Source organism: Malania oleifera, chromosome 5 (genome assembly GCF_029873635.1).
Source record: "Malania oleifera isolate guangnan ecotype guangnan chromosome 5, ASM2987363v1, whole genome shotgun sequence".
NCBI classification, from domain to species: domain Eukaryota; kingdom Viridiplantae; phylum Streptophyta; class Magnoliopsida; order Santalales; family Ximeniaceae; genus Malania; species Malania oleifera.
In genome coordinates, this window is record NC_080421.1 from 70,291,282 (window position 1) to 70,363,370 (window position 72,089).

The 72,089-nt window shown below is 35.7% G+C and overlaps 1 protein-coding gene across 1 annotated transcript; it reads right to left on the reverse strand.

Moving 5' to 3' along the window:
* Positions 1-30,434: 30,434 nt before the first annotated feature.
* On the reverse strand, positions 30,435-41,388 carry LOC131156000 (xyloglucan endotransglucosylase/hydrolase protein 2-like). The gene is made up of 4 exons (XM_058109455.1): positions 41,196-41,388; positions 33,244-33,344; positions 31,658-31,851; positions 30,435-30,825 (listed from the first exon to the last, which is right to left on the reverse strand). Exons 1-4 carry the CDS (start codon positions 41,386-41,388, stop codon positions 30,435-30,437), a joined length of 879 nt encoding a protein of 292 aa, XP_057965438.1.
* Positions 41,389-72,089: the final 30,701 nt, after the last annotated feature.

Genomic DNA, 72,089 nt, shown 5'->3' on the forward strand with positions numbered 1-72,089 from the left:
TTCAGTTGATTTATCCTGGTCGGCCAGCTAGGATAGGTCCCGCCTTTGGGTCGCACAACCGTGTCATAAGGGGTTAAATCATGACTTTCAGTTATTCATCTAGGGAAAATTTCTCAGTTATTATATATATATATATATATATATATATCCAATTTACAGAAATCATAGATCTACCTATGTATATTAGAAGTATTATGTTTAGAGAATTCAAAAAAACAATTTATGTTGAGCAACATAGGTATGAGTTATATTGTAATTTAATTACATGTATTCTCAGACTCAATTACTCATGGTATTTACAAGTTAAATTCTACAAATATGTAAACTCACCTATCACACACTAGTAATAGCATATTTCGTCTTACTGAGTGTTGTCTCATACCAGTGATTTAACATTTTTTAGGTGATCCAGTTAGGCGAGCAAATCAGACTCGCACATAGAGGGGACTATAGTACTACCCTGTATGTAGGGTGAGTATTTTGGGAAGTCATTTTTGAGTAATCCCTAGGTCCAGATGAGGGTATTTTGGGGATGGTTGTGCATGTATATTTTGGGAAATATTTTGACACTCTGTTATTGTATATATATGGTTATGGTTGTATGTATTCTGCTTCTCGCTACTTAGGTAGTCTATGGTGTCTCAAATTCCATGGGTCCTATCTGAACCATGACAGTCGTTTGATTTGAAATTACAAGGTATTAGAGTAGTGGTAATTTTACAGTTGATATATATATATTTTTTAAAAAATGGCAGGAAATATTAGGTCATTACAAAAGATTCTTGAAAAGAATTAAAAAAAAAAATTAATAACCCAATTCACCCCCCTCTTGGGACTACACCTCAACTTTCAATTGGTATCAAAGTGGGGTAGTAACAAATCCTAAATAGTAGCTACATAAAGATCTATATGGCACACCTAGGAGTAGCTCCCTTTAGAGAGGGTCACTCCTCAACTAGGCCTCCCATCTTTTGTGGTATAAACTATACTTTTTGGAAACAAAAAATGAGGATATACATTCAAACCATGGCTTGGAAAGCATGGAAGGTTGTCACATATGGTGACTTAATTCCTACAAAACTAGTAGATGGAAAAAAAGTACCTAAGGAAGAAAAATACATGACTGAAATTGATCACAAGATGTTACAAGTAAACTCTAGTGCTATTAATGCTTTATATTATTCCCTTGACATAAATGAGTTCAATAGAGTCATGGCTTGCAAAATAGTAAAATAAATATGGGACAAACTAGAAGCACGATTGATGTAAGAGATAATAGAATTGACATGCTTACTAGTGAATATAAAGCTTTTAGAATGACCTCGGATGAATCTATCACAAGTATGTATACTAGGTTCACTCACATCATAAACTCCCTTAATGCCTTACGAAAGTCAACTTATGAAATGATTCGAAAAATCTTTAGAGGTCTTCCACCCATTTGGGAACCTAAAGCCATAGCTATTACGAAAGGAAGAAATCTTAAAAATACATCCCTAGATGAACTCATAGGATCCCTTCTCACGTATGAGATGACTATAAATGAAAGAAGTGGAAAATCTAAAGCCTAAGAATCAATTGCTTTTAAAGCATCAAACGAAAACTCTAGTGATGAAGATGAAGAAGAGATGGATGAAAATGAAGTAGCCTTCATATCCAAGAAACTTGCAAAAATTCTTAGAAGGAAGAATAAATTTACAAGAAAAATTCGGAACTCAAAATTAGATTCCAAAAAGAAAAGGACAAAGGCAATGAAAGACACTACTTGGGATAATATGACTACAAGTAGTCCAGATAATGAATCAAGTGGCCAAGAGGTTGCTTACTATATGGCATGGGACGATGAGGAAAGCTCCTCATCCAAATCAATTAATGATTCTTGCAATAATTTATCTGACGAATCTAATGATGAAAGTATACCATCTTATGAAGAACTTCAAAATGAACTATTCAAGGCATATAAGATTTTAATTAAAGTAACTAAAAGATATACATCATTGAAAAATAAGAATGAAAGTGTAATGAAAGAGTTGGAATCTCTAAGACTTGTTGAAGGAGGAAAAGATTTTAAAATCAAGAGACTAGAAAGCAAGAATGGGAAGGTAATACAAGAACTAGAAGTTCTACAGTCCAAAACTTCTATGGATAAAGAAAAAGACTTCTATATTTCTGAACTAGAAAATAAAATTACCAAGATGTCTCAAAATCAAGAAAAGCTGCAAGAAAAAGATAAAAATAGTCAAGACTTAAAAATCAGTGATCTTAAAAGAAAAATTGAAAATCAAGCTAAAATAATCTACAATTTCACTAAAGGAAAAGAGAACTTTGATAGAATGATTGGTGCACAAAGAATGTCTATGATTAAAGAAGACATAGGGTTCAATGGAATTGAAAATACAAGGAAAAAGAACCTCTAGATGGGGTACTTTACGAAAGCTTCCAAAGACTATGCTAGCACCTCCTCTAGGCTTTATACTCACACTACATGTTTTCTATGTAAGAAGAAGGGACATATTAATTTTGAATGTCCATTAAAGAGGAAAGATGTGAAAATTAAAGAAGTTTGGAAAGTAAAAGAAACATCTCTTGTTAAACCATCCGGACCCAAGAAAGTATGGGTACCAAGATGAAGGACTAGGTCATAAACCAATGACTCCATAGACTAGGTATTCCCTTTTAGAAATTAAGAAAGCTACTTAATCCAATTCAATACAAGGATAATGAACTAGTTGAAATAAATAAAAGCTTATGAGATAATTGAAAAATCACAAAATATCATTGGTAGCCTCAAATCAAGAGAACCTTAATTGAACATGGCTTATCTTCAAAGAACAAGGAAGCTATATGTCTTAAAAGGCAATGCTAAAAAGATGCTTGAAGCCTAATAATTTGATAAAGCATAGTAAGGAAGTAATTTAGGAAGGTTTCAGGATAAGAATAGAAAGATTTTTGAAAATTTATAGATTTCAGACGATTGGGCTTGTAAGCTCAAATGACTGAACACTATAGCATTGAAGGGTCAGACGACTGAGCCTAGACCTCAGACGACTAAGGTGCTACTGCTTGATCAGTTTCTTGATTATGAAAATCTTCAAAAGACTAAACTAAATCTTCAGTCTTCTACAGTCACGGGAACTATATTTAATACTTTAAGAGCTTATTGACGAGTATAACATTGAGACAAATAAAAACAAAAATGACATTGTTGGCTAAAATCATAGGATGATGTGTACAAGGCTTAACTTAAAAAATATTAAGATTTGGAACGCAATATGAATTTTGGGAATTCATATGAAATCAAAAGAAAGAAAGTCTGAAGCAAATTGAGCTTATTGCATGAGTATTTTGATTAAGAAAAGATTATTGAGAAAAATGAGAGATATTTGAGAATAAAGAGATACTTGAGCAACATGAGAAGAATTTGAGAAAAATTGTAGCACAATGCACAAATGATGATGATATGCTCCATGCTTATATGATATGCCGGTATGCTACATACTTACATGCTAAATGCTGATATTCTGATATGCACATGTGGTGAGATACTAATAATATGGTAATATGAACTTAGTATTGAGCTATGACTATGTTAAAATGCTGACATGCATGATATCTTGATATTGCCAAAGACATGATAATGACTTGACTTATATTGATGATTTATGGCTCACTATACATTGCAAATTTGAACATGAAATTATTGAGCATGATAATGAAACATGAATCTTGGCATGATATGATATTTGTATTGGTATCTATGAAATATATTGGTATCCATGAGTATGTTAATTGATACTTGAGCATGACGACATATTTGTATCTATGAGCATGTTATGAAATTGATATGATATTGGTATTATTCTTGATATTGGTATCCATGAGCACTTACAATAAATTAATATTTGAAGCATGGTATGATAAATTTAATAGCATAATTGATATCTTCATGAATACATAGTTTACTATTCACAAAATGAAAGTCTGAATTTATTGAATATAAGATACATTTCATTCAGGGGGAGTTAGACTTGTTAAATAATGATATCATTATTTATGGAAATCATTGAAAGTTATGATATACAATCTTTTGTATTTTTGTCATGCTACTTTAGAGACTTTTTGTTAATCTTATTATGCATGATAAATGCAAAGTTTCTATTTTGAGCCTTCACTAGATCTATACTTTTTCTTATGGCCTTAGTATTTATACGTTTTTTCTTGATATCTTACTCTTTTTGATTGAAGTCAAAAGGGGGAAAAATTTTAGGCAAAAATTGAGCATAATACTGCATACTTAAGTTGATATATTGGTATTGATCTTGAATGATGTGATCTTGATCTTGAGTGACGTGATTTTGATATATGAGCATGATTTTGAAATTAATATTGAACTTGATCTTGATATTGCAAGTATTGTTAAGTTAATGCTTATTGTAAGGGGGAGTCTTTTTATGACTCACTCAAGTTTTACTCCCTGTTTGTCGTAATAAAAAAAAAGGGAGATTGTTGGCCTTACAAAGCTCAGAATCTTGTTTTGATGATAACAAATAAGAGGAACTTAACATATTTGGTTAAGTGATGACATTTCAGGACTCAAGTATGAGAATACAAGGTCAAGTGCTCACAAAGATCCTTGAAAGCATATACTCCAAAGAAGGATGATCAAATGAAGTTTAAAGAATATCAAGGCATGAATTCAAAGACATCCAAAGAAGCTCAAGAAATACCAAAAAGATCAGAGAATGTGGAAACTTAAAAGCTGACTCAAATCTCAAGTCAAAGAGGACACAAAACAAATATATCATGGAAGACTTGGAGACTAGAGTTTTAGGCTTTAAGAACATTGATGTAAGTGCTTCATGTTTAAAATATCTCATGAAATATGTTGAAAGGTCTTTAGGGATAATTATGGACTTAGATACCTTATTTCAAACCCCAGAAAATGTTTTATAAGTAATGAAAGCAAGAGAGTAAAACGAATTTTTGAAAACTAAAATGCAAAACTAGAAAATGGTCTATCCAGATGACCAAGGTACACTACCAAAAGACTAAAGAGTCACTTCAGAAGACTGAAGATTTCGTTTAGTTTATTGAAGAATTTCTTTAAAAGATTGAAGAATTAGTTCAATCAACTAAAGAATTTCCTGAAGGAATATGGCAGTATACCCTCAAAAGACTGAACCCTTAGTTCAATCGTCTGATCCTATGTGCAGACTAAAATTTTCAGTATTTTAAGGTACTTCAGAAGATTGAACCCGACATTTTAGTCTACTGAACACTGTTAACGGCTAATTTTTTAAAATGTTTTAAAATTCAAAGAATGGTTTCTTGTGCCCCAAAATTTATGAAAACTTGGGAGATACTTCAAGTAATCTTGGGCAACACGAAATTACTTTTCTAATCCTATAAACACATGGTTTTGCAAATCAAATCACACCAAGAATTGAAAAATCTATTTCAAAGATGAAAGCACACTTGCTCTTTCAAAGCTCTCTCTTGCTTACTCATTGCAAATTATGATTTTCTGAGAATACTGAAGTTCTTATCCATCCTACTCTGATTTCTACTACTAATCCTCATCTAGAAAAGGATATTGGTGAAATCTTACTTAAGCTTCAATCTTATTTCAATTTGATATTTGAATGTTGAAGTATATAGTGTTTGAAATTGTTCTAATCTACACTTTGTGTGAGTGTTATTGTACGCAGAGATTATCTATTGTTTCCTTGTAGTGATTGACGATTCCAGGTTATTGGATCGTTGGACCGAGCATGGGTATCACTTGGAGAGGTGTTGCTCTAGCCTATTGAAGGAGTGACCGAGTGTGGGGTATCGCTTGAAGAGGTGTTGCTCTAGCCTATCGAAGAAGTGACTGAGCGTGGGGTATCTCTTGTAATGGTTTGTTTTGCCCAGAAAGGAACGGTATAGTTGAATCCTTTGGTGGTATTGGCCTAAGGCAAGGATGTAGGCTGGGGATAAGCCGAATCTCGTAAAAAATGTGGTGTCACTCTCTTTCCTTACTCTCTTTAAATTCCAGCATATGTTAACTACATGGTTGAATTTAGTTTTTGATCATATAGACTGTGTGGATTGGATATTAAATAAACTAAAGATTAATTTTATTTTAGGATTTGCAAAATCCGAAAGGAAGTACGTTGGTTGATCAATACAAATTGTGGAAACCATAAGGGAGTACGTTGATTGGTTAAACACACAAGACTCATTAACTAAAAGTTTATTTAAAGTCCAAGTTCTTGGAAGAAGTGTTGGATTTCATATTGTGCATCATATTGAGAAATCAAATCCATCAACATAGGGCTTACATATATTTATAGGGCTACAAACAAGCAAATATCTTGAATTCTTGTAAAAGCTGAGAATTTCCAAAAAGCTGCGTATTATATCTTGATTTGGTATTTTGTGGTTGGATACTTTAGTTATTGATTGATTGGTTGAGTTTTTGTTTACTTGTGTGTTGGTTTCTGGATCGAATAAATAACTAAGCTTTTGCTGTGTGTTTGATAAATCAACAAGTGATTAAAGATTTTTGAAAAGAATTAAAAGAAATTTTTAATAACTCAATTCACCCCCCTCTTGGGAGTACACCTCAACTTTCAAACCATATAATAATTATTCAGTAAAACATTGAATATTTCCAAAAATATCATTTCATATATATATATATATATATATATATATATATATATATGTAATGACCCAAAGAATAATGGTATTTAAATAATAAAGAGAGAGGAAAATGGAAATAGTAAAAAAGGGGCATCAGCAGACTTCATCGACGACGTTGTACTCTGGGCTCATCGACAAGGGTCTGCTCCGTCGACGAGAAGATGCCGAGGGGATATATATCACAGCTCTGAATTTTGTTGACGAGGAGTAACATTCGTGGATGTGCCTTCTTGACCTTGTCGACGAGGTGACGTGGCTCATCGACGAAGGCCAGTGTATAAATAGTTCTAAACTCAGATTTTACGCAAAAAATTCAACCTAAAATCCACTCTCTCTCTCCTCTTTGTTTTCCCTCCCTTCTCTCTAATTTTTTGGGTTAGATTTACGTCGGTTCGACGATCTGAAGCCACCACGATACTCCGGGGGAAGTTCTCTACATATCTGCTGGAATGGATTGTCGGTGGGCTTAGTTTGAAATTCATCCCTCAATCAAGGTAAGACTATTTATTTAGAATTTGGTCTTCCCATAGTTATGGAAATGTTATTCACAGAGAAATACTGAAGTTTAGTTCTGGGAGTTATCGTTTTTAGGGTGTTGAATGGGGAACCCTGCGAGAGCAGGACCAGTGAATTTTAGGGGGTTTCTTTCAGAAATCAGGTAAGGGAATAAACTAAAACAATTATCTTTCCATGAAAATTATCATTAATTATAGGAATTATGTTTAGGAAAGCATGTATTATATTTGTATATTATTGAGAAATGCATATTTGGGAAAAATACTGCTATTATGTTGAGATGTATATATATTAGTATGAAATGCCAGAAAATATGATTTTAGAATAAAATGTATGATTTTATACAACATTGTGTGACATAAATATTATTTTACATGCAAAGTACTATGATATGGCAAATTTTATGAATGAAGTATGTTTTTAAAAATTATGCAATAATGCAATACATTATGATTTTAAAATACATGATAAATGAATTATTTATTCAAAATGATATGTATGAAATGTTCGGCGCAAGGCCGTGATTGATAGTCGGCACAAGGCTGTGTTTTACGTATGATTTTGGCGCAAGGCCGTATTTATGAATGTTCGGCGCAAGGCCGCATATATGAAAGAAACTGGCGCAAGGCCATATGTATGTATGTTATTTCAAAAAATGCTATCAATATATTTATGTTAGACAAGTATATTATCATGTATTTTATGTTATCAGAACCCGGATGATAGTTCAGTTCAGTTATGGGAGCACGGTATTGTAGCAATATAAATCAGATTATTATATTCAGACTGGTGCTAACCGCCCTTACTAGTAGAGGGGGTGGGAGATGGATAGTCGATGTGGCTTTCAATGTAGGGTTGTAGACGTCCACCTAGCATTTTAGACCAGGGTGTGGCAGGCCCATCATACTTACAGACATTTTTGACTCGGCATTGGTCGGCTAGCCATTGTCGGGTCCCGCCTTTGGGCTGCACAACCCGTCATGGGGGGTAATATATGACATCAGTTAGCTATACATCCTAGGTAAATTACAGTATTATCAGTTATATTAGACATTTTATGATCAGAATGAATTATTAGAAATTATGAAAGTATATGATTATTCAGTATGTTATGATGAATGTTTTCTAGCATATGAAATGTACTGTATATCTATTATAGTATTAAATGTTCATCTTGTCACACAATTGTATTTAATTTATTTCCCTTACTGAGAGGTGTCTCACCCCTAACATTAAATTATTTTCAGGAAACCCAGAAAGACCAGTGGATCGAGGCTGCCATTAAGATAGGTTGATACTACCTCGCTAGGAGGGTAAGTTTTGATCTAGGAACAAGAAATTTGTGTTATGGGTTCCTAGATATGTATATATTTTTGTATTTTTGGGAGATTGTATATAAAGACAGTAATTTGAGATGTAATTGACTCTGGTGTTATGTATTTTATGGTTTTGAGAATGTGATTTATATTTACTGTTGCTTAGGTTTTCGCTGTCAATGTCATATGTGCCCCCGTTACCCACGGGTTCGGGTTGACTTTGTTATTAAGTATGTTTTAATATATGATAAGATAAGCAGGTCATTACAATATATATACCTGATAAGTGAGAAAATTCACATATAATATTTCCATATAATACTTCAATTTAATCAGTTATATTTCCCAAAAGTATTGACATAATTTATTCCCCTTATCTATTTCCCGAGGAAACGCTCATAGGGATCCAAAATCAACATCTGCAGTGTTCGCACAAAAATCTGAATTCCGCAAATCCTAATTTAGTCAGCTTAACCCCAGCATGCATACCATCCTAGTATCCTTAAGTCCTTACAAATCAAATAACTAATTAAGCTCAAAACAACTCTCTTACCCTAGTTTTTGAGTGATGGCTGCAATCCTCAAAACACAAATCTTTCCCGATTAACTTGACGAGGATCGCCACTAGGCCTTAAAAATAGTGTCAGATCATCAATCTGGGGCATTTGGAGTGAGAAAATGAGGAGAGAGAGAGAGAGAGAGAGAGAGAGAGAGAGAGAGAGAGAGAGAGAGAGAGAGAGAGAGAGAGATAGAGGTCTCTTCTTTAGAACCTGAACCTCAAGGTCCTTCTGCATACTCTCCTCTACTATGGTGGCTTTGTTAACCATAGTAGCAAAGTCCTGCATCTACCAGATCGCAGTCTTCTTCCTGAACTCCTTCTTTAGCCCCTCTCAAACTTCCAAGCCTTCTTGGGCTCATTCAGAATCATAAATGGAGCAAAACGGGATAGCTCTTGGAATCTGGCAACATACTGCTTAACTGATAGCTACCCATATTCTAGACTCATGAATTCCTCTATCTTGGCATTTCTAACCGTGGCTGAAAAATACCATTCAAAGAATAAATGTTTGAACTAAGCCCACGTTAAAACCATAGGAGTAGGTCGATGCTCTTTAAGCTTCTTAATTGACTTCCACCACCTTTCTGCTTTGCCCGTTAGCTTGAACTTCACAAAAGCTACCTTCTTCTTCTCAGTACAGTTCAAGACGTCTAGATTCTTTTCAATCTCCTCAATCCAATTCTTAGCCCGAATCGGATCCACACTCCCCACGAAGACAGGAGGTTTCAATCGTGTGAGCTGGTCAATGGAGCATCCCAACTCAGCAAAGGATGGCCCCAGAGTGCTGTTTTACATACATAACCTGTACAATTAGATAATATACATAAAATACGCGCCCTAAACAGGGACATACGGGTATACTATACTGATCTGTACTTACATATATTGCGGAAAATATAAACATTCATATGGATTCTAATAGGCGTACCAGAGTGTCTAACTGTTCCTTACATACATTCATCAGTATGAAAAACATAAATTATATTTCATTCCCAAAAAGTCCCTCTACACTAACATCCTATACATAAACAAAACACTTACGTAACTAACAACAATACTTCGCTCCAAAGGCCCACAACCAACTAAAACTAATGCCCTGCAGGACCTGAAAACAAAGGTTGTATATTCGGGGTGAGACACTTCTCAGTAAGGAAGAAGATATTACATCAATGTGTGATTGTACAATTATATTCTTATTTGAAAACAGTTACATAAATTACACATTCTCAATACCATAACATATATATAGTACAAATATAAGTCCTGATAATGTATAACACAACATCATTACAAGTGAGAGTTCCCGAGGTTAGGGTAGGGTATAGGTTCATACACTGTACAATCCCTACGCCCGGTACTCAAACTTGTGACTTTGCCTAGTAAAGCTTTTAAATCATGTATATGCATATTTAGAACACCGTCTAGCTCGAAACTATCATAACTATGCCAGTAACTCCCTGTGGCAAGGGTTGTGAGATAAGAAAGCACTAATCAAGCCCTGTTCGTGCAGGTATTGTCAGGCATCATAACATATTGCAGTCCAACTTGGCCATCACCACCCTGATCCATTTTGACCAATGGCCCTTCTTACCAAGCCTACTACTAGGTACCCACACTGAACAATAACTACATATGGTTGCACTGTACCTCTATTTTGGCAATAGTACCGAGCCTACATAATAACTTTTTAAGGCTTCATATACTATTGAGACAAGCTACGGTCCCAATATCATATATACAATTTACATTAAAACATAATATCTTGTGCAATTCTAGTATTTTCACATTCTCATTCATGCATACTTTCATTGTTAAAACCTCCTCATAACCTCTCAATTTTACCCTTTTCTCATACTTGGCATGGAATCTAATCGACACCTGTTTTTCTACATTTTTTGATAATCACTTGGAACCTTAGTCCCCATAGTTCATAGACATACATCTCAAATCAGTATAGAATCAATTCATATCATATGTCACACTTATTTGGTAAATTATACATTTCATATAAACTGGTTCATAAAATATCATTTCTGCTACTATTAAGAGTTTCAAGCATCTCCTACTTTAGTTTTAGTGCAAATAAAGTAGTTTAATAAATTTGGAGATCATATGTCAAAAACCTCATTTTTTCCAAAATCATAAAATCGCAAAAGCTGTAAAAATCGACATTTATACTCGGTAAAACTTTGCAAATAAGCAATCAATAAGTACATATAAATATTAAGCTACATATCTTGTGGTTTCGTTTTCTAAAAATATTGATGTAAACAAATCCTCTTACCTTTATCCCAAAAACTGAAACACGAGCTTATTGATCCAAAACTATGACACGAAAACCTCAAAACCTAAACATCGAAGAACAACACTTAAATAAAATTCAATCTACTACAAATCTACAGAAACGAAAACAAATTCAGATCCTTACCTCAATTTTAAGGGAAATCCCAAAAATCCTCAAAACGATGATTTGATCCTCTATAACTGTAGAGTTTCCTCCCCTAATCCACGCAAAAACTTCTGATCGTAGAAACAGACGACGAACGACGAAGGATCGTAGAGAGAGAGAGAGAGAGAGAGAGAGAGAGAGAGAGAGAGAGAGAGAGAGAGGAGAGAGAGAGAGAGAGCTCATTGGTTCTAGAGAGGGAGAGAGATCTGTTGGGTTTTCTCACCCCTTAAGCAACTAAAAATGATATTTATAGAGCCTTTGACTGAGTCAAATTCGTCAACGAAGTGGCGCCTTCATCGATGAACCACGTGGACTGTTTGTGGACGAAGTTCTTCCTTCATCGACGAACCCCATTCGGATATTTTCTTGGTTTGCTCGGTATTTCTTTGTCGAAGACGGTCTAAATTTTGGCGATGAAGAACTAAAGGGACTTCATCAACAAATATACTGGCTTCGTCGACGAACCTTACTGAAATTCCTTTTTTACCCTTTTTCTTATTTATTTTCCTTATTTACGGGTTCGATTCTCTACATATATCATGAGCGTATGACTTCAAGTATTTTGGAAAACCCTTTTTGCAAAACTTGAAAGATTTTTGAAAACTTGGATGAATTTGTTTGAATTATGAAAAAAATTCATTTTTTTTTTTTATGAAAAAAACCATAAAACCCTCACAATATTAGCAATAGACTCAAACAGCTATACTTTGATGAGTGTAAATACGAAAAAAAAAAAAAAACACGTAAAATCCTAGAAGAAAACATAAAAAAAGTGCAAAAACTCACCTTTAGTGATTTGACAGTTGACCACTTGCAAAGGGGTCGGTCAACCGTCTAGTAGTCGATGACTACTTTTTCAAAGATACAAAGGTTGGTCAATTGTCTAAAATGCAATTTCTTATATAATTGTCATTTTTGAAATTTTCTACATGATTTTCCTTATAAATTTCAAATATAAGCACCCTAACATTTCTATGACATGAATTATAGCACAGAAATGCATCAAAAACATGGTAGATCACATAAAAAACAATGTAAATGTATCTAAGCACTATGCATACAAAATTAATGAAAAAAAATGAAGCTTGAAAGAGAGAAGGATTAGGCACTAATCTTATGAAGAAAAATGATTCTATTGATCAAGTGAGAATCACTCTTTTTGAATTCACACCCCCAAAACAATTTTTGCAAAATGAAGGAAAGAGATTTCCTTATTTTCTTTTCCAAATTAAAATTTGCTTTTGATATCCCTTTTTCACTAAGAAAAAAACACAATCTCAGCCTCACTTGGACATGTCCAAAAGTCTCCCATGAGATGTTTTTTTTTAATATATTTCTTATAGAATGGAGCGAAACCCCTTTGAATTTGAATTTCAAAAATTCATGTTAAAAATAACTACTAAAAACTACCAACTACCAGCAACCATTGTTGGAGGTTAATAGGTGGCATCAAAGGGGAACATGGCAACCCCAAAATCCCGAGCTAATCAGAGGGAAAAAACTCAAAATTTTAAAATTTCAAGGGTAAATCAATATCTATATAGGCCAGTCAACCACCTATTGGTGGCGCCAGAGATGAAATTTGGAGGAAAGGTTGGTTGACCACCCTAAGTGGCTAGCTAACTGCCTCAAGTGTTTTCAACCTCTTTACTTTCTTTGTTTTAGCTTTTCATATATTTAATTTTATCTTCATTTTGTGGGGGTAAAAAATGACTATGGACAACATCGAGCCTCTTCTATATAAAGAATTCATTGTCGGAAGCAACAATTTGTAGTGCATTTGACCTATTATATAATTACAACGTAAGAGGTGTTGTGATTCAATTTTGAGTGTGCACATTTTTTGTAACACACCGGCCCTTAATATGGTCCCATAGTGCTACTATACATACATATCCTGTAAAAAATTTGATAACATACATAACTACCCACCCTAAACAGGGGCATACAGGTATTTCATAATGATTTGTACTCACATATATTGCTGAAAACATAAACATTCATATGGATTCTAATAGACATATCAGAGTATCTAAATGTTCCTTACATACATCCAATCGTACATAAAACATAAGTTGTATTAAATTCCAAAAAAGAAACCCATCCTGGCTAACCAACTCAGAACTCATACAAAACTTACGTCAGCTAACCAGATGCTACGCTCCACAATCTTTCTAGAAGACTAGGACCGATTTCCTATAACTTCTGAGAGAAAGGTTGTAAGATTGGGGTGAGACACTTTTCAGTAAGGAGGAAGATATTACATCAGTGTGTGACTGTACAGTTATATTCTTATTTGAAAAAAGTTACCTAGATTGTATGTTCTCAATACTGAAATGTACATATAGTACATATATAATTCCCTGATAATATGAAACCCAGCATCGTTACAAGTGAGAGTTCCTAATGTTAGGGTAGGGTAAAAGCCCATACATTGTACGATCCCTCCGCCTGGTACTTAAACCTGTGACTTTACCCAGTAAAGCGTTTAAATCATGTATATGCATATTTAAAACATCGTCCAGCTCGAAACTATCGTAACTATGCCATTAACTCCCTGTGGCAAGGGTTGTGTGCTAAGAAAACACTGATCGAGCCCTGTACGTACAGGCATCGTCAGGAATCCTATCATATTGTAGTCCAACTTGGCCATCACCACCTTGATCCCTTTCGACCAGTGGCTCTTCTTACCAAGCCTACTACTAGGTACCCACATCGAACAATAACTATGTGTGGTTGCACTGTACCTCTGTTTTGGTAACGGTGTCGAGCCTACATAATATAAGCTTTTTAAGGCTTCATATAATATTGAGACAAGCTGCGGTCCCAATACCATATATACAATTTACATCAAAAAATAATAACTTGTGCAATTCCAGTGTTTTCACAATCTCATTCATGCATACTTTCATTCATACTGTGGTAAAAACCGGCTTGTAACTTCTCGATTTTACTCTTTTCTTATACTTGGCACGGTATCTAACCGACACCCGTTTTTTGCATTTTTTGATAATCACTTGGAACCTTAGTCCCCATAGTTCATATACATACATCTCAAATTAGTATAGATTCAATTCATATCATACGTCACACTTATTTTATCATATATATACATTTCATATAAACTGGTTCGTAAAATATCATTTCTACTGCTATTTAGAGTTTCAAGCATCTCCTACTTTAGTTTTAGTGCAAATAAAGTAGTTTAAGAAATTTTGAGATCATATGCCAAAAACCTCATTTTTGCCAAAATTGTAAGAATCGACATTTTTACCCAAAATTTTTTTGCAAATAAGCAGACAATAAGTACATATAAACATATGCTACATATTTTGTAGTTTTTCTTTCTAAAAATACTGATGTAAACAAATCCCCTTACCTTTTAACGTAAACTGGAACACGAGCTTATTAATCTTAACTACGACTCGGGATCTCGAAAACCTAAAAACCAAAGAACAATACTTCAGTATTATTCAATCTACTACAGATCTATCAAAATGAAAATGAATTCAGATCCTTACCTCGATTTTAGGGAAAATCCTGAAAATCCTCAAAATGATGATACTGTAGAGTTTCTCCTTCTGATATACGCAAGAACCTCCAATCGACGAAACAGACGATGAACGGCGAAGAATTGTAGAGAGAGAGAGAGAGAATTTGGGTTTTCTTAACCCTTAAGCAAAAAATGATATTTATAGAACCTTTGACCAAATCAAATTCATCGACGAGGCGGCGCCTTCGTCGACGAGCCAGCCACTTAGTTTGTGGATGAAGTTATACCTTCGTCGATAAACCCCATTCAGATATTTTTTTTGGCTCGCTTGCTATTTCTTCATCAATGACGCTTTGAATTTCAGTGAGGAAGAACTGAAGGGACTTCGTCGACGAACGTACTGCCTTTTTTGACGAACCCTGCTATAATTCCTTTTTTACCCTTTTCTTATTTACTTTGCGAGTTCGGGTCTCTACAATCTCCCCTCCTTATAAAAATTTCATCCTCAAAATTTGCTAATAGATACTACACATATTCTACACTTACGGCTCAGTCCTATCAAAGAGTTGACAACCACCCACATAGTGGCTCCGGTCCAAGTTTATTACATACCCTCACTTATGACGGAGGAATACTGTGGTTACAACATAAAGCTTTGGGAGTTTACAATATACATACAAAACTCTCCCGAAGGTCATACCTACTTACCAAACACACGAACATACATACATTCACTTACCTGACTAACTCATCCGTTTATGAACAATTGAGGATACTTCTGATGTATCTCTATTTCTAACTCCCATAAAGCTTCTTCCACGGCATGGTTCCACCACAATACCTTCACTAGCAGTATTTTTTTAGTCCGTAACTGCTAAACTTTCTGATCTAATACCTATACTGGTACCTCCTCATACGATAAAGCATCATTTGATCGCTAGAGGTTTGTAACTTAGCACGTGTGATGGGTCTAATACGTACTTCCTTAGCACTAACACGTTAAATACGTCATGGACCCTAGATAGTGCTGGAGGTAAAGCCACTCGATAAGCTACTAAACCTATCATTTTTAGGATCTCGAAAAATCTGATATACCGAGGACTTAGCTTCGTTTTCTTTCGAACCTCATCACCCCTTTCATCGAAACAATCTTTAGAATTACCATACTTCTTACCTCGAACTCTAGCTCTCGTCGGCAAGTATCAGCATAACTCTTCTGCCGACTCTGAACTGCCTTGATTCTTTCCTTGATCAACTTGACCTTTGTAAAGGCCTGCTAAATCAATTCCGAACCTAGTATCTGCCGCTTATTTACCTGATCCAAGTACAATGGAGATTAACATCGATGGCCATATAATGCCTTGTAAGGCGTCATCTCTATGCTGGCCTGGTAACTGTTGTTATACGCAAACTCAACAAGCAATAGATAATGTATCCAACGATCACCAAAGTCCAATACACAAGCCTACAACATATCCTCTAACGTCTGAATAGTCCTCTCAAACTGCCCATACATCTGCGGGTGAAAAGACGTATTGAATGTCAACTGCGATCCCAAGGCATCCTGTAGACTCTTCCAAAAACAAGATGTAAGAATCCGAACCATGGCATGTGGACTTAATATTTGAAAGAAGGGTAAAGTGGTAATTTGGGCAAGCTTCGTTGACGAAGCCAGAGTTCATCGACGAAGTCCATTCTGTACTCGACGATGAAATTCAGTGTTTTGTCGACGAGGGGATGCCGAGAGGTTCAAAAAAATTGGAAATATTCGGCTCGTCGACGAGAATGCCAATTTGTCGACGAACCCATCCGAATCAAAGGAATATCTCCTCCCTCTCTCTCTAGAACTCAAAGCTCTCTCTCTCTTGATTTCTTCACCGTTTGTCACGTGATTCGTAAATCGAACGTTACTGCGAGGATCAGGGAAGGATTCTCTACGTTTCTAGCAGATCCGAATTTCGTTTTGAGTGGTTTCGGGTTTTGGGACAAAATCGAGGTAAGGCTTGGTTTTCCTTTCTGATTCGAAATATGAGTAGTAGTACGAATTGTAACCATGTATTGTACTGTGGTTTGTAGGTTTTGGGGTCTCGGTTCGTAGTTGGAATTTTGTTTATATCAGTTTATTTTTTAAATTGAGATCGGTAAACTTGTAGGCTACGATCGTATGTATGTTTTGGTAACTTATTTAGGAAAATCTATCGGGTAAAATACGAGATTTTTGGATTACAGTTTTTGGAAAAATTTAGGGATTTCAGGTATCATCTCTGCTTTGTTTGGAAAACCATTTGTTTTGTTTTAACTGTATAATTAAGATGACTATTATCCATATTTGTATAAACTGTATACTTGAATGGGAAAACGATATGATTTTTCATAAACCAAATAAGTATGGTATGTATGATTGTATGTAATTGTTCTAGGTATATTATAAAATAGCTAATGGCGGTTAATTACTGTACGCTGATATGTATAGGAGTGTGAGCTCCAAAATAATTCCAGGTTTTGTGAAATCGATTAGTGGCGGTTAATTATCGTACGCCGAAACAGTTATGTGGTGGCTAATTATCGTACGCTACGCCATGTACCGGTGTGAAAATCGTGGGCGAGAGTGTCTGACTCTATATCTGAGGGTGTGAAATATCACTATGTACCCCGGCTAGTCACCGAGGGGTGTGAGCTATACTGTATTGGCAATGTAATCACTGTGAAGTTTCGGGTTTCATGAGTAGTTGCATGTTGGCAATGTAATCGCAGTGAAGCTTCGGATTCATGGAGTAGTTGCATACTAGTGTGAAGTACATCATATTAGCAATGTAATCGCTATGAAGCTTCGGGTTTCATAGTGTAGTTGCGTATTAGTGTGACGACACTGATCGTATGTTTTGGGTATCATATATATTGGAATGAATTTGTGAAAATACTGGAACTGTATGAAAATGTATCTGAACTGTATCATATTGTATAGTGTTATGTTTTGCGTAAAATAACACTGGTATGCCACACACAGATATAAGCCGCTTTCTTCCATACTAAGAGGTGTCTCACCCTGAATGTACGTACAATGTTTTCAGGTTCATTAGGTAGCCATAACTAGCATCCTAGCGATCGGAAGTGGGGGGTGTCATTAGTTGATGTTAGTACCTAATTAGGTAAGAGATTTTGTAACCGGTTTGTCGTGATGGTTTTTGTAGACACCCGGAGTGTGTACGGTATTTATGAGATTGTATACCTTAGTATTGTATGGGTTTGTGTATCCTAACTTTGTACAGACTCTGGTATGGTATGTTATATAGATAGATGAAGCATTTTCCGCTGCGTAACTGATGGGTATGGATGTATATGTGTATGTCTATAAGGCATCCGTGTACCCCACGGGGCAGACCCTCTTATTGTATTGTATCATGTATGTTTGAATTGATATAGAGACAGGTTAGGTTACTATATTCACACCTGGGATGCATCTGCGGGTTCGGGGCGTGACACAAGACGTATAACGTGGATCTCGATAAGAAACAAGAACACCATGGAGTCGTACAATCTCCTACACAACAGGGGCGCAGGAGAGAGTAAATAGGCAGGGTTTTTTTTTGTTTGTGTTTCTGTGTACCGTCCCCGGCTCCCTCTCCCTTAGCCTCTCAGGCTCTCCCTCTCTCAGATCTCCCCTGCTTCTCTGCCCTCTCTCTCTCGGCTCCTCTAGACTTCCCTCGGTCTCTCCCTCTACTCTCTGCCATTCTCCACGTTTCGACCACCACTCTGAGCAGCACCGAGCAAACAGCAGCAGACGAGACTCCTGCAACACCCCTCTTTCTCCCGCAGGACTTCCTTTGTTCCAGCCATGCACCAGCAGGCCCGCAGGACCTCCCCTGTTCTCCGGCCGCCCCCTCAGAACTCCAGCCATCGCGGGCACCAATAGCAAACTAGCTTCGGCGCCTTCGCTGCTCACGGCCACGACCCCATCACCGGCCATCTTCCCACTCGCCAGCAGCAATACACTCCATAGCTAGTCCCGCTGGCAGCACCCTGCGGTAAGTCTTTTGGTGAACTTCTCTTGCATGCGAACACACTCACACACATGCACGAATCAGTTTGCTTTGCCATGCTCTGTTTTATTACTTAAATTCCAAGTTTTTCTTCTTTTCCTTTGTTCCTTTCTTCAGTTCACTGTGCATATCAAATAAATATTTAGTATTGTTGTAAAAATTGATTTTTTCTTTTTATAATGTTTGTTTTACAGTTAATCTTCATGTTAATATTTGTACTTTATTTTGTTATCATGGCAGAACTTTTATTGTGGAAACTTGTCTCAATATTCGAGGTTTAAATTTTTCTTTTTTTTTAGATATATAATATTGTTTGGGGCATTTTTATTAGTATTTATGTTCATATTTTTACGTAGGGTTTTATGGTCCGGTACACTTTGTGCTTATCATAGGAAGTTTCATTAGAGTATATTATGAGAGTTTTCCTTTTATTTTTTTTCCCATGATAAAATTTCTGTTATTGTGACATATATTTATATGATCCATATTGTTATTTATTCGTCATATAAAATTTTAATTATTATTATGCATACGGTTGTCATATTTAATGTTTATAGTGTGGTTATATTTAATTTGATATGTGATTAGTTTATGATTATTATCGTTATTGGTTCAATTATTCATTGTTCGAGTTTGTGTTTTGTTGGTTAATACCTTTAGCATGAATTAGGAGTTGTCATCTTCGATTTTATCCTTGCACATAATGATAAACGTTAATTGGAATTTATTTAATTTATATCTAGGTGTATATCTTTTATTGTGAATGTTCATAATTGTTAGGATTTTTAATAAGTGATACATATATAGTGGTAATTTAATATTTTAAGTAATAATACATATTTAGTAACTTAGGGTTTTAGGTAATTACATATTTAGTAGTAATGTAATATTTTAAGTAATGATATATATTTAGTAACTTAGGGCTTTAGGTAATTATATATTTAGTAATTTAAGTATTTTGAGTAACACTATATATATTTAGTAATATAACATTTTAAGTAATACTATGTATTTATTATTATTATATCTTTAGTATCTTAATATATATGGTATATGGCATTTTATTACTTATTTTGGTATTCGTAATATTTTAGTAGATATATGTTATTATTAATATTATATGCATTGCAATAGTGTAATATCTTAACTTATTATCCTATTAATATATATTAAAATCTCCCATACTAGCATTTTCCTATAAAAATTTTCTATACAATTTCAAAATTTGGGAGTATATTTTCTTAAATATTTTCTTGATTTTTATCCCTATGATTTCAATGAGAGGGGTGGAGCTTTAGGGCTTCACGTACCCCAGTTCTGAGGGAATATATAGTATATATATGTATGTAATTTTATATTATTTATTTATTTATTTATTTTGCATGTGTATTGGTAACTTTACTAATAGGGAGTAATTCTAAAGACTTTTTAAAATTAACTTAGGGATAATTCCAAATTAATTAGGTACCGTTCGTAAGAACGGGTGCGTAGGGGGTGCTCGTACCTTCCCCTCGCGTAACCGAACTCTCAATCCCAACTTTGGTAACGTAGACCCATTTTATCCTTAACAAGGTAGTAATCATGTGTTTTAACCACACTAAAAGGTTAGTGATGACTCCAATACTCCTATTTTTTCATGAAAATATTTAAACCATAATTCTTATCTCGCCACCCCGGGGCACACGCGCTCCGGGATGTCGTGATAGCTTAGCAACAACCCTTTTTATAAAGAAGATCCCCAGTGGAGTCGCAAAGCTGCCGCGACATCCAGGAGCGCGTGTGCCCCGGGGTGGCGAGATAAGAAATATGGTTTAAATATTTTCATGAAAAAACAGGAGTATTGGAGTCGCCACTAACCTTTTAGTGTGGTTAGAATACATGATTACTACCCCGTTAATGATAGAATGGGTCTACGTTACCAAAGCTGGGATCGGGAGTTCGGTTAAGCGAGGGGAAGGTACGAGAACCCCCTACGCGCCCGTTCTTATGAACGGTACCTAATTAATTTGGAATTATCCATAAGTTAATTTTAAAAAGTCTTTAGAATTACTTCCTATTAGTGAATTTACCAATATACATGCAAAATAAATAAATAAATAAATAATACAAAATTACATACATATTTATACTATATATTCCCTTAGAACCGGGGTACGTGAAGCCCTGAAGCTCCAACCCTCTCATTGAAATCATAGGGATAAAAATCAAGAAAATATTTAAGAAAATACACTCCCAAATTTTGAAATTATATAGAAAATTTTTATAGGAAAATACTAGTATGGGAGGTTTTAATATACATTAATAGGATAATAAGTTAAGATATTACACTATCCCAATGCATATAATATTAATAATAACACATATCTACTAAAATATTACGAATACCAAAATAAGTAATAAAATACCATATACCATATATATTAAGATACTAAAGATATAATAATAATAAATACATAGTATTACTTAAAATGTTATATTACTAAATATATATAGTGTTACTCAAAATACTTAAATTACTAAATATATAATTACCTAAAGCCCTAAGTTACTAAATATATATCATTACTTAAAATATTACGTTACTACTAAATATGTAATTACCTAAAACCCTAAGTTACTAAATATGTATTATTACTTAAAATATTAAATTACCACTATATATGTATCACTTATTAAAAATCCTAACAATTATGAACATTCACAATAAAGGATATACACCTAGATATAAATTAAATAAATTCCAATTAACGTTTATCATTATGTGCAAGGATAAAATTGAAGATGACAACTCCTAATTCATGCTAAAGGTATTAACCAACAAAACACAAACTCGAACAATGAATAATTGAACCAATAACGATAATAATCATAAACTAATCACATATCAAATTAAATATAACCACACTATAAACATTAAATATGACAACCGTATGCATAATAATAATTAAAATTTTATATAACGAATAAATAACAATATGGATCATATAAATATATGTCACAATATCAGAAATTTTATCATGGGAAAAAAAATAAAAGGAAAACTCTCATAATATACTCTAATGAAACTTCCTATGATAAGCACAAAGTGTACCGGACCATAAAACCCTACGTAAAATATGAACATAAATACTAATAAAAATGCCCCAAATAATATTATATATCTAAAAAAAAGAAAAATTTAAACCTCGAATATTGAGACAAGTTTCCACAATAAAAGTTCTGCAATGATAACAAAATAAAGTACAAATATTAACATGAAGATTAACTGTAAAACAAACATTATAAAAAGAAAAAATCAATTTTTACAACAATACTAAATATTTATTTGATATGCATAGTGAACTGAAGAAAGGAACAAAGGAACAGAAGAAAAACTTGGAATTCAAGTAATAAAACAGAGCATGGCAAAGCAAAGTGATACGTGCATGTGTGTGAGTGTGTTCGCATGCAAGATAAGTTCACCGGAAGACTTACCGCAGGGTGCTGCCGGTGATGGGGTCGTGGCCGTGAGCAGCGAAGGCGCCGGAGCTGGTTTGCTGCTGGTGCCCGCGGTGGCTGGAATTCCGAGGGGGCGGCCGGAGAACAGGGGAGGTCCTGCGGGCCTGCTGGTGCGTGGCTAGAACAGAGGAAGTGCTGCGGGAGAAAGAGGGGTGTTGCAGGAGTCTCGGCTGCCGCTGTGTGCTCGGTGCTGCTCGGAGTGGTGGCCGGAATGTGGAGAATGGCAGAGAGTAGAGGGAGAGACCAAGGGAAGTCTAGGGGAGCCAAGAGAGAGAGGGCAGAGAAGCAGGGGAGATCTGAGAGAGGGAGAGCTTGAGAGGTTGAGGGAGAGAGGACAGGGGCGCGGGAGAGAGTAGAGGCAGGGTTTTTTTCGTTTGTGTTTCTGTGTACCGCCCCCGGCTCCCTTGTGTGTGTGCGTGGGATTATATAGAAAAAAAAGTTCAAACCCTTAAGAGCCTCCTCCTTTTTTTGTTTTTGCTTTTTTTTTTTAATCTTTTTATAATAATAATAATATCCATAATAAATAAGAAAAAATAAGAATAAGTAATAATAATAATAATACCCTAGTAATAATAAAGTAATAATAATATTTAAAATAATGATAATGATAATAATGGAGGTAATAATATAAGTAATCATATTAATAATAGTAGAATAATAATAGTAATGATAATAACAATAATATTTAAAAATAATGATAATAATAATAATAATAATAATAATAATAATAATAATAATAATTAATAATAAATAAAAATAATAAAAATAATAGTAAAGTAATAATAATAATAATAATAATAATAATAATAATAATAATACCCTAATAACAAAATAATATTTAAAATAATAATAATAATAATAATAATAATAATAATAATAATAATAATAATAATATTGTTGTATTTGGCCTGGGCAAAAATAGGGTGTTTACACTATGTATGTGATTTTTTCGGCGTACGGGCTGTGCTATGTATGTGATTTGCCGGTGTACGGGCCGTGCTATGGATATAATTTGCTGGCGTACGGGCCAAGTTATGGATATATTTTACCAGTGTGCGGGCCGAGCTATGGTAAAATATGAAATTTATACCGGCGTACGGGCCGATGATTTCATGATATACGTGTATATATATATACAAAACGATATGATGATAATGATTGGTAATTAATGGTATGAAATGTTCATGTATCATAGTTTCATTATATGTTATATGTTATCAGAACTTGGTTGGTTTGGTCTAGGCTAGCACTTGCATGGTACCGTTGTTATGTGTCCATGATAATCATGGTTGTGATATTGTGTTAATGCTGTTGTACGGAGTGACGTGAGATTGGATGGTCAATGTGGTTTTAAGGAGTGTGAGTGCCCCTAGTGTGTGAACCAGGTCTGGCAGACCCATCGGACTTACAAACTGTACTTTTGACTTGGCAGTGGTCGGTCAACCATTGTTAGGTCCCGCCTTCGGGCCACACAACCCAGTTATATGGGGGTAATACGTGACAACAACCAGCTAACCTACCAAGGACGTTAGTTTTGTATTATTATTTATATGAGATGAATTATGCTATGGAAACTATTATGTTCTGCCATGTTTTGATTATATATGTTTTTCCCAGAAATGATATATATATATATATATATATATATATATATATATATACAATGTTATTGGTTATGTTTATGACTATATGTATACCACAGAAATGCTCATGCTGTCACACATTAGTGTTAGTTTATTTCCCTTAGTGAGAGGTGTCTCACCCCAAAATTTTATAAACATTTCAGGAGCCCCTGATAGGAGAGCGGGTAAAGCTCCGCTAATCTAATACTATTGATCTGCCCTTCCAGAAGGGTAAGTGTTTTGATAGGGTCGGATGTATTTTATGGGATGGCCCTAAAACATCTTTTGAGTTATGTATTGTGTGTATATATATATATATATACAGTGGTTGTAGTAACTCTGGTATTGTGATGTATGGTATAATGGGGTGTTTATGATTTATGTTTCCTGCTGCATAGGCTTCCGTGATGTGTTTCTCACGTATCCTTGTTACCTATGGTATAGGTTGATTATGATCTGCTGAATTTTTTATTATGATTTTATTTATATTATGGAAAAAAATATATAGAAATTAAGCAGGTCGTTACAGAACCCTTCTACAAAACAATGATAGTAACCTATAAGACCCAGAAAACTTCTGACTTCTTGAACATTCTTTGGTCTTGCTCAGTCCACTAGTGCCTCTATCTTACTTGGATCCACTGATACTCCTTCTTTGGACACTACATGCCCTAGAAATGCAATCTGTTCCAGCTAGAACTCGCACTTCTTCAGTTTAGCAAATAACTTCTTCTCCCTAAGCATTTGCAGTACCAATCTTAGATGAACTTTATGCTTTACAGCACTCCTAGAATATACTAGGATGTCATCTATAAACACCACGACGAACTGGTCTAAGTATTCATGAAACATAAATGCTGCAGGTGCTTTTGTCAGACCGAATGGCATAACCATGAATTCGCAATGGCCGTACCGAGTTCGGAAAGCTGTTTTCGGAACATCTTCTATTTTCACCTTCAGCTGGTGATACCCAGACCGTAGATCGATCTTAGAGAAAATTTGCGCACCTTAAAGCTGGTCAAACAGATCATCCGTCCTGGGTAACAGGTATTTATTCTTTATTGTTACCTCGTTAAGTTCTTTGTAGTCGATGCACATCCTCATCAACCCGTCTCTCTTCTTCACAAATAGCACTGGTACTCCACAAGGAGAAACACTTGGTCGAATGTACCCCTTATCTAACAACTCTTGAAGCTGTTCTTTTAACTCTCTCAGTTCAACTGAAGCCACACGATATGGAGCTTTTGATATCGGCGCCGTACCTAGAGTTAACTCTATACCAAACTCCACCTCACGATCTGGAGGTAATCCCGACAAGTCCTCTAGTAACACATTTAGAAACTCGCACACAATAGGAATCTCTTCCAATTCACGTTCCCCTGCCGATGTGTCTTTCACAAATGCCAAATACCCTTGGCATCCCTCCAAAAGTAATCTCCTAACTTGTAAAGCTGAGAGGATTCGTGGCATGGAGCGCACACACGAACCTAAGAATCTAAATTCCTGCTTCCCAAGAGGTCTAAACACCACTTCTCTCCTGTGGCAATCAATACTGGCATAACTGGCAAACAACCAGTCCATACCAAGAATGATATCAAAGCCATGCATATCAAATATAATAAGACTAACTGGTAGTACACTCTCCTGAATTTCTACTGGAAAGTCACGAATTACCTTACTACATACGACTATCGACCCTGAAGGCATAGCCACTACCAATTCACAACCTAACTGTTGAGTCTTAATGCCACAATTTAACAAATCCTTGGGAGATAAAGATATGCGTTGCCCTCGAGTCAAATAGTAACAACTTTATTGGAAAGCATGTAAATGGTACCTGTGACAACATCTCTTGCATTCTTTGTGTCACCAGGAGTCAGGGAGTACACCCTAGCCTAGGCTGTCCCCCCTTGCTGACCACCCCGCTGAGCCTGAGAACCTCCTCCACATGACTGTTGTGGAGCTTCGCTGTTCATTGGCATGCGACAATCTTTCTTCTGATGTCCCATCGTACCACAACGAAAACAAGCTCTAGAACCCGACAAACACTTCTCGGAGTAAGGTCTCCCACACTTGGAACAAGTCAGAGTAGTTGCGGTACTCTGAGAAGCACCACAACTATTCTTCTTCCAATGGCCCTGCTTTGCCCTTCCATAAGAACTGGAAGGCGCAGGTCTCTTCTTCAGAACCTAAACCTCAAGGTCCTTCTACAAACTTTCCTCTACTACCCTGGCTTTGTCAATTAGAGTGACAAAGTCCTGCATCTGGAAAATCGTAGTCTGCTTCCTGATCTCCTTCTTCAGACCCCTTTAAAATTTCCAAGCCTCCTTTGACTCATCCGGAATCATGAATTGATCAAATCGAGACAGGTCCTGAAACTTGGTAGTATACTGTTGAACTGACAGCTGCCCTTACTCCAAACGCATGAATTCCTCCATCTTGGAATTTTTGACTGTGGTAGGAAAATACCGTTCAAAGAATAAATCTTTGAACCGAGCCCACGTTAGAACCATAAAAGTAGGTCGATGTTCTTCAAGCATCTTAACTGACTTCCACCACCTCTCTACTTCGCCCGTCAGCTTGAACGTCGCAAAGGCTACCTTTTGCTTCTCAGTTCAGTTCAGGACGTCTAGAATCTTCTCAATCTCCACGATCCAATTCTCAGCCCGAATCGGATCTGCACTCTCGACGAAGACAGGAGGTTTCAGTCGTGTAAACTGGTCGATGGAGCATCCTAACTCAATAAGGGGACGATCCTGACCCTTATTTGTCCGAACAACCTCCACCATAAGCTAGTACACTAGTAGAGTCACTACCAGCCTCATGGCCAGTATCCTCACTACTATTGCCTCCAATGTTGGCAGTAATATCCCTAGATTCCATCCTAAAGAAGCAATTGAGAAACATCAATTAGAAGCTTAACCAACTAATACTGTAATACTACAAACTCACTTCCCATAATAACCTTCCTAGTATTGATGTACTCTAATGACTTACGTTCTCATCCCTACTCCAGTTCCGCTCTTCCACTTAGAAACAAAACTGCCAATAAATTGCCGCGATTTCCTGAACCCTTTGAATGATCCAGAAAATTACAGAAGTCTGTCAATGGATTTCTATCCGCAGGTATACTAAGCTAAACCAGAAAATCATACTCACATCCTAAACTCTGGTATAGTCTATTCTACAAAACCTAGCCACCTAAGCTCTGAGCATATCCATAACTAGGCAGTGCAAATCGTATCACACTTCTGGCTGGCTATGGGCTCTGATACCAAACTGTAAAGCCCCGACCCTTAATACGGCCCAGTGTGCTACTATACATACATATCCTGTACAAATCCTGATAGCATATATAACTACCCGCCCTAAACAGGAGCATATGGGTATTTCATAATGATCTGTACTCACATATATTGCGGAAAACATAAACATTCATATGAATTCTAATAGACATATCAGAGTATCTAAATGTTCCTTAGATGCATCCAACTGTACGTAAAACATAAGTTGTATTACATTCCCAAAAAAGAAACCCATCCTGGCTAACCAACCCTAAACTCATACAAAAGTTACGTCAACTAACCAGACGCTACGGTCCACAATCTTTCTAGAAGACTAGGACCGATTTCTTGTAACTCCTGAAAGAAAGGTTGTAAGATTGGGGTGAGACACTTCTCAGTAAGGAGGAAGATATTACATCAGTGTGTGACTGTACAGTTATATTCTTATTTGAAAACAATTACCTAGATTGCACGTTCTCAATACTGAAATGTATATATAGTACATATATAATTCCGTGATAATATGAAACCCAACATCGTTGCAAGTGAGAGTTCCCGAGGTTAGAGTAGGGTATAGGCCCATACATTGTACGATCCCTCCGCCTAGTACTCAGACCTGTGACTCTGCCCAGTAAAGCGTTTAAATCATGTATATGCATATTTAGAACATCGTCCAGCTCGAAACTATCATAACTATGCCAGTAACTCCCTATGGCAAGGGTTGTGCGCTAAGAAAATACTAATTGAGCCCTGTACGTACAGGTATTGTTAGGCATCTTATCATACTACAGTCTAACTAAGCTATCACCACCTTGATCCCTTTTAACTAGTGGCCCTTCTTACCAAGCCTACTACTAGGTACCCAAAATGAATAATAGCTACGTGTGGTTGCATTGTACCTCTGTTTTGGCAACGGTACCGAGCCTACATAATATAAGCCTTTTAAGGATTCATATACTATTGAGACAAGTTGCGGTCTCAATATCATATATATAATTTACATTAAAATATAATAACCTATGCAATTCCAGTATTTTCACAATCTCATTCATGCATACTTTCATTCATATTGTGGTAAAAACCAGCTCGTAACCTCTTGGTTTTACCCTTTTCTCATACTTGGCACGATATCTAACCGGCACCTGTTTTCTACATTTTCTGATAATCACTTGGAACCTTAGTCCCCATAGTTCATATATATACATCTCAAATCAGTATAGATTCAATTCATATCATACGTCACACTTATTTGATCATATATATACATTTCATATAAACTGGTTCGTAAAATATCATTTCTGCTGCTATTAAGAGTTTCAAGCATCTCTGACTTTAGTTTTAGTGCAAAAAAAGTAGTTTAAGAAATTTGGAGATCATATGCCAAAAACTCCATTTTTGTCAAAACCGTAAAATAGTGAAAAACCGTAAGAATCGGCAAATATTACCCAGTAAAATTTTGCAAATAAGCAGTCAATAAGTACATATAAACATAGGCTATATATTCTATGGTTTATTTTTCTAAAAAATACCGATGTAAAAAAATCCTCTTACCTTTTAACGTAAACTGAAACACAAGCTTATTGATGCTAACTATGACTCGGGATCCCCAAAACCTAAAAAATGAAGAACAATACTCCAGTATTATTCAATCTACTACAGATCTATCAAAACGAAAATGAATTTAGATCCTTACCTTGATTTTAGGGAAAATATCGAAAATCCTTAAAATGACGATCTGATCCGCTATAATTGTAGAGTTTCTCCTTCTGATCTATGTAGGAACCTCCGATCGTTGAAACAGACGACGAACGACGAAGAATTGTAGAGAGAGAGAGAGAGAGAGAGAGATCGTTGGTTCTAGAGATAGAGAGAGAGCTTTTGGGTTTTCTTAACCCTTAAGTAACCAAAAATGATATTTATAGAGCCTTTGACCAAATCAAATTCATCAACGAGGCGGTGCCTTCGTTGACAAGCCAGCCACTCAGTTCGTGGAAGGAGCTATCCTTTTTTCGACAAATCCCATCCGAATATTTTCTTTGGTTCGCTTGGTATTTCTTCATCGACAACGCTTTAAATTTCGACGATGAAGAAATGAAGGGACTTCGTTGACGAACATACTGCCTTTGTCGACAAACCCTGCTGTAATTCCCTTTTTACCCTTTTCGTATTTACTTTACGAGTTCGGGTCTCTACGAATTTCAATTGAGTCTAACATTTTAAGTTCTTTCATTACTCGAGTTAAGGATCGCAATCCATACTAGGGAAGCTTCTTATTCCTTAGTTTGTATGAGTAGTGCATTGAAGTTAAGATAAATTTATCTCAGGAAGAGATTAGATTAAAACAAGCACCAATGTCATGATTGAGTTTAGTCATGATACACCAGTCAACACTTTGTCAACTATTTGTGATAGATAAAACCTAATTTTTCATTGGGTAAAGATGATTTGAATGCAATCTGCAATTTATCATTAGATTTTAATGGGACTTGAAGCTTCTTTGAGCCTTTGGATTATCTAGGAAAAGAGAATATTCTTGATGAATGCTTAATGATTTGAATTCCTTTTCTATATTTTCAATGAGGTATGTACTTTTGCTCTATCTATACCCATCAATGTTGTGACTTGTTTTTTTTTTTTTTCCCTTTTGATTTTCAATCAATTGAGGTGAAAAGAAGTGTAGGAATTTATTCAACAAATTTTTTTGGTCAATAATGATATATTAAGTGGCCTTACAACAATGATTTAAACCCCATATTTGTTTAGACCTTAGGTTTGGATTTGTGTGGTTTTGAATTAAATGGACCAAATTGTACTGAGTTTTCTCCAAATATATATATTACAAAAACTGAAATCTATGCTCTCAAACAAAGACAAAGAATCTTTTTTAAGTGGTCGTCATAAATGGATATGACCAATGACATTGTATGCTCTTCGTTATTAATACAATTTTTGTGAAGGTTTCTTGTAGTGTTAGTGGATGCATTCTGGGAAAGGTGTAGGATATCTAGGCCTATCTGTACAATAATCATAAGTCATATACTTCTTTCTTACATCCTTGTATTTTTCTTCTTGGAGAGGGTCTAGTTTCCAATGCTTCTCTGAATTCCACCAGTAGTTTGAAGAGTAACATCGATTAGTACCGTTGGAGGGTTTGAATGGGCAAGCATCACTAAGGTTGAATCCTTGGAAGTGTGCTACAAATGGTGCATGACTCCAATTGGTCTTTGTTTTGCCCCCATCTGTTGCCCAATTGTCACCATTCCACAAGCTTGCTTCTACTTGCATCGGCTGTGATGGGTAGCTAACTCCAGTGTTCGTGTTGTTCTTAAACACCCTAATGGGGATGTCATCCACATAAAATCTGAAACCCAATATTTGAAAAAATATATATATACAATTACCAATAGTATTAAATAATAAAATTTATTGTTATTAGAATCTCATCTAACAACTTAATCGTTAAAGTTGAGTGATTGATTGATCAACTGGCTTTTAGAGCTTATTGACTTAATGGTGTAAAATTCGATTCGAGCTACATGTTCTCACTTTTTTTATAATTAAATTTCAACAGAGTGTAGATTAGAGTAATGGACCTAGGTTTTTTCCATGATTTCTAAGCTTGACAAACTTTTCATGTAAGAGATTATATCTCATATCAAAACAATCATGCTGGTTTCTCAATTAATAGCTTCTAAGTTTGTAGGGTAAGTGTTATTTAATACTAGAAATATTGTACATTATCCTTAATTTTTTTTTTTTGGATAAGATTCACTTCGTGATAATCACACTACAATACAAAATAAGTTTTCATACCTACTAAAAACAAAGATAACTTGGTTCAATATGTTAGCCATTTTGTGTTAATCACAGTCTAATCAAGTTTGGATATTATCTAACAATGGATGGACCCTAGTAAATATATGTGATCGTAATTTTACTTCTATGTTGTATTTCTTTTTTTAAATTAATGACTCTAAGACTAATCGTGTTGCTAAATCTCCATCTAACCTCATGCTTAATTAAATTCACACAACATGATATCGATGAGAAGGAATTGCAAGTTAGTGGTTAATATAATTTTTTATAGCATGCTTTAAATAAAAGAGCTAACAAATTTGGTGTTGCCACAGAGAGAGAGAGAGAGAGAGAGAGAGAGAGAGAGAGAGAGAGAGAGAGAGAGAGGTTCTACATACATGATTTGATGTTCATTCCAAAGAATTTTATAGGAATGAAAATTTGTCGTGGGATCAAACCAGAGAAGCATCCTTTGCTCTCTATTCCCATAACCATTTGCAAACACATTTGTTTGTAACGTATAAGGTTTCCCTTCCTTGTTTCCCAAGAACTCAAAGTCCAACTCGTCATGCTTATTATTGTGTGAAGTTAGCTGTCATAAAATCACCATGCATGAAAACAAGAATGCAAGAGAGGAAAATAAAACTTAAAAAAAAATAAAAACAGAGAATTAGAGGAAACATATAAGAGAAGTGGTTATCACTAATATTCAAAATATTTACAAATATTTTCATATGATAACTTATCATTATAGGCGTATATAAGTAGTTATATCTCTATATTCTCTGAGTTGAATATCATTCTTCAATGGATACAAAAAAATGTGATTAGACTGTGTGTCTCTCATCTCCTTCCCCTTTGCTCTTACGACAACAATTTGTTGTTTTCTATCACTTGAAATGTTTTAGTACCACTTCCACTGTGACATCTAGCCAAGATTTCTTTGTTTTATTTTTTTTTTACTTATTACTTATGATATTTTTTCCTTTTCACCCATTAACATGGATCTCATTTGATATGTTCGCAGTCACTTTAATAGTTCACCTCTTTGTGGGTATTAGAATGACACTATGAGATCATCTTTCTAAGGAAGAGCTATTTGCTACTCATAGATTCTTATAAATTAGGAGACGAAGTCTTTTACAGTGAAAAATGGGTGTACTTCTCCTATTTATCTCTTTATATTCTTAGTATTTAGAGTCATGAGGTACTTTGTAAAAAAATTGACATATTTTTTTTTATTGGAATTCTCTTCCTTCATTATTTAAAGAATTTACATTAATCGTGACATAAGCGAACTTATAAGATACATATGATTGCATGAGAGATTTATTTGTTTAAGACTGAGTTGGTTTCTAGCATTTTTAGTTGCATTTTTTTTTTTTTATAAAAAATATGAACACTGTTCTATAATTGGGAGTAGTGTTTGAGATAAAGGATGACATAAATGATTATTCTAAATATCAAATAAACAATAGTGAATACATTATATATAGGTTGAGAGATTTGGATTAGTTTGGAATTGATATATATATAGAACATATGGTTAAATCATCACTTGCTTTCCTCTCCTCTCCTCCCACATGCTATTATATATATATATATATATATATATATATATATATATATATATATATTAATATTAAGAAAAAAAAAACATGAAAATAAGTATAGTAGAAATTTTGTTAAATTTTTTTAAACTCAAGGAAATTTTAAAAATATAACAATATCTATTCCACTAGTACACAAAATTTTCATTAAATGATTGGAAATTTCCTTTTGTTAAGAATTCGTTTCACATTAGAAAAAGTAAGTATTTGATGGATGCTTATATACATGGTGTAGCCCAAAACCCAATAGGTTTAAACTTTTAAGTCAAATTGGTGTTCATCCATGTATATTAAATTCACCTTTGAACCCACCGATGCTAACGCCTTTTATATATCACAAAAGATAAAAGATTGACGTGCATGGAATTCCTTACATAAAAAGCTATGACGACGCCAGCAGAGTCCTTGTCTGGAAGCTTTAGTCTCAAATGAAACAACCCAGAGCCATAGCTTAGCTTGGAACCAAATCCAGACCCTACAATATTACATAGAAAATATTTCAAGTAAGGAGAAAAAACATAAGTTGGATACGATTCCACATATTTTTTCTTGCTCAAAAGACTATGGTCTTGACTACATACATAGAATTGTTTGCTATTCATATGCATAGGCAACTTGTAAAAAAATATATAAGCATTAAGATTTTTCGAGTTTTCCCTAATTTATATTTATGTGGATTTTTTGTTTCAAGAAAATCAGTAATTTAATTGTACTATTTGATATTTATTTTAATTGCCTCTTGAATGTATTTTCCAAAAACATTGTAAATGAAAAGGAACACTCAAATTATATGGACATAGAATGTTGCATTGTAAATGAAAAGCAACATATGCATGGATTACAAATACTCAAATTTTACTAGCTTTACATCATAAATTTTTTTTATGCTAATGTTAGTTGAGTAATTTATTCACGCTCTCACTAAACTATACATGTATACTAAATCTCGAATCAAGGTTTTGAATTTTAATTATTGGCTTCAGAAACTATATTTCAATTTTAGCTTGAATTTTATATTTAGTGGGGCTAAAAATAAAAATAACAACAATTCTAATATGCATTATTTATTTTTGTTAACCAAACACTCAAAAACGTTATATATATATATATATATATATATATATATATATATATATATATATATATATATATATATATATATGGGGTAAGGCTGTGATGAGTTACGTCAATTTATTCATAGGATCCATGTGTGCTTTCAGAAAAAGATATTGTTGGATTGGAAGTTTAAATTATGTGTTACCTACATGATAAATTTGGACTCACTCCAATTATATGTGAAGTTTAGGCAAAACAACCAATGTTATAGTATTCCTTTTTTATTTAACAAGTTAGATTGATCAATTTTTAAAGCATCGTAAAGTTAATTGATTTGATTGGAGTGCACTTGATATTGAAAATGTTCCAACTTTGATTAGTAGATAGAATATAAATTAGGCTCCAATCCTAATCCAATCAAGATAGAGACTCTTTTCTAGGGTTGCTTATGTAAGAAGGTCTGACTCACATGTCACTTGCACTATTTAGAATTTACGTGTGTGCATGTATGTTTGTGATAATGCATGCATACACATGGCAATGCTTTGTTCAAACTTTCAATGCCAGCAAATTTACTAAAATCATTTTTATTATAATCACATAAGGCCCCTAAACAACCCTCTTAGCTAGGGCCCACATAGGGCATAAAAAAACGATCACGACCATGACATTGAAATTCTATTTAATGTGTAGATAACCTATCGAATTTGGATCTCATATATCGAATTTGGATCAGTGTGTCTGAATATAAAGTACTTCAAAAATATTTTAAATGCACTGATATGAAAACACCTATTATTGGATAGAAACTAAATTTGATTGGCACTAGGAATAAGATGTGCTTCCAAAAGTAATACTCTCGAGATCATTTTTCTTTATGCCATGTAAAATTCACAAAAAAAATTGTGCCACAAAACTTGGTAATTCTTGGTTTCTAGTAGAGTATAATGTAATGGAAGAGAAAAATAAAAATAATGATATAGTATAAGAAAAATTATAGTTTGAAGGATAGAAAAGGATAGTTTGCAAGCGAAAACTTTTGAAAAGTTTTATATATATGGTCAATTATTCAAAATCTAATTAAAAATAATGTTTATAAGTTATGTCGAACACTTTAATAAACATTTACTCTTAAATAGTTAACATATATAAGGTGTAGTGATCCCAAAAAAAATAAAAAGAAGATAAATAAATAAAAATTAAAATTAAAATTAAATTTTTTTTAAAAAAATAAATAAATAAAATTATTATTATTATTAATTAAATGATATAATATAATATAATAATATATTATATTATATTATATTATATTATATTATAAGATTATATATATATATATATATAAGATTACTTCTTGAAGCTTCAAGAAGATTGGAAATTAAATTTCAAAACAACCCCTAGGCGTTCATCTCTCTGTTCTTTCTCTGCATGTCCGTCCACTCCTCCGTTTCCGTTTCTCTCTCTTCTAAATTTCTTGAAAAATATTTGACTGATCGGAAAACGGAAAGTATCGTTGGATTCCTAACTCCGCCACTGACATTTCTATTGGAGCGGATTTATCGTGGGAGTGGTGTAGGCACCACTCCTAGGGAAAGGTATATTTCCTCTAAATACTTAATTTCTCCTTAAAATCTGCCATTAAATCGATGATCAGACATATCACGGGGTCCTAGTCGCGATCGTCGTCATTTTGTTGTGGGTAAATTTCTAATTTAGGTTTTCTAGGCCCCACTCCAAAGCGAGAGTGAGATTTGGAAAATTAGGTAAACTGGTTATATTTGAGGATATAATTATTTATTTGAAATTTATGAGTCTAGGAAATATTAGAATAATATTTTATTTAGGGTTAATTTAATGGGATTATGATTTTTGATTCAGGGCTCGGGTGAGCGCCGTAGGTATTTTTCGAGGTCCTTTTTGGCTTAGTTTAAGAAATCAGGTAAGGGGAAAAATATATATTAAACCAGAATTTTTATGAACTTGATAGAAAATGAATTGTGTTATATATATATGTGTATATGTTTTGGTATGGGTTTAAAATGTCAACCATTTAAATTGTATTTTTGTGAGTTTAGGGTTATTTATTAGACATCTATATGTGAAAATGAACTGATAAAAGTGAAAAATATTTTCAGTATAATTATGTAAGAAATGAAAGATATTTTCAGTATATAAACATTAAATGTTGGTTGGCTTATTTTACAGGCAATGTATGAATTTTATTGCTAAATTGTGTGGCATGAGTAAATGTAAGTTTTGTGTAAATATATGTTAAATGTATAAGATGCAGGCTAAGTAAGCAATGCATTAAGAATGAAATATGATATGAACCATGCTGCTTGTGTATGTTAATACAACCATGTAAATGTATGACAGCTGAAAGTCATGTTAGCAGATTTTAGTGCATTTCTATGTGGACTAACTGATAACAGCTAAAAGGAACTGTGTTAGGAGATTTAGCACATTTCTATGGGGACTAATTGATGACGACTAAAGAACAGCTGTAGTACGAATGAATGAAATGAAAATGGAATGAAAAGACAATGAAATGAAATGTGAAATGTGAACAATGTAAATAAGAAAGAGTCATTTAAAATGAAATGCAATGAAATGTTAAAGTTATGAACGTGAACAGATGTGAATGGTTAAAATCGGGGTAAGGGAGGTTGAAACTAAATTTGGATGGGAGCAGCTTAGGGAACCCAGGGCCGGCGGGTGGTGGTGGCATCCTTAGAGACCATACAGATTCTTTTGTTTTTGGTTTTTCAAAATATTTTCATTCTTGTTCAAATAATGAAGTTGAATTGAGAGCTGTGTTGGAGGGAATAAAGATTTGCAAACATTTGGGTCATACTAGTATTGATATTGAATGTGATTCAATTATTGTTATAAGTTGGATAAGATCCATTAGGTGCTCCTTGTAGTATTTGTGGGATTTTTGGGAGTAGCTGATCGATTTATTGGAGGGAGTAGACTTTTCGATAAAGCATTGGCATAGAGAAGGGAACAAAGTGGCTGATGCCTTGGCTCATCAAGGTGCTATGGGGAGGAATAGTTTATTAACAAATAGTAGTCAACTCCCTAGAGTTATCAATGAGTTGTATAAACTGGAGAAGATGGGTACAGCTCATATGAGGTATGTTTAGCTAATTTTGGTTTAAAATGAGAAGCCTTCAGGAAATCTCTGAGGTAATTGAAAATATGAATCATCTAATGCCTTTTCATATTTTGGTCAATTATAAACCAACCACTAGATTTTGATGAGGCAATGGAAAATGAGAAGTATTGAAGAAATATAATGGATGTGTGAAGAAATTTGTGGAATTGAGAAGAATGCTGCATCGAAGTTAACAACTCTATTGAAGGGATATAGAACAAAATAGAATCAAATGGATTTACAAAGTGAATAAAATGCTAAAGGAGAACTTGAAAAGTACAAGGTGAGATTGGTTGCAAAAGAGTACAATCAAAGACGGAGAATCAATAATGGGGAGGTATTTGCACCTATCTCTTGTTTAGAAACAATTTGATTCATTATCTCCTTAACAACTCTGAATAGATGAAAGATTCATTAAAATGAATATCAAATCATCATTTTTGTATGGACTACGTGAGGAGGAAGTGTATGTGGAACAACATTTGGGATATCGGGTGAGAGGGCATGAAGAGAAAGTGCTAAGGCTCAAAAAGAACTTTATAGGTTGAAGCAAGTGCCTTAGCCTTGGCATAGTAAAATTGACAAGTATTTTCAAGAAAAAAAACTTTGAAAGATGCACCAATGAACATGCTCTTGAATATTTGTATGTTTATGACTTAATATCCATGGGAAATACTCCATGAATGTTTGCAAGAATTCAAAAGGGTAATGGAGAAGGAGTTTGAAATGATAAATATAGGCTCATGTTGTACTAGCTTGGGATAGAAGTAATACAAATCGATGAAGGAATCTTCATCTCATTTAAATATGTGGAGGAAGTTCTCAAGAAATTTTAAATGAATGAATGGAAGCTAATTAGCAACCAGAGGCTTATAGAATTAAGTTGACAATGAATGATGAAACTAAGGTTGATCCAACCTATTTTTAAAGTCGATCTTAAGTATAGAGTACTTAATTTGAAGAAGAATGATGAAACTACAGTTGATCCAACCTATTTTCAAAGTCTTGTTGGAAGTCTCTGATATTTGACATGCATAGGACATGATATTCTTTTTGGAGTAGGCTTGGTGTATAGATATATGGAAGCACCAACTACAACCAATTGAAGGCAACCAAAAGGATTCTTCATTATAATAAAGACACAATTGATTTTGGAATATATTATCCCTATTCTAATGCTTTCAAACTTGTGGGATATAAATATGAAGATTGAGTAGAGATTTGGTAGTAACATACATATATAATGGGATAGAACATTCATATGAGTCTCAAAGAACCAATCTATAGTTACTCTTTTAACATGTGAACTACAGTATGTTGTAGCCACATCATCCTTATGCCATACAATTCGGATAAAAAAATTATTGAAGGAGTTGAAGATGGTGCAAGAAGAACCAACTGAAATGTATGTGGATAATAGATCAACAATTGTGTTAGCAAAGAATTCAGTGCTTCGCGATTGAAGTAAACATATTGATACAAGAGTTCACCTTGTAAGAGAATGCATTAAAAATAATTAAGGGAGTGCAACTCAAGTTCGTGATGTCTCAAGATGAAGTTGTAGATAACTTCACAAAGTCTCTCAAGATTAATGCTTTAAAAAAATTATACTCTTCTTAGGATGAAAAAGAAAGTATAGTTCAAGAGAGGAGTGGAGAGTTTTGGAAATTAAATTACACTTGAGGTTCATTATGTTTGGTTTAAAGTAGTTAGATTTTTCTTTTTAATTCAGTAATATATCTATATGACTTCATTTATGAAGGTAATCTACCTATATGGATTCATGTGTGTACGTAAATAGATCACAAATATATATATTAATTCCAATTATTGATGCATATATGAGGCTCTATGTAAGGCTTACAAATAGTTATATTTTTTAAGTCACCTTCACCAAGTTGATTAAAGTTTTAAAATATTTTATATTTTCTTCACTCCTTTCTACCTGTCTTGATACCTATCTTCTAATAAATAACAAATAGTTCCTAAAATTACTTTTAAAAACTATTTTTTTTTAATCTATAATTAATTCATTATCCTCAAATTTATTGATCTTACAAATAATTTCACTAACTTCACAATTGAATGATTGAGGAGGAAGTAGAAAAGAAAATGGATTTACCTATAGCCCGCAAGATTAATTAAGAGAGGGGTTGTGAAGGTGAAAATATTATTGATTGATGCTTCAATTGAATGACCTCCTAATTTGGAGAAATGGTGCAGAATTTTTTCTTTTTGGCAATGGTTGCAGAATCTTAATTAGCCCTCATCATCCAATGAAATAAACTCTTGCAGGCATATATCTATATAGTTGCATATAAAGTCATCTATGGCACGTTTTGTAAGGAGATCAACTTTTTGACCCCGTGTTTGTATATTGATGGTGGGGGAAAAAATGGGCCCCAATTAAAAGGTGACATTTCCCACTTTATAACATGAAAATATTAGCCACACATTTACCGACTGAGAAAAATAGTTTCAAATTTAGTATCAAGGAGTTTGCACTAGATTTAAAAAAATTATCTCGTGAGTTAAATCCCTAGTAGGGTAAGTAAAACTTAATTATGATAGGAGTTGTAGGGACAATTCGAGTACTACAGGAGGTGGAGGAATCATTCCGGATTGTCATGACATGGTAAAAGCGACTTTTTCAAGCTATTTTGGCAATGATACGAATAATAGTGCGGAATTAAAAGTAATCCTGAAAGGAATTCGTTTATACAAACAACTTCATTGTTTTAATGTGATTTTTGAAAGTGACTAGAGAATTGTTGTTAATTCGTTTCAGAAAGGTAGATGTATCTTGTGATATCTTTAGGATTTTTGAGAGGACCTTATGGTAGAGTTAGAAGGAGTGAACTTCATGGTAATCCATCAATATAGGGAAGACAATAATGCAGCTGATTTTCTCGCTAGAGAAGGAGAAATGAGAAATAATGTCATCTACGAAGAATAATATCTTTTATCACGTTCTCTGAAAGGTATCTTTTGGATGGATAGGTTGGGTTTAACTTCCCTTCGTCATTAGTTCATCCTCTCGATTTTTGTTTGGTTGGTTTAAATTTATTGATTTTAGTTTATTTTAGTATTTTTGTTTTTGCTAGGTCTATTTAGATTTGTTTCTTATTTAGTTTTGTTTGAATTTGTAATCCTATTTTGACTGGTTGTTGGTGTTATTTTTGGGAGGCATTTATTGTCTTTTTTTTTTTGTAATCTCCCAATGCTTGTCATGTAAGTACGGTATTCCTCCGTCAAAAGTGAGGGTATATCAATAAATAATTGGAGGTGCTGCCCTCCTTCAGTTTAAAAAAAAAAAAAAAAAAAGGTTAGGTGCATCTACTAGGAACCGTGAATATCGAATCAAAAGAGTTTCCTCCATATGGAAACGAAGGATTGATTCTGTGTATACATTTGGTGCACTTAATAATTTTTCCTATATAATTTTCATCTTCTTCTTTCTTGAGAGATGCATTTCTCACTCAACTTTAAAAGCCTCCATGAATGCTTGGACCATTCTAAGCATAGAGGAGACTTGAAAATCAATAAATTTGTGCTTGAGAGTATGAATTTTGAGTATTAGATTAATATTTGTATGAATTTAAGAAAAATGTAATATATAAAATTGTATTGGATCTTGGTAATTCTGTGTTGATCCAAAACCAAGTCCAAAATCCATGCTCCCAAACTTTAGCTAGCTAAGAGTTTGCTAAGTATTCATTTTTCTCGCTTGAAGGCACTGTTGGTGCAAGGTAAAATATTGGCATCAACAAGTGCTTTTAGGTATCACACATGTGCGAGATTGGATTCAAGTTATAATTTGAATTTGTGAACAACAAAGTACAAAATTATAGAATTTTATTCAAATTCATATAAATTCAAATTCAAAATTCAAAACTCATACTCTCAAACACTGCATCACTTTTTTATTGCAATTTATTTATCATTATATATATATATATATATATATATATATATATATATATATATCAAAACATTTCACTATACCCAGATCGATGGAGAGCATATCATCAATTTACCAAGTAAACGAATAATGAATGAAGAAGATTTGCACGACACAAAAAATTAAATGTAAGAAGAAGAAGAAGAAATAACCAGAAGAACGGTCCATCGACAGCTGAAGTTCTCTTCCCTGGTCCAAAGACTGAACATGGTCATTTCCCCACGTAATATAGTAGTTCTCGTCAAAGCTGGGGCCGCCGTTCCCTCTTGAAAGCACCATGCCGCCGGCGGCGAGAAGCAGCCATGCACACAGATTGGTCAGGTGTAAAGGATTCATCGTAACCATTTTTGCTCGTCTCCGGCGGTACGTTCTGGTGAGGTTTTATTTATATAGACGATTTGACGTCGGCTAAAGAGTATGAAAAAAAAAAAAAAAAAAAAAGGCAAAGTGATGATCGGTTAAAGTCACCATCCCGCCAGCCTTACCCACACGTTATTGACTTCTCCAGTTGTCCATACCGGCGTAATAACAAACAAACTACGTCGTGTTGACAAGCTTTGTTCAGAAGCTAGTTCAAAAGATAACGGCTTCTAACTGCCACTTTTACCCTTCACATTTTAATTGATAAAAATAATAATAAAAAAATTAATAGTTATTATCTATTCCTCATTATTTTATTCAATATAAAATATGAGAAAAATATACATTCTCACGAGAATACAATTCTTTTAATGAAAATTATTAATTTTTTTTTATTATAACTACCACTACTTGTAAAATAGGCATTTTGCTTGCAAAACAAAGGTACCGTAAGTTTTCTCATACTAACATTTTTTTTTTTTTTGGTGGTTTTTTTTTATTTAAAAAATTTATTTTCCATTTACTTTGGATTTCGTATTTTATCCCGAGTTCATATTGTGCCTTAGCAGATTTCCCTTTTTGGGTCTGTACGTCGCTACCAAATTATGGTTTACAGATATTATTTACTTATTTATTTTTGAACCTTTTTTGATATCTAAAACAAAGTCATGTAATTAATGTGAATATTTTCTTTTTAAAAAAAATTTGTCATATATATTACATAACTGTTTTGCTTTAATCTTCCATTTTTATATGTTTTATACAGATTTTTATTTCGTTACTTTTAATTAAATTTTATTTGATTGTGTGTGCACATCATTTGTGTGTGTATGTATGTATGTATGTATGTATGTATGTGTATGTATGTGTATGTATGTGTGTATATGTGTATATACAACAACAACAACAACAGTAATAACAAACCAGTCCCACTAGGTGGGGTTGAATATATGAATCTTTTTTCCGCCACTTCACCCGATTGAGAGTAACTTTTTCTATTAGATTAAGGGAAATTAAATCTTTCCTCATTATCTAATTTCAAGTTATTTTAAGTTTATTCTTACCCTTTTTCATGCCAAAAATAATAACTAACCCTAATGTAGGCCAGAGATGGGTGACCTAGTCTTACGGGTTTCAACTCTCAATCATATACATGAGAAACACTTTAAAATGAGAATTCAATCAACCAAACATAAACAAAATGAATCATACTTTTTCATGCGATCCAAGGATTTTAAAAAGATATATAATCAGACAGGTGGTTCTTTCACAAGATAGTCAAGTTACATGCCATGAAAATATCATTCAATCATTTAAGAAAATAAATCAATGTTATCACAATCATATCCCACAGTTGACAAGCAAGTATGTGTATCAATAGTGAGAAATTTCAAGTTTTTGGAGGTATAAAGTCGACTGGCGGCAAAGGAAATGAATAAAAATGGGATTTTTAGGGGTTTTTGCGAAACGGGGGCTTAGGGGAACTTAAACAACGATGGTGTAATGCCCCGATTTTTCACACCATTTTTTTTCCATATAAAACATAAATCATATAATTATATATTGGCCACGCCAACCTCTAATACCACAATACATAACCCGAAAGTGGGTACTAGGTACACAATCATACCCACATACACAAACCTAACAGCGGAAGTCATTTCATATATATATACATACCACAGCGAATACACATACCAGAGTACCAACTATCCAAAAATACAAGTCTACCACAAAACCTCTAGGAGAAATCAAACCTCCCTAACTCAAAATACTCACCCTGCCTACTCAAGGTATCTGCTCCACTCTACCTCGGAGCTCTATCACTGGGTCTATCTCGGTTTATTGAAATATTTAAATGATTGGGTGAGACACATCTCAGTAAGATGGAATAAATTATTTACAGTGTATTGCAGTATGAGTTTCATTATATCATAACATACATATACATTTTAGTGATAATATCATCTGAGAAAAATATACCATTTCCATAATCATAATCATATAGATATAAAGCATAAGATTTCATAATCTTTTAATTTCATCTCAAAACTATACACATGCAACCCATAGTTACCAGTAAAGTTCCCGAGAATAGGGAAGCTTATCCGCCCATACAAGTAGTTTTCCGTTGCCGTGATATCGTTTGTATCCTAACCCGATTAACTTGAGTTTAACTACAACTGATACTTATCAGAGCACTCACCTTACTCAGTAAGCCCTCAGGCGGAGTGTCTTACTTCACTTTAATTAATTATATAATAACTCACACTATTCCATTTTCCATTCCCATTCCATTTTCATTACCATTTTCGTTTCCATTTTCATCCCTAGCTCATGAGTGTCCTCTGTTACATCCTTGTCTGTAACTCATGGCTGCCTTGAGGATATCTCTCCATGTCATGCTTTCCCCCATGAATAGGATTGTGTGACCCGAAGGCTAGATCTAATCGCGGTTGGCCGACCTGGTTAGATCAAAATATCATATCATATATCCCATGTCTCTAGTACGACTAGCGAGCCAAAAGCCCTGATCTGGACTCAGGGGGCACAACAACTCTACTATACAGCTCAGTCGACTGTCCCGCCACACGCTCCACGAGTCCATGTGGTTCCACTGTCTCCATTAGCAATAGTACCGTGCTCAAAATCACAACCCATCATTAGGGTTTTCCATAACCATCCATTAGGGTTCATATTTCCACATTCTCAATATTTCACAATTGCAGTATTTAACAATACAATTTTTTCACATTTCCAATAATCTCATTTCACATTCATATTGCAGAATTAACATTGCAATATTCATAATTTTTCATATTCATATTTCTCATAATCACATTTCTCATTCTCAACTCATTTCGTCATTTCAAACATATATCATCGTTTTAATACTCATTTCATCTCATAATAACATATACGTATCTCATTTCACAATATTCACATTTCTCAATAAAACACTACCATATTTCATGTTTCATCGTTTCTCAGAAGATATATATTTCAGTACATATCACTTTCATCATTTTCTACATTTAAAACTTCATATCTCAATTCACATTTCATAAACTCACATTTTTCATGGTAAATCATTTAACCTAGATTCAAACATATCTCAATATAAATCATATATATACTACACAAATATCATCTGATATTTATATCATAATAAATTTCAGGTAAAATATCACAATTCCATTTTCACATAATAACTCAATTAGAATTTCTCAAATCGATTATAATAATTTATTCTCCTTACCTAACTTACTGAGAGGACCACTAACACCCTAAATCTGACGCTCCTTGGTGTTCATAGCTCAAAAGCTTAAAAATCACATTTTTACCAAATCAGTCAACTCATTTCCCACAACATTTTTTGTATAATACTTCCTAGATTTCAAATACTTCAAACCACCCATTAAACCCTAAAATCTCTTACTTACCTTGATTTTGGGATGACGCCCCGAAACTCTAAACTGAAAATCTACTCCGCCTATGTTGCAGAGAATCTTCCTAAGAACCTCATGGCTGTTCCCGATCGTCAATCCAGGATTTAACGGAGCCAGAAACGAAGACAAAAGGAGAGGGAACCGTGGGTCTAGAGAGAGAAAATGAGAGAGAGAGAGAGAGAGAGAGAGAGAGAGAGAGAGAGAGAGAGAGAGAGAGAGAGAGAGAGAGAGAGAGAGAGAATGCACGCTGAAATGAGGGTTTTCAATATTTATAACCTGGCATTCATTGACGAATTCAAGTGGTTCGTCAACGAACCCAAAAAGGAACTTCGTCAACGAGGAGGCTATTTCGTCGACGAACCTGAAATTTCATGAAATTCACCAAACTCTTAGTAATCTCTAGTCGATGAGACACATGCACCTCGTCACCGAAATCTATGGGACATTCGTCGACGAAGACCCTGGGTTCATCGGCGAAGCCTTGTTTTCTCCCTTTTAAAATTTCATTTCCCTTACTCTTTCCTTTATTATTATTTTTCATGAATAAATTTTTTGGGTCTCTACATTCTCCCCTCCTTATAAAATTTCGTCCTCGAAATTTTCCATTTCTCACATTTCCACTCTTAAAGAAAAACACCACCATTTTATAAATTACCCTCACTTGTGGCAGAGGAATACCATGGTTTCATAGGGGTTCTGGGAGATTACAACCATTGAAAGAAAATTATCCCCAAAACCATTAAAATCAAATTACTACCTATACTATATTATACAAATCCAATTACATAACTTAATCCTGGGTCCCACTGAATAGATGTGGGTATCTCTAGCACATTTGCTCCTTTGATTCCCAAGAAACTTCCTCTATTGCATGGTTGTGCCACAAAAATTTTACCAGTGATATGCTTTTCATACACTATTCTTGTTCTTTCCAATCCAAAATCGGCACTGACATTTCCTCATAAAACAAAGCATCACTGAGTTCCAGTGCCTCATATCTAATCACATGGGAGGGATCTGGGATGTATTTCTTCAACATGAAAACATGAAATACATCGTGAATTCTAGTCAAATCTGGCGGTAATGCCATCCTGTAGGCAACTGGATCCACTTTTTCAAGAATCTGGAATGGTCCAATATACTTAAAGCTTAATTTACCCTTCCTCCCAAACCTCATAACTCCTTTCAGAGGTGCCACTCTAAAAAAACACATGATCCCCAGTGTCAAAATCTAACTCTCGTCGGTGAGTATCTACATAACTCTTATGCCGACTCTGCGCTATTCTGATCCTGTCTTTGATAAGTCTAACTTTATCCTGAGTCTGCTATATCAGCTCTGGCCCCAATATCCGTCTCTCCCCAATCTCATCCCAGTACAATGGGGATTGGCATCTCCTACCATACAATGCCTCAAAAGGTGTCATCCCAATACTGGCCTAATAGCTGTTATTATACGCAAACTCAACTAGTGGTATATATCGTGTCCAACTTCCTCCAAAGTATAGCACACATGCACGGAGCATATCCTCTAATATCTGTATCGTTCTCTCCACCTATCCATCAGATTGAGGATGAAATGTTGTGCTGAACGATAACTGAGAACTCATGGCTCCTTGCAAACTCCTTCAAAAACGGGATGTGAACTGTGGGTCTCAATCTGAAACTATGGACACTAACACTCCATGCATTCTAACTATCTCCTGTATATACAACTCTGCCAATATGTTTAAGGAATAGTTAACTTTGATAGCCAGAAAATGGGCAGTCTTCGTAAGTCGATCTACAACTATAGTGACCCAAGAAATAATAATAAGTAAATAATGAAGAGGAAGAAAAATTTAAAGGAGGTAAATCAGGGTTCGTTGATGAATGTCTTGGCTTCATTGACGAACTCCTTGTTCGATTTATGGACAAATTTCAGGTTTCGTCAACGAAGAGAAATTGAGAGATGGTATTTCAGACCCATTGGTCTATCGACGATCACTTCGCCTTCGTTGACAAAGTCCCTTCTTTGGTTTGTCGACGAGGCCATATGTCTCATCGATGAAGCCACGTGGCCAGCCACCTATAAATATGCAAATTAATGGACAACCTTTCCAGGTCCATACAAATCTGATGCTGAACTCCCACTGCTGAGACTGAGGCATCCACAAACTTCCGACTCAAAGTTTCAACTACCATATTTACTTTTCCTGGGTGATAGCTAATGATACAATTGTAGTCTTTTATCAACTCAAGCCATCTACGTTGCCTCATATTCAATTCTTTCTGGGTGAAAATGTACTTAAGACTTTTGTGATCAGTAAAAATCCTGCACCTTTCACCATACAGGTAGTGCCTCCAAATTTTTAATGCAAACACTGCAGTTGTTAATTCTATATCATGTGTCGGGTAGTTCTTCTCATACTCTTTGAGTTGACGAGAAGCATAAGCAACCACCCTACCCAGCTGCATTAGAACACAGACAAGACTCTTCATAGAGGCGTCATTGTCGATAACAAATCCACCATTCCCAAATGGAATGGTCAGAACTAGAGCAGTAACTAGTCGCCGTTTCAGCTCCTAGAAACTTAGCTCGCACTCATCAATCTAATCATACCTCACTTTCTTCCTTACGAGTCACATCAATGAACCTGCTAAACTGAAGAACCCTTCCACAAAATGACGGTTGTAACCTACAAGACCCAAAAAAACTTTTGACCTCCTGAACATTCTTCAGTCTCGCCTAGTTCACTATTGCCTCTATCTTACTCAGATCCACTGATACTCCTTCTTTGGACACTACATGCCCTAGAAATGCAATCTATTCCAGTCAGAACTCACACTTCTTCAGTTTAGTAAATAACTTCTTCTCCCTAAGCATTTGCAGTACCAGTCTCAGATGAACTTCATGTTCAGAAGCACTCCTAGAATATACTAGGATGTCATCAATGAATACCACAATGAACTGATCTAAGTATTCTTGGAAAGCCTAATTCATCAAATCCATAAATGTTACAGGTGCATTTGTTAAACCGAATGGCTTAATCATGAATTCATAATAGTTGTACAGAGTTTGGAAAGTTGTTTTCGGAACATCCTCCTTTTTCACCTTCAGCTGGTGATACCTAGATTGTAAATCAATCTTAGAAAAGATCTACATGCCCTGAAGCTGGTCAAACAGATCATCGATCCTGGGTAACGGTTATTTGTTCTTTATCGTTACCTTGTTAAGTTCTCTGTGTCGATGCACATCCTCATCGACCCGTCCTTCTTCTTCACAAATAGCACAGGTGCTCCCGAAGGAGAAACACTCGGTTGAATGTAGCTATTATCTAGCAGCTCCTAAAACTGTTCTTTCAACTCTCTCAATTTAGTTAGAGCCATACGATATGGAGCTTTTGATATTGGCGTCATACCTAAAGCTAACTCTGTACCAAACTCCACCTCACGATCTAGAGGTAATCCTGAAAATTCCTCTGGGAACACATTTGGGAACTCGCACACAATAGGAATCTCCTCCAATTCACATTCCCCTACCAGTGTGCCTTTCAGAAATGCCAAATACCCTTGGCATCCCTCCAAAAGTAATCTCCTAACCTGCAAAGCTGAGAGGATCCATGGCGCGGAGCACACACACAACCCTAAGAATCTGAATTCCTGCTTCCCAGAGGTCTAAAAACCACTTCTCTCCTGTGGCAATCGATATCGTCATAACTTGTAATGACCCAAATAATTATAATAATTAAATGATAATAGAGAAGGAGGAAATAGAAATGGGAAAGGAAAGAGGCAGTAGGCCTCGTCGACGAACGCGAAGTTACACTTGAGCTCATCGACGAGGGTACATTTCGTCAACGAGAAAATACCGAGAGAGGTTTTGGGAGGTTCTGAATTTCATCGACGAGGAGAGGGTTCATCGACGAGTTGTCTTCATGACCTCGTCGATGAGGTGACATGGCTCGTCGACGAAGGCAAATGTATAAATAGTGTTAAACGCCTTTTTTTGGTGGACTTTGGCCGCATAAATCTTTTCTCTCTCCTCCTTCGATTCCCTAGCCTTCTTTCTAAGATCTCGGGCCGATTTTCTACCGGTTCAACAATCTGAAGCCACCATGACGCTCCTGGGAAAGTTCTCTACACGTCTGCCGAAACGGATCGTTGGTGGGACGAGTTTGGAATTCATCCCAAATTTAGTGTAAGGCTTTCTACCCAGTATTTGACTTTTTGACAGTTGTAGAAAACATAGTACGCGTAGAAATATTAAATTTTAGTTTTGGGGAATGTCGTTTTAAGGGTGTTGATCGGGGAACCATGTGGGTGCAGGACTGTTTTCTTAGGGAAATTTTTCAGGAATCAGGTAAGGGGATAAACTAAGCTAGTTATTTTATGTGGATGTATGTATGTTATTACAACATCAAATTTCAAGGAAATAAATATATATATATATTTATATATACACATGTTTTATATTTGGGAAATACTACTGAAAATGATGGTATGCTAAATATACGAAAAAAATATTTTGTGTGGCATGAGTAGAATTTGTTATGATAATTGTTTCTAGGAATATGATAATGATATGGATTTTTATAGTGAAAAATCGGTGTACGGGCCGAGAATTTTATGTGTTTTTTCGGCGTACGGGGCAAGCTATGGATATGATTCGCCGGTGTACAGGTCGTGCTATGGATATGATTTGCCGGCGTACGAGCCGTGCTATGTATATGATTTGCCAGCATATGGGCCATGCTATGCATATGATTTTTCGGCGTACAGGCCGTGCTATAGATATAATTTGTTGGCATACGGGCCGAGCTATGGATATAATGTGCCGGTGTATGGGCCAGGCTATGGTAAAATATAAAATACCGGCGTACAGGCTGATGATTTTCATGATATACGTATATATGCAAAACGACATGATGATATCAATTTGGAAATTAATAGTATGGAATATCCATATATCGCAGTTTCATTATATGTTATATGCTATGAGAACTTGGTTGGCTTGGTCTAGGCTAGCATTTGCACGGTACTGATGCTATGTGTTCATGATTCATCATGATATTTGTGTTAACGCTACTGTACGAAGTGGCGTGAGGTTGGATGGTCGATGTGATTTTAAGAAGTGTGAGCGCCCTTTGTGCATAGACCAGGTTTGGCAGACCCATCAGACTTACAAACTGTACTTTTAAATTGGCAATGGTCGGCCAACCATTGTCAGGTCCCACCTTCGGGCCACACAACCCAATCATGTGGGGGTAGTACATGACAACAGTTAACTAACCTACCAGGGTGGTTTTGTATTATTATTATATGAGATGGTCTATGCCATTAGAAATCCTTTATGTTCTGCTTTTGAATGAGTATATATGTTTTCCTATATATGATACATACAGTTTTACTAGTTATGTTTATGTATATGATTATATGTATAACACATAAATGCTCATGTTGCCACACACTAGTATTAATTTATTTCCCTTACTGAGAGGTGTCTCACCCCAAAATTTTATAAACATTTCAGGAGCCCCTGTTTGGAGAGCGGGTAAAACTGATTTAGTACTATCAATCTTCCCTCTTTAAAGGGTAAGTTTTGGTTGGGACGGTTGGATTTTTTGGAAAATGTCCCTAGGTCTTTCTTTTGGGATGTATATACTTAAATACAGTGGATGTAGTAACTCTGGTATTGTATTTATGATATTATGATTATATGTTTCCTGCTACTTAAGCTTCCGTTATGTATTTCTGATGTATCCCTAGTACCCATGGGTCCAGGTGGATTATGATCTGTTGGATTTAATATACATATTTTTTATTATTTTTAAGGAAAAATGAAAAAAATATGAAAATTAAGCAGGTCGTTACAGTTTGGTATTAGAGCCTAGGTTGCTACGTTCTGTAGACTTTAGAATGTAGCGGAAATGATACCAGAGTATAGGAAATGATTTAAGGTTTTGTTATACTGTCTAGAGGCAGGACTTCTGTGGTGGTTTTTGTGTTTTTCCTAGGGTGACGATTTTAGGAAAATCATAATAAACTATTGTCGGGTTATGTTCCTAGAATGTAGGACTAGGGTTAGAAATAAGTTGAGAGTGTTGACATAAGAGGCTAGGTTAAGCGGGTAAATTATAAGGATAGGATTATTGAGTTGCATTTGTTATTTTTTAGGATGGATCTAGGAGGAGGTAGTGCCCATGCGAGTGGCAGTGATAAAGCAGGGCCATCAGGTGCAGGTGGTACGGACTTTGATGCATTATTATGTAGCGTGGCTCAGTAGGTTATGGCTGAGATCGCTAGGAGCTCAAGGGAGCAGGGTGGTCTGTCCGTTGGCCATGGGTGCACTATCAAGAAGTTTACGAAGATGAATCCTTTGGCCTTTTCGGGAGGAGTTGATCCTGCAGCCGCTGAGAACTGGATGCAAGAGACCAAGAAAGTCTTGGCTGTGCTGTAGTGTACTGAGGAACAGAGGGTCCTCTTTGCCACCTAGATTAACAAGAGAGGCTAAGAGGTGGTGGGCTGCTGTGAGGCTTTTAGAGTAGCAGAGGACTATGACGATAGTCATGACTTGGGATCGGTTTAAAGAGTTGTTCTTCGATAGATATTTTCCAACTACTGTTAAGGAGGCTAAAGTGGAAGAGTTCCTGAGTCTGAAACAGGGACAGTTATCAGTCCATCAGTATGCGGCACGTTTCATCGAGCTCTCTCGTTTCGCCCCGTACATTGTCCCTGATGAGGTGAAGAAAGCGAGGCAGTTTGAGAGAGGTTTGAGGCGGAGTATATTCAAGCAGGTGGTGGTGCTACGGATCTAGGATTTTGCTGAGTTAGTCGATAGAGCAGCCTTGGTAGAGGTTGGTGAGCGTTTGGATGTAGAGGAGCAGAGTCAGAGGAGGAGATCTGCATCTACAGGCTACCAGAAGGGTCCTAGGCAGAATTGGTGGAGGAGAGGAAACCATGGCAGAGGACGGAGGCAGGAGACTAGACGATGCGAGGTTCAAGCAGTACAGGGTCCTCCTGTCTATCAGACTTGTGGTAGGAGACACTAGGGAGAGTGTTGAGCAGGTGGAGTTGTCTGCTACCGCTGCGGTAGACCGAGGCACATGGTGCGAGACTTCCCTACACCACCAAATGCAACTCCAGATCCTAGACCATATCGGGGAGGTTATCAGGCGCCACATGGGGGTCAGTAGAGGAATACGACTCCAACCATAATGTTCGCTCTGATTCCGAGTGATGCTGAGACAACCGGTGACGTGGTGACAGGTATGGTTAGTATGTTTTATTTTAAAGTTATTGCATTGTTTGATTTAGGAGCTACACACTCGTTTGTGTCTTCGGAGTGCACTAGACTTTGTGGTGCAGCAACACAATTGTTAGATACTAAACTGTTGGTATCTACACCAACTGAGTCGGTAGTGAGGTGTAGTAGGGTCCTCCGGGGTTGTTCAGTTGATATTCAAGGGGAAATTCTATCTACTGATCTGATAGTGCTATATATGCATGGATTCGATGTGATCTTCGGCATGGATTGGCTAGCAGCTAATTTTGCCAGCATAGATTGCCATTCACGAGAAGTGATATTCAAACCTCCAGGAAGAACAGAATTTAGGTTTGTAGGATCGCGAATGTAATCCTTACCTCAACTAGTTTCAGCTATTCAGGCGAGGAGACTAATAATGAGTGGTTGCCAGGGGTTTGTGGCTGTTGTAAAAGAGGTTTCAGAAAATGAATTGAAACTTGCTAACACGCTTGTAGTAAAGAAGTTTACAGATGTTTTTCTAGAAGAATTATTAGGCTTACCACCTAATCGCGAGGTAGATTTTCCTATTGATTTACTTCCAGGTACAACGCTGATTTCTAAAGTACCTTACCGAATGGCGCCAACCGAATTAGCAGAGTTGAAGAATCAGTTGCAAGATTTGCTTGATAAGGGTTTTATAAGACCTAGTGTATATCCGTGGGGAGTTCCAGTTCTATTTGTGAAGAAGAAAGACGGGTTAATGAGGATGTGTATAGATTATAGGGAGATTAATAAAGTGAAAATCAAGAACAAGTATCCTCTATCCTGTATAGATGATTTGTTTGACCAACTCTAGGGCACACGAGTGTATTCGAAGATTGACCTCATATCAGGTTATCATCAAGTGAAAGTAAAAGCAGAAGACGTCTCGAAGACAGCCTTCAGGACTAGGTACGGCCATTACAAGTTCCTTGTTATGTCATTTGGTATGACGAATGCTCCGGTTATATTTATGGATTTGATGAATAGGATTTTTCATCCATATTTAGATCAGGTTGTTGTTGTGTTTATTGATGATGTATTGGTCTATCCAAGGAGCTATGAGGAGCATGAGACACACTTGAGGCAGGTTTTGTGACTTCTGGCTTGAGAAGGTCGTGTTTTTGGGGCATGTTATTTCTAAAGATGGTATTTCTGTGGATCCCAGTAAGATTGAGGCAGTAGTGAATTAGGCTAGACTGAGGAACTTTCAGGAGATTAGGAGTTTCTTGGGGTTAGTTAGGTATTATCATCGTTTCATTGAGGGATTCTCAGCATTATCAGGACCTCTAACACAACTGATGAGGAAGAATGTTAGATTTGAGTGGGATGACAGCTGTGAGTAGAGTTTTCAGGAATTGAAGCAAAGGCTAGTCACAGCACCAGTATTGATCATCTCGTTAGGGGATGAGGGTTATGTCATTTACAGTGATGCGTTCTTAAAGGGACTTGGCTATGTATTGATGCAGCATGGTAGGGTGGTGGATATGCTTCCAGACAATTGAAAGAATATAAGAAGAACTATCCTACCCATGATCTTCAATTGGCTGCAGTAGTACACGCATTTAAGATTTGGAGGCATTACTTGTATGGTGAGCGGTGTGAGATCTTTTCTGACAACAAGAGTTTGAGGTACTTTTTCACGCAGAAGGAATTGAATATGAGGTAGAGAAGGTGATTGGATCTAATTAAGGATTTCAATTGTACCATCAGTTATCACCCAGGGAAGGCTAATGTGGTAGCTGATGCGTCGAGTAGGAAATCCAAGGGAATCAGTGTTGGCGGCTATGGAGATCTTGTATCCGATCTTGATGGATCTGGAGAGACTCGATATCGAATTACTTTAAAGTGATCCTTAGGTATGTATTGCTAGTTTACTAGTGCGGCCTATTTTACAGGAGAAGATTAAAGCTACTCAGAAAGAAGACCCAGAAATAGCAGAGGTGAAGGATAGAGTGCAGAGTGGTCAGGAGGAGGAATTCAATTTTGCAGATGACGGAGCTTTGTGATTCCGTTCCAAATTATGTGTTCCTGCCGATGTGGATATTAGGAGGACCATTCTAGAGGAGACTCACAGATCTTGGTATATAGTTCATCCAAGCAATACAAAGATGTATAGAGATCTGTGAAAGTCATACTGGTGGAGCGGTATGAAGAAAGAGATCGCCGAGTATGTAGCGCAGTGTTTGACGTGCTAATAAGTAAACGCTGAGCACCAGAGGCCGGTAGGTCAGTTGCAGCCGTTATTTATCCCAGAGTGGAAGTGAGATCATATATCCATGGACTTCGTTTCAGGGCTGCCATCGATGTCGCATGACCATAATGTGATTTAGGTGACAGTAGACTGATTGACTAAGATCGCCCACTTTTTACCTATCAAGATCAGCTACTCCCTCAACCGTTTAGTGGAAATCTACATTCAGGAGATAGTTCGATCTCATGGGGTGTTAGTATCGATTGTGTTAGATCGAGACCTATGTTTTACGTCACATTTCTGGAGGAGCTTGCAGAAAGCTCTAGGGTCTTAGTTATCGTTTAGCACGACATTCCATCCTCAGTCAGATGGGCATACTGAGAGGATGATACAGATATTAGAGGATATGCTCCGAGCGTACGTAATGGATTTTGGGGGTAGTTGGACTCAGTTCATGCCTTTGGTGGAATTTGCGTATAATAACCGTTATCAGGCCAGCATTGGCATGGCACCGTTTGAGACTTTATATGATAGGAGATGTTGTTCTCCTTTATTTTGGGATGAAGTGGGTAAGCGGCGAGTAGTGAGACAGATCTTGTGTGGAAAACCCGTGATAAAGTTTGGCTTATCAGAGACAGAATCAGTGTAGCTCAAAGCCGACAGCAAAGTTACGCAGATAACCGTCGCAAGGAATTGGAGTTTGATATTGGTAATCATGTATTTTAGAAAGTAGCTCCGTTAAAAGGAGTTATGCGATTTGGGAAGAAGGGTAAACTTAGCCCTAGGTTTATCGGTCCATTTGAGATTCTAGATAAAGCGAGGCCGGTTGCCTATAGGCTAGCTTTGCCACTTGTGTTGTCCAGGATCCATGACATATTCCATGTTTCTATATTGATGAAATACATCCTAGATCCTTCTCATATCATCAGCTATGGTGAATTAGAGCTCAGTGATTCACTGGTGTATAAGGAGGTACCAGTACATATTCTGGATAGGAAAGTGTAGGAGTTATGTAACAAAGAGATTCCTTTGGTAAAAGTTTTGTGGAGGAATCATGTGGTAGAAGAGACTTCTTGGGAGTCTGAGGAGCAGATGAAGCAGAAGTATCCCCAACTATTTCAAGAAGCTTAAGTAGTTAGTAAATATTTCTTTTGCACGTACATGTAATGGTTTAATTAGTATAACATTTTAATTTTAGGAGAATTTTTTTTTTGTATATGTAATCTCCCAGGACTCAGAATGTAACCATGGTATTCCTCTGCCATAAGTGAGGGTAAGTAGCAAAATAAGCAGACCCTTTCTCTTTTAAAGGATGATGAGTTACGAGAACAGTAAATTTCGAGGACAAAATTTTTTAAGGAGGGGAGAGTGTAGTGACCCGAATAATTATAATAACTAAATGATAATAGAGAGGGAGGAAATAGAAATAGGAAAGGAAATTCGCGTTCGCCGACAAAGTTACAATTGGGCTCGTCGACGAGGGTACGTTTCATCAATGAGAAAATACCGAGAGAGGTTTTGAGAGGTTCTAAATTTCATTGACGAGGAGAGGGTTCATCGACGAGTTGTCTTGACCTCATCGACGAGGTGACATGGCTCGACAAAGGCCAGTGTATAAATAGTGTTAAACGCAATTTTTTGGTGGACTTTGGCCGCGAAAATGTCTTCTCTCTCCTCTTTCGGTTCCCTATCCTTCTCTTTAAGATCTCGGGCTAATTTTCTACCGGTTCGACTATCTGAAGCCACCATGACGCTCCTGGGAAAGTTCTATACAAGTCTGCCGGAGCAGATCGTTGGTGGGACGAGTTTGGAATTCATCCCAGATTTAGGGTAAGACTTTCTACTTAGTATTTGACTTTTTTACAGTTGTAGAAAGCGTAGTACGCGTAGAAATATTGAAGTTTAGTTATGGAAAATGTCGTTTTCAAGGTGTTGATCGGGGAATCCTGCAGGTGCAGGACTGTTTTCTTAGGAGGTTTTTTCAAGAATCAGGTAAGGGGATAAACTAAGCTAGTTATTTTATGAAAATGTATGTATGTTATTATAACATCAGATTTCAGGAATATATATATATATATATATATATATATACACACACACACATGTTTTATATTTGGGAAACACTGCTGAAAATGATGGTATGTTAAATATATGAAAAACCTATTTTGTGTGGTATGAGTAGAATTTGTTATGATAATTGTTTCTGGGAATATGATAATGATATGGATTTTTATAATGAAAAATCGGCGTACAGGTCGAGAATTTTATGTGTTTTGTCGGCATACGGGCCGAGTTATGGATATGATTTGCCAGCGTACGGGTTGTGCTATGGATATGATTTGTCGGCGTATGAGCCGTGCTATACATATGATTTTCCGGTGTATGGACCGTTCTATGGATATGATTTGCAGGCGTACAGGCCGTGGTATGGTAAAATATGAAATACCGGCATAGGGGCTGATGATTTTCCTGATATATGTATATATGCAAAATGACGTGATGTTATCGATTTGGAAATTAATAGTATGAAATATCCATATATCGCAGTTTCATTATATGTTATATGCTATTAGAACCTGGTTGGCTTGGTCTAGGCTAGTACTTGCACGGTACCGATGCTATGTGTTCATGATTCATCATGATATTTGTGTTAACGCTGCTGTACAAAGTGGGGTGAGGTTGGATGGTCGATGTGGTTTTAAGAAGTGTGAGCGCCCCTGGTGTACAGACCAGGTCTAGCAGACCCATCAGACTTACAGACTGTACTTTTGACTTGACAGTGATTGGTGAACCATTGTCAAGTCCCGCCTTCAGGCCACACAATCCAGTCATGTGGGGGTAATACATGACAACAGTCAGCTAACCTACCAGGGTGGTTTTGTATTATTATTATATGAGATTATCTATGCCATCAGAAATCCTTTATATTATGCTTTTGAATGAGTATATATGTTTTCCCATGTATGATACATACATTTTTACTGGTTATGTTTATGTATATGATTATATGTATAACACAGAAATGCTCATATTGCCACACACTAGTATTAATTTATTTCCCTTACTGAGAGGTGTCTCACCCCAAAATTTTATAAATATTTCAGGAGCCCCTGTTAGGAGAGCGGGTAAAGCTCTACTGATTTAGTACTGTTGATCTTCCCTCTCTGAAGGGTAAGTTTTTGTAGGGACGGTTGGATTTTGTGGAAAATGTCCCTAGGTCTTTCTTTTGGGATGTATATACTTAAATACAATGAATGTAGTAACTCTGGTATTATAAGGTATGGTTTTGTATTTATGATATTATGATTGTATGTTTCTTGCTACTTAGGCTTTTTTTATGTGTTTCTGATGTATCCCTCGTACTCACGGGTCTAGGTGGATTACGATCTACTAGATTTAATATACAGATTTTTTTATTATTTTTAAGGAAAAATGAAAAAAAAAAATGTGGAAATTATGCAGGTTGTTGCATAACTGGCAGACAACCAATCCATACCCAAAATGATATCGAAGTCATGCATATCAAACATAATAAGATTAACTAGTAGTACTCTCCTGAATTTCTATTGGAAAATCAAGGATTACCCTACTACATATGACTACCGACTCTGAAGGCGTAGCCACCACCAGTTCATAATCTAACTGTTGAGTCTCAGTGCCACACAGTTTAACAATCCTCGAGAGATAAAGGAATGTGTTGCCCCTGAGTCGAATAGTATAACAGCTTTATTGGAAAGCATGTAAATGGTACCTGTGACAACATCTCCTGTATTCTCTGCATCGCCAGCATTCAGGGAGTACACCCTAGCTTGGACTGTCTCCCCTTGTTGAGCACCCTGTTGTGCATGAACACCTCCTCCAAATGACTGTTGTGGAGCTCCGCTGTTCATCGGCATGTGATTGTCTTTCTTATGATGTCCCATCCTACCACAACGAAAACAAGCTCTAGAACCCAAAAAACACTTTCCTGAATGAGGTCTCCCACACTTGGAACAACCTGGAGTAGTTGCAGTACTCTAAGAAGCACCACTGTTCTTCTTCCAGTTGCCCTACTTTGCCCCTCCATAAGAACTGGAAGGTGTAGGTCTCTTCTTCGAAACCTGAACCTCAAGGTCTTTCTGCAAACTCTCCTCTACCACGATGGCTTTGTCAACTAAAGTAATAAAGTCCTGCATCTTCCAGATCGTAGTCTGCTTCCTGATCTCCTTCTTCAGGCCCCTTTGAAACTTCCAAGCCTTTTTTGCTTCGTTTGGAATCATGAATGGAGCAAAACAGGATAGCTCCTGGAATTTGGCAGCGTACTGTTGAACTAACAGCTGCCCTTATTCCAGACACATGAATTCCTCCATCTTGGCATTTCTAACCATGGTAGGAAAATATCGTTCAAAGAATAAATCTTTGAACTGAGCCCACGTTAGAACCATAGGAGTAGTTCGATGCTCTTCAAGCATCTTAACTGACTTCCGCCATCTCTCTGCTTCGCCCATCAGCTTGAACATCGCAAAGGCTACCTTTTGCTTTGTAGTGCAATTTAGGACGTCTAGAATCTTCTTAATCTCCTTGAACCAATTCTCATCCTGAATTGGATCCGCACTCCCCACGAAGACAGGATGTTTCAATCGTGTGAACTGATCAATGAAGCATCTCAACTTAGTAAGGGAACGATCCTGACCCTTATTCATCCGGACAACCTCAGCCATAAGCTGCTGAGCGAAGTCCCATAGCACACTAGTAGAGTCACTGCCAGCCTCATGACAAACACCCTCACTACTACTGCCCCCAACGTTGGCAGTAATATCCCTGGATTCCATCTTGAAAAGCAATTAAGAAACATTAATTAGAAGCTTAACAACCTACTAATCAGGTACTAACACGAGACTACAAAACTCATTTCTCATAAGAACCTTGCTAGTACTGACGTACTCTAATGACTCACATTCTCATTCTAACTCGAGTTCTGCCCTTCCACTTAGAAACAAAACTGCCTATATATTGTTGTGATTTTCTGAACCCTTCGAATGATCCAGAAAAACACAGAAGTCTGTTAATGGATTTCTGTCCCCAGATATACTAAGCTAAACTCGAAAATCATATTCACATCCTAAACTCTAGTAAAGTCTAATTTACAGAACATAGAAACCTAAGCTTTAAGCATATCCATAACCAGGCAATGTAAATCACATCACACTTCAAGCTGGGTATGGGCTTTGATACCAAACTGTAATGCTCTGACCCTTAATACGGCCCCAAAGTGCTACTATACATATATATCCTATACAAATCCTGCATCATATATAACTACCCGCCCTAAACAGGGACATACGAGTATTTCATAATGATGTGTACTCACATATATTTCGGAAAACACAAACATTCATATGGATTCTAATAGACAAACCAGAGTATTTAACTGTTCCTTATCTACATTCATTCGTACGCAAAACATAAATTGTATTATATTCCCAAAAAGAAAACCCATCCTGGCTAAACAACCCATAACTCATACAAAACTTACGTCAGCTAACCATACTCTATGCTCCAAAGTCTTTCTAAAAGACTAGGACCGATTTCTTGTAACTCCTGAAACATAGGTTGTAAGATTGGGGTGAGACACTTATCAGTAAAGAGGAAGATATTACATCAGTGTGTGACTGTATAGTTATATTCTTGTTTGAAAACGGTTACATGGATAGAACATTCTCAATACTATAATATATATATATATATATATATATATATATATATATATATATATATATATAGTACATATATAAATTCCTGATAATGTATAACCCAACATCATTACAAGTGAGAGTTCCCGAGGTTAGGGTAGAGTACAGGCTCATACACTATACAATCCCTCTGCCTGGTACTCAGACCTGTGACTTTGCCCAGTAAAGCTTTTAAATCATGTATATGCATATTTAGAACATCGTCCAGCTTGAAACTATTATAACTATGCCAGAAACAACCTGTGGAAAAGGTTGTGCGATAAGAAAACACTGATTGAGCCCTGCTCATGCAGGCATTGTCAGGCATCATAACATACTGTAGTCCGACTTGGCCATCACCACCTTGATCCCTTTTGACCAATGGCCTTCTTACCAAGCCCACTACTAGGTACCCACACTGAACAATAACTACGTGTGGTTGCACTGTACCTCTGTTTTGGCAACGGTAGCGAGCCTACATAATATAAGCTTTTTAAGGCTTCATATACTAGTAAGACAAGCTGCAATCCCAATATCATATATACAATTTACATTAAAACATAATAACCTGTGCAATTCCAATATTTTCACAATATCATTCATGCATACTTTCATTCATACTATGGTAAAAACCGGCTTGTCACCTCTCGGTTTTACCCTTTTCTCATACTTGGCACGGCATCTAACCAGCACCTATTTTATACATTTTCTGATAATCACTTGGAACCTTAGTCTCTATAGTTCATATACATACATCTCAAATTAGTATAGATTCAATTCATATCATACGTCACACTTATTTGGTCAATTGTACATTTCATATAAACTAGTTCGTAAAATATCATTTCTGCTGCTATTAAAAGTTTCAAGCATCTCCTACTTTAGTTTTAGTGCAAATAAAATAGTTTAAGAAATTTGAAGATCATATGCCAAAAACCTTATTTTTACCAAAACCGTAAAATCGTGAAAACCGTAAGAATCGACATTTATACCCAATAAAACTTTGCAAATAAGCAGTCAATAAGTACATATAAACATAAGCTACATATCTTGTGGTTTCTTTTTCTAAAATTACTAATCTAGACAAATCCCCTTACCTTTTTCCCAAAAATTGAAACACGAGCGAATCAATCCAAAACTATGACACGAAAACCTCAAAACCTAAAAATTGAAGAAGAATACTTCAATATAATCCTATTTACTACAGATCTACCGAATTGAAAATGAATTCAGATCCTTACCTCAATTTTATGGAAAGTCCCGAAAATCCTCGAAACGACGATCTGATCCGCTATAACTGTAGAGTTTCCTCCCCTAATCCACGCAGAAACTTCCGATCGTAGAAACAGAAGACGAACGGTGAAGGATCGTAAAGAGAGAGAGAGAGAGAGAGAGAGTTTTTAGATTTTATTACCCCTTAAGCAACAAAAAATGATATTTATAGAGCCTTTGATCAAGTCAAATTTGTCGACGAAGTGACGCCTTCGTCAACAAACCACCTGGACTGTTCGTGGATGAAGCTTTTCCTTCGTCGATGAACTCTATTTGGATATTTTCTTGGTTCACTCGGTATTTCTTCATCAACGACGCTCTAAATTTTGGCGACGAAGAACTGAAGGGACTTTGTCGACGAATATACTGGCTTCATCGATGAACCATACTGAAATTTCCTTTTTACCCTTTTCTTATTTATTTTCCTTATTTACGGGTTCATGGCTCTACAATATATATATGATGTAGGATGTGAATGGTCGACCTATGTCCTACGGTTCAACCCTCACACAAGCACATACACTTACACACTTTAAATTAAGAATTTAATTATCCGAACATAAACACAATAAATCATATTTTATTTCACATGTTCAAGGATTTTGAAAAGGTGTATGACTTATCCAGCAATTAAGTCCCAATTGGTTTTTTCACAAAGGAATCAAGTTATATGCTAAAAAGTTGCTATTTCAAAGATTCAAGAATATAAGTTCTATGTTAGCAAACTAGTATTCATACAATTGATTTTAACTAGCAACTACCAATATTGTAATCTATGGATCAAATGGGTTATTCAAAGATGTGATTTTAATCTACTAGTAAGGGTTCACAAAATATAGCAAAGGATTCAAACACAAATACTAAAGTTACCAAGAGATTGGTTTGGATGACTTGACGTTGTTCCACACATAGTTAAATCACACCATAAGTCCTTTGTACAAGCTTTGAAACACCAACTTAACATAGCTATGGAGTGTAGGGAATGTGGTCGTGAGGTGTATGTTGGTGGTGGCCATGTGGTGTTGATTGAGGTTGTGAGATGGAGGAGATGGAGATGGAGTCGCTGGATAGATAGTGGTCTCTCACCACTTGATCTCCGGAGAAAACGCCGTAGCCTCACACTACTCACTCACAATGAAAGGAACAAGTTTTACATATTCAAGAAAAGAGATGCTTCTTCAATATTCAACTTCATGGCATTGTTCTTACAATGAGAAGACTATTTATAGGCATAGCCCATAAGACAAAGCATTAAACACTCAACAACTCTCAACAACTTTCAACAACAACTCTCAACCTAATACAATTAATACTTACTAAAAAACAAGGAACTCCAACTCATAGGTACACAACTCAAGTTTAGTTGTCTTGCATTGTTATAATTCAAATTTGAAATTCAAACATATTCCAAAAGGAAGGCCAAAACTGTGTGAGGTCCATTGGAGCCATGTGGGGCCCACATGAATCTTGGACTCGAACTTGCTTTGACATATGAACTAGGGTCTTCATGCACCAAAGGTCCCCAAGTAGTCTTCGAACAACAAATTCGTGTGAGACCCATGAAGTCGTGTGGGGCCCCACATGGGTCTTAAGTTGGACTTTGCTTCAATACTTTACTTAGGTCTTTAAATATGGTCTTCAAGGACCTAATAGTCTTGTAATAACATATCCAAGCAAATTTATAAAGTCAACATACTAATAACAAAGTCTTCAAGTCTTCCGTCCAAATAATTAGATGATCTTCAAGTATGATCTTCAATTAATCTCATGTGCTCCTGCAAAATAGATATAAACAATAATGGACATCTGGAGGTTGTCCACGTGTCACCATGTCAATAAAGGAGTAGACATCGGGAGGTCGTCCACGTGTCATCATATCAGTAAAAGGGATACACAAGGCATGTTGATCCCCATCATCTTTGATCCCCATCAATATATATTAATTTCTATTTAAATCAAATTTTCAGTTTTTTGATTTGATTCTATTTATGAAATTGAAACTGAAACCAAATATTTTTATTCTTTTAAAATAAAAACCGAAATCGAATATTGAAAACCCAAACCTCTTGTGATTTTGGTTTGGTTTTGGTTCTATTTTTTGTTTTTCGATCATTTTTGCACACCCCTACCTAAGGGTTTGCCAAGAAGACAGAAACCTCTCCTAAAAGGATTTGTCTTTTTTTAACAAAATACAAGGGGAGATTTATGTCTTTTTGACAAATCTCATGGGTGATCCTTGGAATTCTTAAAACCTTAGGAAAGGTCTTTATATTTTTCGAAATCTTAAAAGAGGTCATTGTCTTTTTGTCAAACTTTAGAAGAGGTTTGTGTCTTTTGCCATAATAAATGACATAAAATTATTAATAATATTTAAAAATTTATATTAATTACTATAATAAATAATTATTATTATAATTATAAATATAAAATGGCAAAGAAAATTATTTGGATTACGTCACGATGGTTGAAAATTTTAATACATGGCATAATATTAGTAGGTTTCCGTGCTGAAAATATATTATCATTTTTCACATATTATTTATATACATATCAAGAGTATGAAGATTTGCATGAAAATTTGAAAATTCAGTCCCACCTCGGTGGACGGGCAGATGGATGCAGTGGGCAGAATTAGGTTTGTGGACCGAAGAGTTTGTTGGAAGCTTGGGCTGGGCCCAGTAGCAGTACAAAGCCTGGACGGCTTTCTACCCAGGCCGCCTCCGGGCTTGACCAAATTCCTAACACCTGCTGGGCCGCCTCAATGTTCATATATATACTAGCCGAGGCCCATGCCATGCACGGATTTTTTTTTTTGAAAATATCTTTGAAAAATTAGCAATTCAAAATATGAATCAAATTATTATATAATAATAATTCACAATATTCGCAGAATGAGTATATATGTGTCTAAAAATTAATTTTTCATTAGTATAACATGCCAGACATGCCATATGATCATATAAAATTAAATAAAATGAGAAAATGTAGGAAAATAAAAATATAGGGAAAGTTGAATTTTTATATTGAAAATAAAAAAATTAGAAAATAAAAAATGAAAAAAAAAAGTGGGGCCGAATTCTCCTTGCTCGCACCTGCACACATACATAATAAAATTTCAGTTGGGAAATCATAATTTAAAACTGATTAGTTACTTAAAATTGATCGAACAATTTAAATTGATCAATCGACTTAATTACAAAATTAGTTTTGAATTTGATTGATTAATCTAAATTTGATCAGTTAATCAATTTTAAATTAGGATTTAGAAACATACTTATGAATAGAGGATTTGAGAGAGAGACAAGGGGCTAATTTTAGACACACAATGAGACATATAGAGAATTATTGAGAGCTTGGGTGATTGAAAGTGAGGGGAAATTGAGGACTCAGAAGTCTTAATTGGAGAGGCAACAAGGAATTGGTAGTGAAAATTCGAAGCAACAAGCTCAAATATTGAAGGAGTTAGAAGACAAAGGTTGGTTCCTAAATCTTGTGCAGTTTTGTTTCGCATTTTGGGGCAATTTAAATTGCAAAATTTTAAAATTTAGAATTTTGTGATTTGAATGTGATTAAACTTTTAATTGGGATTGATAAAAATTAAAGGGGAGGGGGGTTGAGACAAACTTGGATCTGAAAGTTAGACTTGAATACCCATATCTAGATTTGGACCCACATACCCATACCCTCATTTGGGTCCAATAACCCTGACCCAAGTCAACTTGACCCGGATCCTAATTATCTAACCTGAAGACCCAAGATACGGGTCCAATTTGGACCTTGTTTAAGTATAGGGTTAGGCACTAACCTTATTGAAGAATAATTCTCTATAGATGAAGTGGAAGGTTCCTTCACATGAAATCAAACCCCAAATCTCCTTACAAAAGAAGCGGTATGTGGGTTTCTCTCTTTTCCTTCTTTCAATAAAAAATTTCCCTTAGACCCCACAAAAGATTTTGAAAACCTCACCTTACTCCCACTTAGACGTGTCTAAATCTCTCCCCTAGAGGTCTTTTTTATGGATCTCCAAAGGAATGGGGCAAGAGGCATCTTTAAATTTGAATTTTGAAATTTCCAACAACCAACCACTAACTTTCAATGTTGGAGGTTGGCATGTGATATCATTGGGGTCTATGGCAAGCCTAAACTTATCAGAAATCATGCAAACAAATTAAAAGTTTGAAAATTCGTGAGCCCAGCCGACCATCTACAGAGGCTGCTCCACTGCCTATAGGTGGCGCCAAACACTAGAATTGGAGGGAAGGCCGATCGACTGGCCAAAGTGGTCAATCGACCGTTTAGTGAAGATTTTTTTTTTTCTCTTATTTTTTCTTTGACTTTTGATGTCCTCTTTTGGGTCAAAATTTGTTTAGTGAAAAAATAACTATCAAACAGTTGCCCCTCTTTTTACTAACATCTTTGAATTAAGATATTAGGAAAAGCTAAAGATTTCATTTTGACTAAATTCCAATGAGGAGGATATATATAAACATTGTCCATTTATGACTTAATCATTACTTTAGCCAAGTACACTAACAAAAGTTTTTGAAAATGTCGAAACTTGTTCATAAATTCTTCTCATCTACTTCACCAAGACATTTCTTTTGCATTTGTATTCTTGTCATCAATGATGTTTGCTAAATTCCAAATAATGAGTTTAAGAAAATGAAAATGAAGGGTTGTTGGAAGCTGAGTTGAAGAAAAAATTGGTCATGGTGCCAAGATCATTATTAATTGTTCTAACAATAACATTACTATTTTTTGTGAATAAATAAGAAATTTAAGCAAAACAGTAGCTTTGAAAATAAACATCCACTCTATCAAAATTGCCTTAGTTAAATCATAGGAAAGGATATATGAGAGAGGATAAATAATTCCTAATGAGTGGACCGACACAGATTCAGAGGATGGAGCAGGGCGAGATGAGATTGCTTGTTTGACATGGAAATCCCGCAAGTAGGTAGGGGGTTGTATGAGGTGTGTGGATCGTCGAATTGGGATGGTGGGAGTGGGAGAATGGGAAAAATCAAGTATAGAAGAATGAGGTGCCTAGGTGGAAGGTTCATAGAGAATATATGGAGAGTCAGTGAGATGAGGTAAAACATGAGAGGGTGACTTAAAAATAGTTTGGCTAAATGGAAATTGATCCTCGTAGAATACCACATCACGAGACACAAAGGTGTTATGAGTTGTAAGATCATAAAGTTGATAACCTTTTTGTCTGCATGGATATCTAAGGATGACACAGCGGATGGCTCGAGGATCGAATTTTGAAGGATGGAAGAAGTGAGTGGAGGCATAATAGTGACATCCAAAGACTCGAAGGTGATTATTTAGGTGGGGTGTTGTATAACTTTTCATAAGGATATTTTCCACCCAAAATAGGAGTAGGTGTTCTATTTATCAAGTAAGCTGCTATAAGGAGAGCATTATTCCAAAAAATGTTTAAGCATGTTGGCTTGAAAAAGGAGGGCCTAAAAATATTCAAAAGGTGACGATGTTTATGTTCCATTACTCTATTTTATTGGGGAGTAGAGACGCAACTAGTTTGATGAATGATTCCATTTTATGAATAGAAGGAGGAAATATCAAATTATTGCCCATTATCAATATGGAAAATATTTATAGTGGTTGAAAATTGATTTTCAATGAGTTGAATGAAAGATTGGAGTAGAGGACGAGTATTCAATTTATGATGCATTAAATATACCCACATACATCTAGTGTAGTAATCTACAATAGTAAAAAAAAAAATTTTGAGCCCCAGTGAGAGATAGAACACAGTATCCCCCCCTGCCCAAATATCTTATGAGAAAATATACCATTTCTACAATCATAATCATATAGGTATAAACACAAGTTTTCATAACCTTTTATTTCCATTTCCAAAAATCATTCGTTTGTAACCCAAGTTTACCGGCAAAGTTCCTGAGAATAGGGAAGTTTACCCGCCCATACAAGTAACTTCCCTCTGCCTTGATATCATCTGCATCCTAGCCCGATGAACTCGGGTTCAACTACAACTAATACTTATTAGAGCACTCACCTTACTCAGTAAGCCTTTAGGGGGTGTGTTTTACTTCGCTTTAATTATTTATCAACTCACACTATTTCATTTCTCATTTTCTTTTTCGTTTCCATTCTTATTTCATTTCCATTTTCATTTCGATTCCATTCTCATTTCCTTTCCATTTCTAACTCCATATCTAGCTCATGAGTGTCACTAGTTACCAATATATCCGTGTCTGTACTTATGACTGCCCTGAGGATATCTTTCCACATTATGCTTCCCCCCATGAATAGGGTTGTGCGGCCCGAAGGCTGGGCCTAACTGCAGTTGGCCAACCCAGTTAGGTCAAATATCATCATATATCCTGTATCTATAGTATGACTAGCTGGCCAAAAGCCCTGATTCGGACTCAAGGGGCACAACAAATCTACTATACAATTCAGTCTACTGTCATGCCACACGCTCCACGAGTCCGTGTGGTTACACCAACACCACTAGCAATGGTACCGTGCTCAATATCACTACCCATCATTAGGGTTTCCATATCCATCCATCAGGGTTATAACTATCACATACCAGAAATCATTATGCGGTATTGATATTTCATCAATCACATGTCTGTATTCCCATTTCGTAATTTCACATTTCAATTCTTACAATTCAATATTCATATTGCAGAATTAACAGTGCAATATTCACATTTCTCATTTCTATATTTCAATATCTGTATTGTAGTATTCACATTACAATACGTACATTCACATATTCTCAATTTCATATTCTCATATCAGTATTCACATATCATTATTATCATTACAGTATTATCTTTGCAATGTTCACATTTTTAGTATACTCATATCACACTCATATTGCAATATTTACATTGCAATATTTTCATTTCTCTTTTTCACATTTCGAAGTCTGCATTACAATATTAACATTGAAATATTCTCATAATCAGTATTCTCAACTCAATTTTTGCAATTCAGTATTCACAACTCATTTAATCTTATATTCATCATTTCTCAGAAGATATACATTTTCCATTACATTTCACTTTCATCGTTTCCCCCCCATTTCAAATCTCATATCACCATTCACATTTTCAGGGTAAATCATTTAACCCAATTTAAACATTTCTCAATATAAATCATATGCCACACAAATTTCATCTAATATTTATATCATAATAAATTTCAGGTGAAATAACATAATACCGTTTCTCATATTTGTAAGAACTGGACCTGAGATAAGTGTATTAAATAAATGAGGAAAGGAGAAGGAAAATTGAAAAGGGAAAAATCTGTAGGGTTCATCGACGAGGCTTCCTTGCTCGTTGACGAAGCCTTTTATTTAGCTCGGCGACGAGATTCAGTAGCTCTTCGACGAGGAGATGTCGAGAGATTTCGGGAAATCTTGAAATCTCAGGCTTGTCGACGAGGCCACCTTGGCGTCGACGAACTTCCTTCTACGGCTCATCGATGAGGATGCCGTCTCATTGATGAGGCTAGCCGGGTTAAAGGCTTATAAATATCTATTTCACTTGCTTAATGGTTAAGAAACCAAACTCTCTCTCTCTCTCTCTCTCTTTAGAACTCGAAAACTTTCTCTCTTTCTCTCTAAAATTTCGGGCTGTCAGCTGCCGGAATCAACAATCTGACGTTACCATGTGGATCAAGAGGAGAATCTCTACGTTTATAATGGATTGAAGATTCGTTTCGAGGATTTTTGGGTTTTGACCCAAAATCGAGGTAAGGGTCCGTTTTCATTTTCGTTTCGGTATATATGTAGTAGTAAGAATTACAGTGAAGTATAGTTCTTGGATGTTTAGGTTTTGGGTACTCGGTCTATAGTTTTGGAGCCGTAGAGTTCATGTTTTGGTATTCGGGAAAAGGTAAGGGGATTCTATTTATATCAGTTATTTTTGAAATTGGACTCGGTAAACCTGTAGTTTACGATCGTATGTATGTTTTGGTTACTTATTTGGGAAAATGTATGTATGTTTTGGTTACTTATTTGGGAAAATCTATCTCGTGAAAATGCGGAATTTTTGAATTACAGTTTTTAGGAAATTGGGGGTTTCGGGTATCATCTCTATTTCTATTGGAAAAATCATATCTAGTATAAAACTGTAGTATTGAGATGACCGTACCTGTATTTGTATTAAACTTTATTTCTTGAATCAGAAATGATATGATTTATTGTATACTCAAATAAGTGTGGAATGAAATGTTGTATGTCAAAATGTTCCAGGGTTTGCAAAATAGCTAGGGGCAAATATCACCTGTTTGTTCTGGCTAATCACCGATGGGTGTGAGTGAACACCGTATTGGCATGATGTCGTTGTGAGGCTTCGGTTATCGCAGGGTATCGATTGCTTGAGTGTGACAACATTGACTGTATGTTTGGTATTGTATGTACTGGAACTGAATTGTGAAAATATTGGAACTCTAATGTGTTATGTTTTGTGTTGAAATAATATTGTATGCCACACACTGGTATAACTTGCTTTCTTCCTTACTAAGAGGTGTCTCACCTTGAATATACAAATGCTTTTCAGGTCCTTTGGATAGCCGAAACTTGCATCCTTGCGTCCGAAAGCGTGGGTGTCAGTTAGCTGCGTTTAGTACCTGTGTAAGTACAAGTTTTGTAACCGGGTTGTCATTGTTGGGTTTTGTACACACTCGAAGTATGTATTGTATTTTGGAATTTACAGACTCTAGTATGGTATGATGTATGTATAGAAAGAACATTTTCGCTGCGTATTTTATGAGTATGGATATGTATGTAAATGTGTATAGGGTGTATGTGTACCCCACGGGGTCTGATCCTGATTTAGTGTAGTATCATGTATGTTTTAATTGATGCAGAGATAGGTTAGGTTACTATATTCACACCTGGGACCCATCCGTGGGTTCGGGGTATGATAGCTTGGTATCAGAGCTAACGAGGTTGTTAGGTCTTGCAAATTTGGTTAGGCGTAGCTATGTCTACATACCAAAGTATAAGATGTAGGAAATGGGCAGAGTAGGTTGAGGGTTGTCTTGTAGCTAGACGAGGACTCATTGGCAGTATTTTATGTTTTCCTGAAATGATGATTTCAGTAAAATCATGGCAAACCACTGATAGTTTCATGTCAGTGTGGTAGGACAGACCTGAACCCGTGAGAGTTGTAGTTAACATGATTAGCTTTTAATGATTTTGTTAACTATGTACAATATAGGAATTCTAACTGATTCCTATCTTACTTTCAGAATGGAGCCCAAGGATAACAACTTGGATAGTGGTTCCGAGGGGACTATGAGTGATGAGTCTCCTTCTGTGCCTCGGGGTTTGACGATGTAGTAACCGGAAAAAAATAATAATAATAAAATTTAAAAAATAATAATAATAATAATAAAATAATAAAATAAAATAAATTAATTAAATTAACAAGTAAAATGAATAGTATGATAAGGAACAAATATATATATATATATATATATATATATATTAAAGCATGTATATATATATATATGTGTGTGTGTGTGTGTGTGTGTGTATATATATATATATATATAAGTAAGTTATTATGATATGCATTTAATATATAGGTTAAAGGTATATATATAAAGTATGAAAGCTTCTTCAAGAAGCTTCACTTTAATTAAAGTTTACTTTTATATATATATATATATATATATATATATATATATAAACTAACACAAGCTTCTTTAAGAAGCTTTGAAAGTCAAATCCAAATTGAATTGGATTTTGGTGGGAGTGAGTGCATTCTCTCTCTTCTCTTTTCACTCTCTCTCTCTCTCCTACGACTCTCTCTCTCTTCGATTTCGGGCTAGTTTTACGCCGGATCGACAAACCGAAGCCACCATGATGCTCCTGGCGAAGTTCTCTATAAGTCTGCCGGAGCGGATCGTCAGGGAAACGAAGTTGGATTTCATCCCAAATCCAAGGTAAGGCTTTATATTCAATATTTGGATTTTTGACAGTTGAAGAAAGTGATATACGCGTAAAAATACTGAACTTTAATACTGGAAATTTTCAGTTCCAGGGTGTTGATTGGGAACGTTGGGAATCATCCCTAAGTTGAGGTAAGACTTTTTAAGTCGAATTTGACTTAGTGGTAGTTATAGAAAATGTTGTACGTACGAAAATACTAAACTTTAATTCAGCGAGTTTTCATTTTCAGGGTGTTGAGTTGAGAACTTTGTGGGTACGGGGAAGATTTTCTTAGGGGCATTTCAGGAATCAGGTAAGGGGATAAACTAAGCTAATTTTGTTTTGAGAAAATGTATGTATATATATGTAGCATCTGGTTTCAGGAAAAATAAATATATTTATATATATGATTTATATTTGGAAAATACTGTTTAAATGATGATATGTTGAATACGTAGAAAGTTTGTTTAGTGTGGCATGAGTATAAAAATGTTGTGAAATACTATTTTTTTTGGGAATGGGGACGATATGGATTTCTATGATGGAAAACCGGCGTACGGGCTAAGATATTTTTATATGTATATGTAATTTTCCGGCGTACGGGCCGTGCTATGTGATTTGCCGGCGTACGGGCTGTGCTATGTGATTTGTCGGCGTACGGGCCGTGCTATGTGATTTGCTAGCGTACGGGCTGTGCTATGTGATTGGCTGGCGTACGGGCCGTGCTATGTGGTTTGCCAGGGTACGGGCTGTGCTATGTGATTTGCCGGCGTACGGGCCGAGCTATGATAAAATATTTAATACCGGCGTACGGGCCGATGATTTTCATGATACACATATATATGTGAAATGA

What these genes read in the sequence shown, in the direction of transcription:
- LOC131156000 (XM_058109455.1), bottom strand. Translation starts at nt 41,388, where the DNA reads ATGGTTACGATGAATCCTTTACACCTGACCAATCTGTGTGCATGGCTG. An exon ending in GTCGATGGACCGTTCTTCTG is followed by an intron (nt 33,345 to 41,195) that starts GTTATTTCTTCT and finishes GTAATATTGTAG; the next exon opens with GGTCTGGATTTGGTTCCAAG. An exon ending in TGGAATGAACATCAAATCAT is followed by an intron (nt 30,826 to 31,657) that starts GTATGTAGAACC and finishes ATTGGGTTTCAG; the next exon opens with ATTTTATGTGGATGACATCC.